General features: G+C 40.7%; 1 protein-coding gene across 3 annotated transcripts; it reads right to left on the bottom strand.

The window, feature by feature from the left end:
* Nucleotides 1-16,068: 16,068 nt before the first annotated feature.
* LOC148021013 (postsynaptic protein-like protein) lies at nucleotides 16,069-42,860 on the bottom strand. 3 transcript variants are annotated; one of them, XM_087699493.1, is made up of 5 exons: nucleotides 42,757-42,815; nucleotides 41,115-41,207; nucleotides 16,828-16,945; nucleotides 16,598-16,689; nucleotides 16,069-16,373 (listed from the first exon to the last, which is right to left on the bottom strand). In XM_087699493.1, exons 2-5 carry the CDS (start codon nucleotides 41,134-41,136, stop codon nucleotides 16,309-16,311), a joined length of 297 nt encoding a protein of 98 aa, XP_087555619.1. In that variant the 5' UTR covers nucleotides 41,137-41,207; nucleotides 42,757-42,815; the 3' UTR covers nucleotides 16,069-16,308. The 3 variants fall into 3 exon arrangements, with proteins under 3 accessions (XP_087555619.1, XP_087555621.1, XP_087555620.1); XM_087699495.1 differs by lacking the exon at nucleotides 41,115-41,207 and having other exon boundaries at nucleotides 42,757-42,860; XM_087699494.1 differs by lacking the exons at nucleotides 41,115-41,207; nucleotides 42,757-42,815 and adding an exon at nucleotides 17,111-17,147.
* Nucleotides 42,861-72,089: the final 29,229 nt, after the last annotated feature.

Raw genomic sequence — 72,089 nt, 5'->3', positions numbered from 1 at the left:
CAAAAGATGTCTCATATGCCTTCACGCGTACTCCTTCTCCACATGGACAACTTTGCTTCATCCACGAACTGTTATGAGAAACTAGCCCACGGTCTTCTAACTATGTAATATCTAAGTATGCATGAGCACTCGCATAATATTTGCACCGAAGTGTATCCACAGTTTGGGTCCTCAAGTGCAGGACAATACTCTAGGCTTACTTAGAGTTTGACATGTCTCCCAAACTAATCAAAATATGTCTTGTGCACGATGAGAAGCCTAGCACTACCCTTAGGGAGAGACCACATGAGAGGTTTTCAATTGCAGGTATTGAAGACTCCAACGAAGGTGTCGTTCGCTCTTTATCAACACTCAGCTCTGAATTCCTATCCTTATCACCCTATAAGCCTGCCAAGAATCAACATGTACAGAATCCCCAACAAAGCTACACTTGTGATGGCCATCAATGCAATCCCCAACACCGAACAGCCCTACCACCAACTCCAACAACCCTTCCACTAGCCACCTTGGCCACCAACAGGCCCCCAGGACCTTCTGCCACACCACCACCAACACGCCTCCACGGAAACCACAGGCATCCTTGTCACCCACGTCTTCGGTGCATGCTACAGCCTGCTACCTACAACGGTGAGTGCCATGGGACTGGCACTCGTCTAGGAGGGGGTAATGTTAACCCCAACACGAAGAAAGCAAAAGGAAGTGGAAAAGACGCAGGGCAAAGGCAGAAAAAAGGTAGCCCGACTGAAGAAAGAAAAGGAGAAAAGGCCGAAAGCGCAAGGGCAACCTTAAAAGTCCAAGGCAAAGGCAAAAGGGGAAAGGCGCATTTTAAAATAAAAAGGCGCACCCGAAAATCTTGTAAAAGAGCGCCGGGCTCTCACCCGTGCAATTTGTAAATGTAGACGGGCAGAGGACAGGAAGCTAGGAAGATAGAAGGACAATGGGAAAAAGGGCCTAGGCTATGGTCAGCCATGTAAAAAGGGAAAAAGGGGATGACCGCCCAAAAGGGATTTAGGGTTTTGTATATAAAGTTGAAAAGTGAATGAGAAGCTCATTCTTGTGTGTGGCCAAAAGTAGCTCTCCTCTTCTTCTTCTTCTTCTTCTTCTTATTCTTGCTTGCTTGAGCTTGTGCTTGAGAGAGGGAGTGTGAGAGTGTGAGGGAGCGAGTGTGTGAGGGTAAGGAACCGAGGAGGAGAAGCTCTCCATCTTCTTCTCTTCTCCTCTCTTCTCTTGTCTTACTCGCGGACATGGAGCTTGGAGCATGGAGCTTGAGGATGGAGCTTGCTTGAAGCTTGCACTTGGATCATGGAGCTACCGGAGTGCGTGGGAGAGAAGGTAACTCGAACGGCATGGAGGTAAGCTCACTACACCCATAAGGTATGCATTGCGCGTCGGCTATGTGAGAGGTAGCCATTAGTGCTCGGCTTGGAACGCTTGAAACAATAAGTGGTCCGTGGCTCTTGGCGGTTGAGTGAAAACTCCCATATACCCAGTCCAAATCACATGGCACCATAATTTCCATCCATTATCTAGAATAGGATCTTCCAATGCCACAGACATTGGGCTCACGACAGTCTTCAACTCCGTTTCGGACTAGCAAGGGGTATCCAGAGCTCCACCTGACCCCAAGTGGCCTAGGAGTGAAACACAATTTTTGTGGTTGGCCTTTTCACCACTTGATCTTTGGCCCGTGAGTCGAGCAATACCCTTTTTGGGTTTATCCGCAATGCGACCTTGGAGATGATCCACCCGTGCAAAATATCCTTTTCTTAATTAATCCAATTAGTAATCAAGCACAATCAGGGCAATTAGCCTAATATCATCTCTCAGAAAACATTCCTTTATTCCCATGGCAATTTGTCATCACAAATCCCTGCCATGCATTTACCATCAAACACATCCACTTGGAATAATCATCCAATCACATCCCAACAATCAGTTTAATGAAAAAGCAATTAGGACATTGTTTGATCAACCAACAAAAACAATGGTATTCTTTTCCAAACATTTCAAGAATAGTCGAGATAACATTCCCATCGCACATTTGCTCTCCCCCTTGAAGAGCAATTATACGCAAAATTTACTTAACACTCCCTTCCTTTGGCTAAGGCATATGTTAAGGTTTCAAACACTATACAAGACATAAGTTCTATGAGTCACTTACATTGATCGATAACCCAGTTTTCTTCCCAACAAGTACAAAATCATCGGCCTTTCCTTTGACTTAGGGTTTCCTAATTCCTTGAGCTCTTCATTTTTCCTAGAGTTGTTGTTTGCATCTAGCCCAACCCCGAATAGGATTGATAAACATAGTCGCTATCAAGCGGATCTCAAGGCATCTTAGTTTTAACCCTTATGGCCATTGTTTGTGTTAACTGCACACATCATCAAGATCCCAATGAACTAATAGATTTGTGATATTAGCGAGAGCTTGGGCAAAGATCTTAGAGATTTGAGATTGAATTTTCCCTAGGCTAGATTACTTATCATGCAATCTGTCAAGTGTGCAAGCTACAACATACTTTCAGTGCGGGAAAATACCTATCTATTATTTTCACTAAAAGGAGAGTTGACAATACCTTGGAATGCTATTATTGTTGAGATATCGAGCTCCACTTGTATCATCTTTGTCACAATTGTCAGATCGATGTTCTTGAACGATTGGCTTTGCTCGAAGTAATGCATCTTGCAATTCTGTTGGACGCATTACTTCAAGGCAATGGAATCAGAGGAGTATTCAAGCCATGGCAAAACTTGGATACTTGCTACAAAATATCCATAGGTGGCGCATATTTTAGTAGGGTTACAAATTTCGAGTACATAATAGGCTTCCAAGGTCAATTCTAGCTACTTGAGTTTGAAGAATTCATTATTCCTCAAAGTCTGGTAGGTTTGCAGAACATATCGTCTGCATACAGCATCTTTCAACTGAGCCCAAGTCACAACGGCTCCATAGACACCTCGGTCTTTGCACCACTGCTTCCACCATATCGGAGCCTAGTCAACTTGGCTATCATTGCTTGATTGGTAGAGGCAGTTCCCAAAGCAGAGAAATAATCATCCATCGACTCAATCCATATCTCCGCCTCTTCTACGACGTCTATCCCTTCTCCATCAAACTTGGGTGCCTTAATTTGCTTTAATTTCTTCTCTTGCATATCAGCATTCGTGTGTGCAAAAGGTGCGTGACAATCAAGCCATAGCACTTCTGTTATTCTCTTTAGGATATGTCTACAATCCATACATTAATCAATCACGCAACATCACGAGGTTTCGCTCTGATACAAGTTGTAATGTGTCCACCTCCTATCGACTGTCTTGGCATGTTTTAAGTGGTTCATCGAGAGACGAGTCTAAGCAATGCTGCCCGACACTCCCATGGAATGTCACGAGGTTTATCACCTAGGGTTTCTTGAGCCGTCCCCCCTCTCGCAATGGAGTGTTCACGGCCAAACCCACTAGAATCAACCTGAAACTTGGGTCCCTATTGGTCAAGGTCTAGCATCGGGTCCTCGACATCCTACTTTACACAAAGATGCCCAAGCCGAAGCAAAATCATGCCGCACTTGGTTCAGAGAGAATGGAAAATGAGAGAAATACACCCCTCATCCTCTCTACCCATAGGGCATAGTTCCATTCCATTCCTCTAAAATGGCATGAATGGGGGTTCTAACCTAACAATACCTAAAGGTCAAACGACAGTAAGGAAACCTTATGAGAAGCCTCTGAGTTCTCTGAGACCACCCTGGATCCGTTGGGGGTTCCGCCTGGCCGCTTCCCTTGGTAGCTTTAGTTTTCTAATTAGGTCCTATCACATTTATGTGTGACATTCAAAATCAGCTTCCTTAATTAGGACGTTTAGGGAAAGAGGTTCGTTTGCATAATTTACAACACTAACACAAAAACACAGCAAGCAGCCCTTTTGTCAAACATCTTCCTTATCTTATCTTCAAGTTAATCTTTGTCTCCTACCCATACAAGAGAAATTATATTTCCCTTCTTCCTTGTAGAAGTACCCGGTCCAAATCACATGGCACCATAATTTCCATCCATTATCTAGAATAGGATCCTCCAACACCACAGATGTTGGGCTCACAAAAATCTTCAACTCCATTCCGGTCTGGCAAGCGATATCTAGAGCTCCACCTAACCCCAAGCGGCCTAGGAGTGAAACACAATTCCCGTGGTTGGCCTTTTTACCACTCCACCTTCCGCTTGTGAATCAAGCAATGCCCTTTTCAAGTTAATCCACAATGCGACCTTGGAGATGATCCACCAACACAAAATATCCTTTCCTTAATTAATCCAATTAGGAATCAAGCACAATCAAGGCAATCATCCTAATATCATCTCTCAAAAAACGTTCCTTTATTCCCATGGAAATTTGTCATCATAGACCCATGTCATGCATTTACCATCAAACACAAGCACTTGGAATAATCATCCAATCACATCCCAACAATTAGTTTAATGCAAAAGCAATTAGGATGTTGTTTGATCAACCAACAAAAGCAATGGTATTCTTTTCCAAACATTGCAGGAATAGTCATGATAACGTTCCCATCGCACATTTTTTCTCCCCCTTGGGATCAAAGAGCAATTCTATGCAAAATTTACTTAACACTCCCTTCGGCTAAGACATGTGTTAAGGTTTCAAACACTCTACAAGACATAAATTCTATTAGTCACTTACTTTGATCGATAACCCAACCTTCTTCCCAACAAGTACAAAAGCATCGGTCTTTCCTTTGACTTAGGGTTTCCTAATTCCTCAAGTTCTTCATTTTTCCTGGAGTTGTTGTCTAGCCCAACCCCGAATAGGATTGATAAACATAGTGGCTATCGGGCGGATCTCAAGGCATCTTAGTTTTAATCCTTATGGTCATTGTTTTTGTTAATTATATACATCATCAAGATCCCAATGAACTAATAGATTTGTGATATTAGTGAGAGCTTGGGCAAAGATCTTAGAGATTCAAGATTGAAGTTCCCCTAGGCTAGATTACTTATCATGCAATCCGTCAAGCGTCCAAGCTACAACATACTTTCAGTGTGGGGAAATACTTATCTATTATTTTTATGAAAAGGAGAGTCGCCAATACCTTGGAATGTGATTATGCTATGTACAAATTTGTCGCATAGCATCTAGATGCAATTTACTTCTCTTGATATCTGTGCTTTTTGCAACTCTATCTTTTGAATGTACGAGATGAAACCTATCCCTTTCCATGACCTACTCTCATGTGGCATCTAACAAACCTCATGCGGGAATCAAAACAAGCATCTTATTAGTTTGGAAATTCATCACTTACGAACAGTATCGCAGTTGGATTGGCAATGATTGTTGAGATGACAAGCTCAACACATGTGGACATTGATGATGGACCGCCTGGTTAGATGGGTCCACACATCTACACTTAGCATGTCAGTGGTCATTATGACTCTCACATGGCCACTGACTCATTACTTATTATATTCAAGTTGTTACACCTATTTACAGCTTGCATAGTTATAGCGCCAGTCGACTAGTGTAGCCGGTTATGCATTGTTTGACTTAGTAGGCCACTTTCCTTTATGTTGTATCTTATCTATACTTTGTGTACATTGTAAAGTGTGTGGAAGAAGAAGAAATCAGCAAGAAAACGTTTTGGCCTCCATCTCTCTTCTTGTCTCTTGAGTGAGCTTCTCCTTGTGCACTTTGTGTGTGTTCGGCGCAGCATCTTGAGCAAGTCCCCCCACCATGCAATTCTTGACATGGTATCAGAGCCACACCACTGAGAGAGGCTAATTTCGAAGGCTGAAGTGAAGGAGAAGAAGCAAGGTTCGAGCAAGCAAGCCACGGGTAAGAAGCTCTCCCATCCTTCCACTCTTTCTCTTGGATAGTGCATGTGGAGGCACCGAAAGCAGGGCAGAGAAGAAATCTCAGATTGCAGTGAGATTTGGTGTGTACGAAGAGCGCTATGTATTTTGCAGATTGGCCCTTAAGGGCTTTCCCGCAAATATTTTGGGCATCTGAGGCCGTTTCAGGCCCCGTTTTAGAGCCGCAAGGTTGCGAACAATAGTTTCAGGGTACACTGTGACTTCGATTGTATTGACCGAAAGTGGGTGTGCAGGTTACAGATTTCAGATCTGTAAGTTCAAAGGTGTTTACCAGTAAGTAAACACAAGGTTTATCTGCAAACAGGTTGCAGATTGCATGTATTATTGAGCAAACAGTGAAAAAGGCTGTCTGGTGTATTGCTGTGCACTACAGGTCGAGGGTTGCAGAAGATTTGCTTGCTGTTGGTATTAATTTTGTGATAATGGCAGAGAACAATGGAAGCCCCATCATTGAGAAGCTCGACAAGAACAACTACCCTTCATGGAAGTTCCATGTCACGAACTTCCTTATTGGAAAAGGCCTCTACGAGTTTGTTTCAGGTGAAGAAAAGGAGTCGGAGGTGAGTGATCCTCCAACTGCAGAAGAGATAAAGGCGCGAAAGGAATGGAATGCAAAAGACAAGAAGGTCATGTATTGGTTGTCTGCAGTAATTGACAATAATATGCTGGGACACATTAGAAATGCAAAGAATTCATATGCAGCTTGGACCATACTTGAAAGTATGTTTTCTGTAAATACAAAGGCACGAAAGATTCAACTCAAGCAAGAGTTGAATACATTGAAGAAAGGGAAGATGTCTATCAATGAGTATGCACTGAAGGTAAGAAGCATTGCAGATGCCTTGGCAGCGATTGATGCAATGCTCGATGATGATGATTTGGTGTCGTCAACCTTGGGTGGACTTAACAATGAAAAGGCTTGGAAGTCTTTTGTAACTTCCGTATATGTTAGAAAGCCATTCCCAGATTTTGATGAGTTGGTCTCTCTTATGATCACTGAAGAGATCAACATGCAGAGTGAGACATCTGAAAGAAGTGGTGAGCAAGTCCAAGCTTTCTACTCCATTCAGGAAGGGGACGTGGCAGGTTCTCCTCAAGAGGTCGTGGTACAGGACGTGGTAGTGACAATCAGCAAAACAGATTGAATCAACAATTTAAAGATATGCAGGTTTCAGGAGGTCGTGGTAACTTTAGAGGTAGGGGGAGCTTTAGAGGAAGAGGTGGATGGCAGAACAGAGGTTCTAACAACTCTAGTATTGTGTGTCACTACTGTGGCAAAACAAGTCATATTGCAACCCAATGTTATGCTAAGAAAGATGATATTCGCAGTGGTAAGTTGCAGCAAGGAAACTATGCATCGTCTTCACAACAGAATGAAGACAAAAATGAATGTCTGTTTGTTATGCAGCATATGCTGAATGCTGTTACAGGAAAGGGAATACATGATGATGTCTGGTATGTTGATTCAAGTGCATCCAATCATATGATCAGCCATGTAGAATGGTTTGGAGAGATGCAAGATTTGCAAAATGCAGGTTATGTGCAGACGGGTGATGATTCATGCCACCCAATTTCACACATTGGAAAAGTTCCCTTGTCCTTGCATGATGGTAAGACAAAGAGTCTTTCAAATGTATTACATGTGCCATCTATTACAAAGAACTTGGTGTCAATCAGTCAAGTGGTAGAGCAAGGGCTGCAAGTCAAATTTAATGCAAAGGGCTGCTTTGTAGAAGACTTCATTAACAAGTGCAGGTTGGTTGCAAAGGGAAGTAGAGTTGGACGTATGTTTACTCTGGATGCTGGAATTCCTACTATGAATGCTGCTATGTATGCTAAGGGAAAAGGTGTTGTTGCAGATATTGAAATTTGGCACAAACGCATTGGACATGCAAATTTACAAAGGCTAAAATTAATGTAGTCCAAAGGGTTGGTTACAAGTTTGTCTACATTTAGAGTTGCAGAATTTCATAAGGTATGCGAAGCATGTCAGTTTGGTAAGCAAGCAAGACAACCCTTTTCACATGACAGAGATGTAAGCATAAATATCCTTGATGTTGTGCATACAGACATTTGGGGTCCTACACAAAATGTATCTCTTGGAGGCAGTTCATACTTTTTTCACATTCATTGATGATTGTTCTAGAAAGCTGTGGGTATATTTTATGAAGGAAAAGAGTGAAGTGTTTGAGCACTTTAGAACTTTCAAGGCTGCAGTTGAAAGAGAAACAGGCTTGAAAGTAAAGTGCTTGAGGTCAAATGGAGGAGGAGAGTACCTCTCGAATGAGTTCAGTAATTTTATGAGGTCTCATGGGATAAAGAGACAGTTCACATGCAGATATACCCCACAACAAAATGGGGTTGCAGAAAAGAAAAACAGGCATATTGCAAAAGTTGCACGCGCCTTTGGCTGAAAAGAATATGCCTAAGCATTTCTAGTCTGAGGTTGTTCATACTATTGTTTATATTATGAACAGAACTCCCATACCTGCAGTTCATGGTATGACCCCCGAAGAATGTTTTACAGGTAAGAAACCTGATGTCTCACATTTGAAAGTGTTTGGCTGTATTGCATATGATCATATGCCAGATGAGTTGCGGGAGAAACTGGATCCAAAGGCTGAAAAGTGTGTGTTTATTGGATACTCTTTAGAGCAGAAAGGGTATCAATGTTATAACCCTGTCACATGTAAGTTCAGAGTGAGCAGGGATGTCATCTTTGATGAAATGAGCAGTTGGTATGCATCTAGTGGTGATGCATTGGATTATGATCATGATCATGACACTCATGTGCAGGCTAAAAAGCAAGAATCACGGACTCTTAGTGGACCAGAGACATCATTTGGTAGTCCTTAGTCTGGGAGACTAAGGAGTACCTCTACATCTTCAAGTGCATCTAGTAGCACTACAGGTAAAGACAAAGGAAAGAATAAAGTGTCTAATGGCATTGATGCAGTTCTTGATGGAGACTCCAGTGGCTCAGAGAGCTTGGATGATGAGCTTGGCATTCCTTCAATGAGGACTTCAAGTGTGCAGAGAGCACGCGTTAATGCAAAGACTCCACTGAGTGATCCAGTGGTACACAGGTCTAGCAGGGTGAGATACCATGTTAAAAGATTTGGTTTTGAAGGTTATGCATCTCACCATTATGCTTATATGGTGAAACTAGTTGAGGATGTTGAGCCCACATGTTTTGAGGAGGCTGTTGGTCATGCTCATTGGGATGCAGCAATGGATGAGGAGATGGCTGCATTAGAGGCCAATAAGACTTGGGATCTAGTATCATTGCCGAAGGGCAAGAAAGCCATTGGATGTAAGTGGGTTTATAAGATTAAGCACAATGCAGATGGTTCTATTAGTAGGTACAAAGCTAGGCTGGTTGCAAAAGGCTATGCCCAGACATATAGCATAGATTATGATGAAACCTTCAGTCCAGTTGCTAGGATGGCAACTGTTAGATGTGTGATTGCTTTGGCAGCAGCCAAAGGTTGGAGATTGCAGCAAATGGATGTGAAGAATGCCTTCTTGCATGGTGATTTGCAGAAAGAAGTGTATATGGATCAGCCACCAGGTTATGAAGATTTAGGGCATCCCACGTAATTGTGTAGGTTGAAGAAGGCGCTCTATGGGCTCAAGTAACCACCTAGAGCATGGTCTGACAAGATCAGAGAGTATCTTGTCAATATTGGCTTTTATATTTCTGATGTTGATTACTCACTTTATGTGAGAAAGGGAGATGCAGGTTTGGTCATCATAGTCATCTATGTGGATGACTTGATTATTACAGGTGATAGTGATAGTGGGATTGCTGAAGTCAAGGATTTTTTGAAGAAGAAGTTTGAGATGAAGGATTTAGGTGAGCTAAGGTACTTCCTTGGCATTGAGGTGATCAGATGTGATGATGGTATATGGCTATCCCAAAGACAGTATGGCTTGGATATGTTGTCCAAGTATGGTATGACAGCATGCAAACTACTTTCAGTCCTGTTGGAGCAGAATGTAAAGTTGAGTGCTGGTGTTGGGGATGAGATAGAAGATCCTACTATGTTCAGGAGGATAGTGGGGAGTTTGATCTACATGACCATTACAAGGCCAGACTTGAGCTACGTTGTTGGTCTTGTGAGTCAGTTTATGCAAGTACCTAGAAAGCCACATTTGGATGCAGTCAGACGCATATTGAGATATGTGAAGTCCACATTACATTATGGACTTTTCTATGAGGCAGGTAGTACAGATGTACAGGTGTTTGGATACACAGATGCAAATTGGGTTGGTAGTATGTCTGATAGAAGATCTACCAGTGGATACATGTTCTCTCTTGGTAGTGCAGCAGTTGCTTGGAGTAGCAAAAAGCAATCTACAGTTGCTTTGTCGAGTACAGAGGCTGAGTGTAGAGGTGCTGCTGTTGCAGCATGTGAAGTAGTATGGCTACAGAAGTTAATGGCTGATTTGGATGTGGAGGTGAAAGGTCCAGTTGTCATTTATTGTGACAACATGAGCAGTATACAGTTGGCTAGGAACCCTGTGTTCCATGCCAGGACAAAACATATTGAGGTACACTACCACTTTGTGAGAGAGAAGGTACTAGCAGGTGAGATTGACTTGGTGTATGTCAGCACACAGGATCAGATAGATGACATCTTCACGAAGGCATTGGGTACAGAGAAGCTTCAAAAGTTTTGAAACTTACTTGGAGTTGCAGAGATGCAGTTGAGCTTGAGAGGGAGTGTTGAGATAACAAGCTCAACACATGTGGACATTGATTATGGACCGCCTGGTTAGATGGGTCCACACGTCTACACTTAGCACGTCAGTGGTCATTATGACTCTCACATAGCCACTGACTCATTACTTATTATATTCAGGTTGTTATACCTATTTACAACTGGCATAGTTATAGCGCCAGTCGACTAGTGTAGTCGATTATGCATTGTTTGACTTAGTAGGCCACTTTCCTTTATGTTGTATCTTATCTATACTTTGTGTACATTGTAAAGTGTGTGGAAGAATAAGAAGAAATCAGCAAGAAAACGTTTTGGCCTCCATCTCTCTTCTTGTCTCTTGAGTGAGCTTCTCCTTGTGCACTCTGTGTGTGTTCGGCGCAGCATCTTGAGCAAGTTCCCTCACCACGCGATTCTTGACAATGATGCCCTCGCTTGAGGCTTCGTTGCTCGTTGAAGGATGGCTATCTGCATGTGGCATTTTCCACTAGGGGGCCATTCTTGGTCTTCTCCTCTTTTAGACGTAACTTGCACGAGGTATGGGTTCGCGACAACAAGAAAGAACGTGTGTGGATACCCTCTAAGGAGGGGAAGAGAAGGAGAACCTTCTGGAGGGTTCTCTCTCTCTCTCTCTCTCTCTCTCTCTCTCTCTCTCTCTCTCTCTCTCTCTCTCTCTCTCTCTCTCTCTCTCTCTCTCTCTCTCTCTCTCTCTCTCTCTCTCTCTCTCTCAGCATGTCAAGCCCCTCAAGGCCTCCTACTGACATTGCGATTGGGGCGGGGGGGAAAAAGAGATCATGGGTTTAGGGTTTAGGGGAGTATTTGGCCACATGGCCTTGGCATCATCATCCTCATCTCCCACTTCTGCTCTTTCATCACCCACGTCACCTCTCCCCCTCATAGTCGTCATCACGTCATCCTCCACTTCCTCTTCTTTCCCCTCTGCCACGCGACGATAGGACGGAAAATATTTTAAAAATTTTATTTAGCTTTAAAGGGTGGAGGGGGGTTCCTATGCCCCGCAAGTAGGGAATATTTTACATTTTTGGAGTTTATTCAGCCATGATTCTCCACGTTATGAGCCCTAAAGTTTTGAGGACAAAACGTTTTGGGCAAGGATATTGAGTAATGAAGTAACTTTGGCCCTAAACCTTTTTGAAGCCTTTTGTAATTACTTAGAATTAGAAATCACTATAATATGAAAGAAGTTTGTATTCTACCTAAGTTTTAATAATCATTTGTAAATATCTTGTGGAGCTTTGAGGATGTGCTCCCACCTTTCATAGAGGTGTTTTTCCATGGCCACTATACATGAGGTGTGTTTCATGCAATCCATTTGTAAGTTTCTTCTTGTTCTTAGCTATGGCTTCCTTTTTTCTATGAGCAACATATTGAGAAATGGCTATGGTCTTTTGAATATTCTTGCATTTTCTTGGATTTAGCTATAAACTTCATTCATTTAGAAATCCTCCATGTGCTTTTTGTGACTAAGTGCAATTAGGGTGGTGCATGGGTGTGAAGGGATGAGGTATTCTAAGGGGTGGGATACTTGTGCATTAGTGTGTAGTGACCTAGTTGATGCATGTGTTATGTCACTATCTAGGGTTGCAGATGGAATACATAAGCAATCAAAATGGGGTTTCTGGATATAATGGATGTGCTCAATGAATGGTTTTGGGGAGTTAATTGCTAACTCATGAGTGTGGTTGTGTAGATATGTGGGTCCAATGAAGGTAGACTCCTAGCCTAGTGCAAGAGATGGTGACCTAATTGTCAATGCATAGGTTTGCAAGTGTGTCTAAGGTCACATGTGTGGCTAGGATGGATTTGTTAGCCTATGGTTGGATGCATGAAGCAAGAGCCTCACTCTTTAAGTCAATATTGTGTGTGAGAATATAGGATGAGGCCAAGTCCTAGGCCTCTGGTTGAAGTTCTTTGTGCACATGTGAGCTTCTAGTCCACTCTTGCAAAATGATCTCTCCCTATCCAAGAGGAGACTATGTCTTCCTTGCAAGAACTTGAAATATCAAGTTCACTAGTAGAAGGCTATGTTTCTACCCAAGCTTGTGGTTGGTCTTAAAGGGACCAATTTGGGAGAGTATTACTTTAGGTGCCTAAGAAGATGGGCAAGTGCTCCAATACTATATATACATGATCCATTTGAGAGAACATAGTATGTTCTTTTTTTTTGTCATACATACAAATAAGAAGATCTTGAGTGGAACAACAAAGTTCCATATTAAGGAACTTTATTTCGTGTGAGATAAAATGCCCAATATTATAGAATAAGAACAAGTTATCCTTGAGATCTAACTCAATGGGGGTGTTCTTATAGATAGAGAAAATGGATGATTAATTGTTGTTAAGAAGATAGAAGGATTTTGGGACATTGACCATTAAGAGATCATCATAATACCTAAAAGTGTGGGTAAATTATTTTAAAATATTATTTCTATTGGCGGAAGCTTGTTTGCAAAATATGAATTCCAAGTAGAAGACAAGGATTGCACCATAAGGGAGAGCATAAAAAGCCCATGAGGATGTCTAAACATTGTCTTTTTTTTAGGTGTCTAAACATTGTCTTTTTTTAGACCAACCAAGGAAAGTATTGTATTTTCAATAAGCCATGCATTGCAAGAAAGACATTCCTCAAGGGTTAAATTGATACCCTTATGTGTTTTTTTTGTTACATCCATCATGACTAGCTTACAAGCATCAAGAATCCTGGTGAGAATCTTGGTCTATTCAATATGGATGCAATGGGAAGCATTTATGAGCCAATGAAACTCATTCTTGCACGCCTTAAAGGTGCCCATTAGGAAAGGAAAGCCAGAAGGAATTAAAGGAAGTTATATGGAAAGGGCTTAAGAAAGATTGCCTTCATTTAGGGTTGTCTACTCAAAGTTAGCCCATTAAACCTATCTAAGGCAAAGGATATCAAAAGTTTCTTACAAAAAATTTGAGGGATTGTTGGGGGCTTTACCTATACCAACAATAAGAAAAGCCTACATCAATATAAAAAAGTTGTTTGGTGATGGAATAACAACATTGCATGCTTTTTATTGTAGAGCAATATTTAGTGTCCTTAAACTTCCAAATTTTGTAATAATAGAATGAGAATCCAATTTCAAGAGACCCAAGAATGAGACAATGCCTTGCATAAGGGATTCCTTCGTATCTTTCAAGTTTAACATTCCAAATGGAATATGATTCATACATTTACTAAGTAAGGTATGTAAATATACATCTTGTATAATATCCAAATTTGTGGTGCCCACATGTAGATAATCCTTGAAGTAAAAGTGATCATTCATTGCAATTACAAAAAGTATGATTGGTAGTAAAGGCATCATGGGGGCGACACAAAAAGGATTGTAGTGGAGGAAGGAATTTCCAAGCAAAAGCAACTTCCTCAAGTATATGTGAGGAAAGAAGAAAGTTTATTAGTTGGAAGAATTCCTAAAAGAAATACTTTGGAGGAACCCATTCAAGGACGACATTACAAAAAGTAATATGGATAATACTGCGATTGGGGTTTTTTTTTAAGTACCAAACCATGTTGAAGAGTAGAAATGTACACAATTTATTTAAACATCAACTTCTTAACAATGGAATTGCATTCCTCAATGCTAACACATTTCCTTTTCAAGCTAAGAGAGGTAGAGCAATTGTCGTTGGATCTTTGATAGGATAAGGAAAAGAATCTAGACCCAAAATTTTTAGGTCTGAAGTGACCTTATGGATGCATGCTACCTTTTGAGACATTTTGATGTGATCTTCGCAAATATGTATAGTTGGAGCAACTAATAGACTTAGGTGGATAAAAATAATGTTCAATAAGTTCAACTGACACCTTTACGAGAGCCCAAAAGATTAGTGTCATCCTTCAACATCATCAAATTCTTAGCAACCCATAAGAACCATTTCGCAATAAGAGAAAACCAAGGAAGCTTTTACAACCTCATGTCCCTCATTGGATATCCATTTAAAGAACAAAACCATTGATCCACAAAGAGTTTTTACAAGGAAGATGATATCAATATTATGCATAACATGCTAGAGGGCATGATCAAACCACAAGATGGTGTTGTTCTTATAATATGCACAATGCCTAGCCAAGTCACGATACTATTTTGAAAAACCTTAGGACAATTGGAAATGTCATCTATGAATTAGACAACCAAGTGATGATCCATAGGCTTTGTGGATTTAGTAGAAAGACAAACCCCAAAAGGAGGAAGAACAAGCACCCGCTTCGATGATACTCATAGTGATTGTTCCATTAAGTATAGTTATCTAAGTAAGAGAAGAAACCCAATCGTGTTAATCTTTTACTACATTACTATTTTCCTCATCAAGAAGAAACCACATTTTTATAGAAATTGAGGCTTTAAGTGCGAAAACATAATACCCATGCTTGATGGTGGCAAGTCTCCAAATAGATTTTCAGCAATGTAGGTGATATAAAGAAGTGCATAAGAGCCAAGCTCCTATTTCTTAACCCAAGTTGCATTTAGAACTTCAACACTATCTTTGGAGAAATCTCAAGGAACAATAGATTTACATTCCCCAAAAGTAATATCTAAAGATTTTTAGGTTTCAGATTCTCATCTTGAAAAGGAACATTTAGATGAAAGAAATTATTCATAACAATAGCTTTTGAATAATCCAATCATAATTTTAAGTTGCACTCATCTTCTTTGATGAGCAATTCTAGGTTATCAAACATCATTCCCAGCTTTGCAACACTGAGCTTAAGATCATAAGTTGGAGAAAAAAAAATTGAATTGAGGTTTTGATTAATGACTATGTCCAAGCTTACAAAAGCTCCATGAAGTTAAGAGCACTAATACAACAAAGAATGCCTTGTAGGAAGGTTGAAGGTGTAGGAAGAGGGTCCTTATAGCCAAGGGTCATAAGGTCCTAATGCCATGAAACAAACTATGAAACAAATCATGTGGAGATAAGCTTTAGTAAGATTGAAGGTGTAGGAAGAGAACCCTTATAGTCCTCAATGCCATGAAGCAGACTACAAAACAAATCGTGTGGAGATGAGCCCTAGTAAAAATGAACTGATAGAGAAGGCTGCATTTCGCACCCCTGCTCTCAGTGTGTGTTAGCAAGAGATAAGTAAGCAAGTAGCACTTGCTTCATGGAACGTTAAACAAATTTGAAACATAACAATAATCCATATCAATAAACAAAAGTATGCATGATACTTCTCAAGAGTTAAGTCACAATGCCAAAAAGGCAGTTTTACAACTAAGCACGAATCAACACAAGAAGCATCCAAGCACGATATAATACCAGCTTCAAAATTAACTGTATCAGACTAATTGAACCTCTCACAAAGGCTCCCTGTTTGAAGAAATTGGAACTCTTTTTATCCAACTCTTTTAAGACTCTAATGGATTACTCTTAAAACAGAGGAAGAGCATATCAGTCAATCTGCAGAATTGTAATTGCATTAATATACACAATGCTTAAGCATGCATGATATTAAAATATGATAATGTATGTTTCGTAACAATCCTTAGCCATAATTCATTGTCCCTTTTTTCCTAACAGACAGCAGACAAACTGTTAAACTCTAATGTCAAAATTTACAACAGCACATGTCTGTGCAAGTAAAATACATGAGTCTAAAGATACCAATTGGAGACCCTTCTTTGGAGATACAAGATTGCTGAATGCTGCACATAAAGTGCAGCCATTATACATTGCTCTGCTTATATACAGTAGTATCTAAGATCTGCTTGCCACACATAGCACATACGCCTGGAAAAATACAGCCATAGAGCTATGAATGAAAAAAGTAATGGTCGACCCAAAAAGCCCCATTGAGTGATTTAAAATACTAATAAATAACAACCAGTCCCCCACCCCAAAAAACATGCGCACACACAGGCATGCCTAATTTGCCTGTTATTAATGCATGCATCAAGAAAAAGAAATCATCTGAACCAAGTCCAAAATCAAATTACCAGCAGAGCACATGATACCTTTTTTGTATGCACAAGACTGGCAGTACTTTGCATCTTGATGTAATTGTTGTTTACAAATCACACATTTGGTAATGCCGTAGGGTGTCCACCTATATCAAAAAAAGCTTCAAAGTACAATTCAAACTTTATCGCATCTACACAATACAATGTACCTCTTAACAAACAGTTTAAAGGCTTATTAGACTCAGTATGTTCCTAGTATCACAGCACTAAATGAGCTTTCCAACCTGTTCTTTTTTGACAGCAACTTATTTTCATTGATCTTGCGGCCTCCACTCTCTGTGGTGTTGGAGGCACCCTCTTTCCACTTGTCTGGAACTATAACCTTTCCAAGCTTCTTTTGGCCTGTCAATTTTACAAACATAAGTGCTTGTCAGCACTTATACCGGATAGACTTTAAAAATTACACCTGAGGATTTCAGTAATTCCTTAAGTTTTCTACATATCCCCCGGAATGCTACACATACGATTGCAAAAAAGATTTCTACATTTACAACAAAACGCACATACCTGCACACCATTCAACAGCCATACATTATTAGAAAGAGATGAACAGCTTCCTGCCATCTGCATGGAACACCCAAGCCCCATAACACTCAAACACCAGCAGAGACTCACAAGTGGAACTGCTAAAATTAGTATATCTAGACGGACCCAACACAATTGACAGTTGACCAAGATCCTGATTGACCAGTGAATGGTCCAACTAGCAAATAGACTGGCATGCCACATGGAAAATCTGCCCTGATTTCAGAGTTCCCTGGTCCTGTAAACACACTGGTTGTCACACCTGATCTGCCTGCCAAAAACTCCATTCATCCACTAACTCCCGCTCCTCTTGGTTTGGAATGAGAAGAAAAAGTGAACCATAGTATGGATGTCACCAGCATGTGAATTTACTCAAATTTTCTCTCATTAAAGCTTTAACTCTGGTGCTCCAAAGTAACTCTAGACATGATGAACATTGCATTGGCAATGTAGGACAAGATCGACTGTAAGAGCATTTCTTTACAAGGTATCAGAGCTAGGTACTCTTTGAAGTAACCTAGGCCCATGATCGAAAAGCTCTTCTCAAAAGCAGGAACTACAGAAGGGAAGATGAATTCGAATACTTCTTCATTGGTTCAAACTCCCAAGCCAAACACATTGAGAAACAAGTGGGCCTCACAGCTTGCGCCGCAAGAATCCAACATGGCCAGAGAGAGATTAGACTACCATGGAGTCCACAGATCCTATGAGATCACATGAGCCGAGTACAACCTCATCCTCATGAATCAGGCTCAACAACAAAATTACAAATTGAAGGTAAATCAGGGTTTTCTCCTTTAGATTTGGTGCACCAATCTCTTGATCTTGCAGAAAGGACGGAAGCTCCGCTTAGGACTGGCTACCCTATGGTGGAAACTAGCACAAAGTATAAACCTATCATATATTCACCTCCTAGATCTACTCCATACCAGGTATGCAGCCATTTACTTCTCGATCTTTTGCAAATACTTCCTCCTTTGGGCAAGATTTGGGCGACTCTTATGATGAAAGAACTTTTCAAAGCAAATAGTGGTACATCACTCCTAAAGAAGATAGATATCTTTTCTTGAACACAAAACAAGGTAAGGAAATGAAAAGGTTATTGCCACAAGTTTTAAGTTTTCCTCCTTCTTTCTTTCCTTTAGTTTTTCTTTCTAAAAGGGTCAATTTGAAGTTGGTGAATCATCTCATTTTTCGTTTCAATTCCACCCATATAATGATCAAAAGGAATCTAATCACTTGGCATCCACAAATTCATTTCGAAACCCACTCTTCTTCCATTGCATCATTATTCACATTTCCTTTCATGCATCTCAGGTGTCTTCTCACACTACACCAAGGGATTCCTCACACTTATGCATAGCTTTCAGGATCTCTTCTTTTCATCAAATGGGTGGTGTAGATACACCTATGATCAAGGCTTGTCATCCCTTTCCCACGCTTTCAGAATTTTCTTAAGTTGGGAGATCCTCTCACCCACTCCTAAGTGTGGACCAACTAGTACTACAATTTGCCTCCATGGCATTACCTAGTGGACATACTGGTCACTTTGTTATGCTCCAACTGACATTTGGACAAAGTTATCATGTTTCAATGCCTTCTCCATTGGCACCTTATGGAAACACACGCGTTCCATGTCCACCTTCCTCAACACCATATGGACACTCGTGTTGAGTTAAAAATTCATTACAAACTGATTGGCTCTTTAAAACAGCCCCAAAACAGTAAAATACCAATAGTCTCATTACATGGGGAGCGGTTTATAGAATTTCTATGTCCCACATGCAAAACCCTGATAAATATACAAGCTGCCCACCATTCAGCCCCATCCTTGTGTGCGGGTTTCTCACTCCCACATGCAGATTTCAGCCATCAGTCACCTTCCCTTTGTTGTCCAACCCCTGCAAACTACAGCATCATCCTCTCCTACACCTGGTGTCTCCATCCCTGATGTTGCCTTGCTTCCTGGAGCCTCACAATGCTGTGTTTTCAGCTGCTAGCTGTCACCTGCAGTTTTTTTCAGAGTGCGCAATGGAAGAAGGAACGGGAATAAAAACACACACATACACACACACAGAGCAACTCTGCAAGAAAGGAAGAAAAGAAATTCGTACTAAACAAGGAAAGAACTGATCAGTCCCTGCACGCAGCCCACAACATCAGTGATGGCGTCAGATCAGGCTGATGATGACGGTAGCACTAAAGATGGAGGAGAGTGCTGAAGTCAAAGTGTGCACCTGCCAAGTGGAAGACAAAAGGATGCCAAGGACCAACCAATTGGGGGCTATATATAGCCCAAAACCCAAAAAAACTGGTCGACCTGCACCTGAGACCCCAATATATGGGCTGACCAGCATTTAATGCTGGTCTAACTCCATTAAATGTAGCCGCAAATGCTGACGTGGTAGAGAAAAATCCCAACAAGGATGGATAAAATCTGGCACATGCTAGCAAACTGGTAAATGTGAAAACTGCCCAAAAATTGCACACAAAAACCCAATAAGTAAAGAGAATGCACAAAAATGCATGTTCAAATAGAGCTGCCTACCCCGTCAAAACAAGTGATAAGACATGTTAGAGCTCCTAAAGTTCTCGTCTGACTCAAACTGAGGGCAAAAGATGACAAGGCATGACAATCATGACTGCTAACCGTTTCCTCATTATCAACACCCAAATCCGCTTGCATCTACAGCTCCAAAGTTGGTGATAGGCTGATCTTCACTTGGTGATTGTATCAGCCTGCATTTTTGCAGCAAGTGTGGCCGCCCACATCAACATCATCCACTTCCTTTGCTATCATCTGGGTCTCCTACTGCCTTGATGATCAATGTTTTGCAATTTCTCGCACTTGGACATCTCCAACTAGTGGTTATAGCACTCAAGATCCGTCTTCGATGGACGTCACACTCCAAAACTCTTCAGCTCTGCCCTTCAGCATTACGTACTCTCTTGCATTCATTTATCGCATTCATTCACTTCAAAGTCCTCCTTCTCTTTCTTTCTCTGTTCGACTTTGTTTCTATGTTTGAGGTTTGAGTTTTGAGTTTTGTGTTTAGCGTTTGAGTTTTACACATCACTGTATAAGTCTTTGTGTTTCAATCGTGGTCGTACTTTCTATGTTTCCTCAATGCAAACCCTAGCATATCTTCACATGGTAGCAAAGCCAGTGCTCTTGTAAATAGTATCCTGTGGATATTGTGGAGACTTGGTTTTGTGCGAGGTACATGAACAGCATGTAACTAATTCATAATATCTCAAACACCTTCTCAGAATCCCACGATGTAACTAATTCATAATGTCTCAGACACCTTGGGATCCCACAATGTCTTATCTCGCGTATCATGTATAGTCAAGTTTACACCCCTCTTACTAGCTTTGTTACTACATCCAAACCACTTGGTAAAGTAGGCCACCTCTCTAATCATGGAGGACATATGACATTTGGAACAACTAGCGGCCCATCTTCTTCATCTCAACCAAGCCTAGTGTCAGGTCTGTATAGCTCCTTTGAGCCTTACGAATCAAATCCCTCTCCGTTTTCTCCTTCTAGTGTGCAGGATCTAGATGATTTACAATATAAAAACTTCAATAGAGAGGACTCTTGAAGTAGGCATCCTTCATCAAGCATATCTATATCTTCTATTTCACTTGAGCATGTAAATCGATCTTCTCAAATCCCTCCCATCCCACCCTCTTCTAATCCACACCTTGATTTTCTCTCTTCTTCATTCCAAAACCTTGAATTGCACTCCACTTTCACATCCAGCACACTAGGAGTGTCAGAGTGCAGCGGTGCGGAAGCGTAGGACTGAGAGAGAGAGAACGCACAGAGAGAAGAGAGGGAAAGAGACAGTGGAAGATGAAGATCTTTTGTATTAAGTGTGCTGAATACAAAGATATGTAGATATATACACGGGCGCAGTGCGCTGGACTGCGTGTCTCCACCTCGACGATGCAACCTGCTGTTCACCTCGAAGTCCGCTGCAGTCTGCACTGTCTCCTGCCTGAAATCTGCGAACAGAGACGGAATCTGCGCGTGTCACCGGTCTCTAATCTGCGAGCAGAGAAGTGTATAAGACTGCTGGGAATGTCGGCTATTTATAGCCAGAACCAGCCAGGAAATAGGGCGCCAGAAATGCCCAGTCGGCTGCATTAAATGCAGCCAACTGCCTGCAGTGGGTCGGACTGCCATGTGGCAGTCCGACTGTGCAGTCCGACTGCACCAGGCTGTAATCTCCTGCCTGGCTGTGATCTCTAACACCCCCTCTCAGAGCCGGGGCAGGGCAGAAGCCTGAGGGATCTGGAATGTCTCCGAAGTAGAGCTTGGGGAAGGGCCTTCGTAAACAAATCCGCAAGATTGTACCCCGGTCTTGCAGTACTCCGCAGTGATGGTCTCATCCAGAAGCTTTTCTCAGATGAAGTGGTACTGGATCTCTATGTGCTTCGTCCGGGCATGAAAAACAGGGTTCCGGGCCAAGGCAATGCAACTCTCATTGTCACATTGTAGCAAAGTAGGACGAGTCTGGGGGCACCCAAGCTCCTCCAATAATCTCTGAAGCCACACAGCCTCACAGGTGGTGGAAGACGCGGCCCGATACTCCGCCTCAGTAGACGAAAGGACTACCATGGGCTGCTTCTTGCTACTCCATGAGATAACACTTGCACCCAAGGTAAAACAGTAACCTATAGTAGACCGCCTGTGGTCCACATCACCGGCCCAATCCGAGTCGCTCCAACCTGCAAGTACAAGATCTGAACCATCTGTCCCTGCGGGATAATGAATCCCTAAATCAGACGTCCCCCTCAAATACCGAAGTATCCTCTGAGCAACCTGCCAATGCACCGTCTTAGGTTCACTCATGAACCCTACCAAGAGCCCAACAGCAAAACATAGATCAACCCTCGTGTTGAGAAGCCAAATCAAGGACCCAATCAACTGACGATAGCGGAAAGCATCCGCCAAAGGAGAAGCTGAATGGAAAGTGGCCTTCCAGTTCGGATCCATAGGAGTAGAAAGGGCCCGACACTCCTCCATCTCAAAAGACACCAAGAGCTCCTGTACATATCTCTGTTGAGAGATAAAGATCCCCCTCTGAGACTGATAAATCTCATGGCCCAAAAAGAAATGGAGTAGACCCAAGTCCGTCATCTCAAACGTCCGATGTAAAGCTGACTTCGTCTCTTGGACCTGCTGTGCATCATCACCTGTGACAATCAAATCATCAACATATAAGACAAAAAGCACACAACCACCCTCGGAAGTATGAACATAAAGCTGCGGATCGGCCTTGGAACGCCGATATCCCAACTGAGATTGGAGGAACGAATCAATCTTCTCGTTCCATGCACGCGGAGCCTGCTTGAGGCCATACAAGGCCTTCTTTAACCTGTCGACTTTCCCATCTGAAGACCCAAAACCAGGAGGCTGCTCAACATAGATCTCCTCCTTTAAATCACCATTGAGGAAGGCCGACTTCACATCCAACTGGTAAACAGGCCATCTCCTATGGCCAGCCAAAGCAAAAACAGCTCTAATGGTCGCCATACGAGCTGTGGGGGCAAAAGTATCATGATAGTCAATCCCTGGGCGCTGTGCAAAACCTTTAGCAACAAGGCGAGCCTTGTGCTTATCCAAAGAACCGTCGCTAAGGTATTTGGTCTTGAAGACCCACTTGACACCAATCACCTTCTTATTCGGGGGGCGGGGCACGAGTGACCAAGTGCCATTCCTCTCAATAGCCTCCAACTCGGCTTCCATAGCTTTCTTCCATGGTGCGGACTGTAAAGCCTCCTTCACGGAGGTGGGCTCTCGATCCTGCATAACACGAGTCATCAAACAATAGTTAGAGCAAACAAGCTCCGTTGAATGTGCCTGGTGCCGCCGTGACCGCCGCGGACCATCCTGCGGTCCCCACTCCTCAGGAACCCCCTCGATCCCTGAATCACGGAGTGTGTCACGTGCCCAGCGAGGAGGAGGCCGAACCTCCCCTCGTCTCTCTCCATCAGCAGAGGACCCTGGAATATCCACCGGTGGTAACTCCTCTGAGGTGACCGGTGGTGCAATAGACTCTGTGTCAGAAACAGAATCATAATCAAAAGGCAAGGGCTCCAGTGGAACTGTAGAAGGAGCCCAACTCTCCCCTGGATCTCCAAGAACGGGATGCTCCTCACCCGTTGAGATAGCCGGAACCTCCACAAACCGCACATCGCGGCTAGTGTACACATCCCGCTTGACGGGATCATACAGACGGTAGCCTTGGGACTGGAAGCTGTAGCCAACAAATACCTGTCTTCGAGAAGCTGCTTCAAATTTATCACGATGAGTCTTGGGAACGTGAACATAGGCATCACACCCAAAGACCCGGAAGTAAGAAACATCTGGCTTCGTCCCAAAATAAGCCTCAAACGGGGTCATCCCTTCCACGGCCGAAGTAGGGGATCGATTAAGGATGTGGACTGCAGTAGCCACAGCCTCGGCCCACAGAACCTGAGGGGTCTGTCGGTGCTCCATCATGGTGCGCACCATCTCGATCACACTACGGTTCTTCCGTTCAAGTATGCCATTTTCTTGAGGAGTGTTGGTATTGGCAAACTCCTGGTGAATTCCTTTATCTGCACAAAACCGAGCAAACTCATTAGAAACAAATTCACCGCCCTTGTCGGATCGCAAGGTCTTCAACTTCCGGCCCAATCGGTTCTCCTCAAAGAGAAGCCAATCCTTGAAGTGTGAGAAAGCTTCTGACTTTAATGCCAAAAAATAGACCCATGTCATCCTATTGTAGTCATCCACGATCAGCATGAAGTACGAGCTCCCACGCAAGGACTCATTCCTCATAGGGCCACAGAGATCCGTAGATACAAGCTCCATCGGTGAAGTAGACCGCCGCGAAGCTGTGTGGGGAATGGCATCCCTATGCTGCTTTCCCCGAATACAGGAGACACATGGCTGCTGGCTCACCACTATATCCGGCAACCCTCGAACAAGCTGTCCACGTGACGCCCTCCGAAGATAATCATAGTTCAGGTGACCAAACCGAGCATGCCATAACTCTGATTGTGACTGAGAGGTAAGAAGAAGAGTAGAGAGGGCGGTGGAAGACTTCAGTTTATAAATGCCGTTCTCCTCATATCCGGATGAGAGAACCTTTCTCGATCCACGATCAAGGACTCGCACCGTAGTACTGTCAAACTCCACCAAAAGGCCAAGGGAGCAAATCTTATGAACTGAAAGGAGATGGTACCCTAAGCCTAGTACATGCAAAACCTCTGAGGTATGGGTATCACCTCGTCCATCGGGAATAAGCTGCATCTTACCCCGACCTGCAATAGATACTGAAGAGCTGTCTCCAATGAGAATCTGCCCACGCGAGGGTCGCAACTGGGCAACACCATCTGATGAAAGAGTCATGTGCCGTGAGGCACCACTATCAACGATCCACTCTTGAGCCTGGGGAGCCGTCATCGCAGCATCAGAAGCATTCGGTGAAGCATCCTCAATGACAGCTAGATGAAGAAATGCAGCTGATGAGGGTGCAGCCACCGCTCCAGAATCCTTGGTGTCCTTCTTGTTGGTGTCCTTATTGTCTTTGTCAGGGCAATCCTTCTTCCAATGGCCAGTCTTTCCACAAATATGACATGTGGATTCTTTGTCCTTGTCCTTCTTGGACTTGTTATCCCCTTCTTCTTCTTTTGGTCATTCCCCTTCTTCTAAGAGGCTTGACCTGTCAGTGCCTCCAACTTGGAAGCATTCTGTCCCTTTAACTATTCCTCTTGGTCCAAGACCATAGGAACCAACTCTTCCCACCGAAGAGTAGACTCTCGCCCCGAAGCAATAAGGTCAGAGTAAAATGTACCGAATCATGGCGGCAACTGGGACAAAAGTGTGATCGCCATGTCTTCGGAGGAAATCGGCTTCCCCGCATTCTGAACCTGCATCTGAAGCTACCTTAGCTTGTTAATATGCTCCCGCAGCGAAAAAGACTTGTTTACGAACAAGGTCCGCATCTGTACCTTCAAAGAAACCCGCTTCATAAGGGTCATCCGATTGTACATCTGATCAAGCTCCAGCCATATCTCCCGAGCCACCGTCAAGTGCTCGATGTGAGCGATCACGGCTGTAGAACATGATAGAAAGAGAAAGGAACGAATCCTGGCATTTAGTTTGTCCCAATGAGACTGAGCCTTGGCCAACTCCGCACGAGCATCGGAAGAGAGTTTGGACTCATCTCTTACCGAGGGCCGATCAATCTCCTCCTGTACCAACTCCGCCAAATCATAGGACTCAAGGATGGCCAACATCATGACGCGCCAAATGCGGTAGTTGTCGCCGTCGAGCTTCTGATCTACAGGAAGAGCCGGTAAGACAAGCACCTTCCGGTCCATAATCGACTGGAACTCCAAGTCAATCTTTGTAGACATCTTCACCTGTAATACCTTCACAAACGCAAAAGCAGCCCCCTCTGACTGGGAAAACTCAGCCTGCTAAGGCTCTTCCGCGTCCTGAACCTTCTTCACCCACCGGAGGCGATGAAAAAGCAAAACCTGCACTTATAGGCTGGAAACTCAAAACTTCCTCCGCGTCAAACAGTAGTAAACAGCAGCAAATCCACCACCTGGACTCCTTTCCTGCGCGCCCACACTCGTTTCAGCCTTGTTCCAAGGCACAGCCCTCCCGTCTGCCCTTAAACGCAAAAAACGCAAATTTGTCGCGATGGAAACTCCTCTTCAGGTTGATTCTGCGCTCAGTCAGCCCTCTAACACTGCTCTGATACCATGTCAGAGTGCAGCGGTGCGGAAGCGTAGGACTGAGAGAGAGAAAACGCAGAGAGAGAAGAGAGGGAAAGAGACAGTGGAAGATGAAGATCTTTTGTATAAAGTGTGCTGAATACAAAGATATGCAGATATATACACGGGCGCAGTGCGCTGGACTGCGTGTCTCCACCTCGACGATGCAACCTGCTGTTCACCTCGAAGTCCGCTACAGTCTACACTGTCTCCTGCCTGAAATCTGCAAACAGAGACGGAATCTGCACATGTCACCGGTCTGTAATCTGCAAGCAGAGAAGTGTATAAGACTGCTGGGAATGTCGGCTATTTATAGCCAGAACCAGCCAGGAAATAGGGCGCCAGAAATGCCCAGTCGGCTGCATTAAATGCAGCCAACTGCCTGCAGTGGGTCGGACTGCCACGTGGCAGTCCGACTGTGCAGTCCGACTGCATACAGTCTGACTGCACCAAGCTGTAATCTCCTGCCTGGCTGTGATCTCTAACAAGGAGTTGGATCCTTCATCTTCGCTCCTAGCACTTTCTCTTTCTCCACACCATATTCTACCTACCCTCACTTCACTACCTCTTCGCACCATGGTATCATTAGGGAAAATGCCACCCTTTAACACTGTGTCTTACCCACACCCACCAATGAGCACTTCTTTTTACCCTAGGACGGTTGTGATAGACATCGCTCTCCTTCATCACCCTTTTCCTCGTCACCAATACCCTAGAGTAATTGGGTTAGCTTGTTTGTTTTGTGATGTATTGGATCTAACCATCCCTTTTCATTCTCCCCGCAAGGCACAATTACTTGAAGGCCATGAACCACATCTATTCTCCACCAAAAAAAAAAAACAATGTGTTTCCATCCACCTTTGTAGGACTTAGTAGGTAGGCTGCTAAGCAACCAATGAGCATCCTTTGTCCGATACCCCAACCTCTCTCAAGTAATCACTTGGACTCCCTTGATAAGATAACCATCGCTTCTATAGTCTTGGTAGGCCATTGGGCAACCAATATGCCCCTTGACTAATGTCCTAGCTGCTTTGGGGTGGGACGCTTTGGGGTAAAACTGGGCTTTAACTTTTCTTTCAATCCCTTCTTGGTTCCAGTTTTGGGCTCAAGAGGGGGTATTGAGCTAAAAATTCACCACATACTAATTAGCTCTTTAAAACAACCTCAACACAATAAATTATCACTAGTTTCATTAAACACGGAGCAGTTTTAAATATTAGAATTTGCAAATTCCATAAACAATGCCCAATGTCTTAGTCGATTAGTTTGCAATGTGAACACAACTAAGTTAATAAGTTGTGTCATTACATTTAGAGTTAGTTATAGAGTCAGCTAACTTCAATTGAGTTAGGGGTTTGGTCTACCTTAGACCTAAGGTTGTACTTTCATTCTATTACTTTTTCAATTCAACAAGTACACTATTGTTTCAGCTCACACTATCTACTCTCACTCTCCCGTTTCTCTCTCCTCCATAGCTGATTTCGTTTCAACATTCGGTATCAAAGCCGTATGCGCATGGATTTTGTTCGGCCACCATCAGCTGGTGTCACTTCGCCTAAGGTCCTACAACCACCAACTCGCCTCTCATCCTATGGAAGAGGAGCAAATCTGCCATCCGTTTCAAAAATGCATGTCCTCATAACAATTGACACCTAGTCTAAGCTGACATAAGGGGAGACTTTGGCAGACTGGGCAAAGGCAAAAAATCCATGGTCCCATATATTCAAAGGCATTTTTTATAGGATAGCCTTGTATACTAGTGTGAGACATTGATAACAAGCATATAGACATGCTATGGTTCTTTTCTATTTTCCAGAGTTGATACGATCGACATTGACGTCGAGTTCTCTTTGAGGTATCTTTGTCACCAAAATAAGAAATTAACTTAAAAATTTATTTAAAATTCACAAAGACTTTTAGTTAAATGAACTTTAATTTTGGTACCCTTAGCTCTTAGCATGGTAACCATTGCATCAACAATGAAGAATTTGATCCTAGGGCATGCAGTGGACAAGTGTGTAGGCCATATGGCACATGGCTAAGGCTAAAGAAACAAAGTGCAACAGAAGACCTTCATTAAATTCAAAGTTTACACATTAATTCTAGAATTGAGTTACATTGAAAGTTTCACCCAATAAGCAACTCACTTAGGACACTTAAGTTATTAAGTAGACCCTAAGCTAAATTTTTACCAAGTGAGCAGCTCACTTATGATTAATGACTAAGTCATTAATTAGCCCTTAATTAAAAACGTGATATGATTAAGGACAACTGATTACTCATTTGAAAAGCTTATCTTGGCTATTTGGGGCTTCTTCCCTCTCGTTTGGAGCAACCCAAGTTTGAAGATGGCCACTATTCTCTTTCTTGCTACAAAAAATTATAGATTTCAATCATAGAATGAGCTTACAGCATTGATGGAGTGTAGATAGCAACCAATTTTTCTCCTCTTTGCATAGGGATTCTATTAGGCAACCTTTTAACTCTATATATAGCAATGTATGCTATTATTTTTTAGCTGAATGTTAAAAAAACAAGTTATTATTGTGAGAGTGCGCTGCAGAAGAAGGAATACGAACACGGAGGAAGAGAGAGAGAAAGCAGAAAATAAGGAAGAGAAATCTGCACTGACTGAAATGAATGTTGAATACAAACGGGAAAGCGGAAGGAGACTGATCAGTCCCTGCACGCAGCCCACAGCGTCAGTGAGGGCACCAGATCAGACCGATGATGATGGTAGCACCACCACGGGGGAGAAGGAGTGTCGGAATCTACAAGAAGACAAAGTGATCAAGTGGGGAGGGGGCTGCCTATAAATAGGCAAAAGGACAAACCCTAAAAATGCCCTAAAATGGGCGCCCCACATCAGTGACCAAAAAAGTGGCCGCGCAGCCAGTGGCTGCCCACTAAAAGAGGCCAAAAAGAAATACACATCCTAAGACAGCCAGTCGAGAGTGACTAGCCTCCCCCATCATAACACATGACAGATATGTCAGAGCTCCTAATGTCCTTGTTTGACTCAGACTGAGGCTCACAGGCAGGAGATGACAAGGCATGACAAACATGACTGCTAACACCCCCTCTCAGATCCTAGATGTGGCTGAAGGCTGAAAAAGAAATAGATCCTGGGATGGCAAGAGGAATACCAATGTCGATGAAGTCCATCGATGTAGACTGCCGCTGAAGGAGCTCCTTACGATCCTGGAAATCCCCCTCTAAAACACTAGGAGCCAGGGAATCCACAACCGCATCACCGAGATCGTCCCCCGCTAAAAGGGATGGGAGGTACGAGGGAACCACTGGAGGAGAAGGTGGGGGATGGGAAGGAACCTGTGGAATAGAAGGTGCACAAGCGGGAACGGGTGTAGCAATAGACTGCCGCGGAGAACCCTGCATCAAAGAAGGAGAATGAAGCCTGTAAAGCCCGCTCTCCTGCCAACCTGTAGATAAGACAGCTCCTATAAAAGAATCCTCAATAACAACGCCATGCTCGGTGAAGATCACTCATGTGCCAAGCCTCATAAGGCCATAAACTGAGAGGAGGGGAAGGCCCAAATCTGAAACATGTAGGGCCTGTGAAAAGGAGCTCGAAGGTCGGTCGGTAAACAAAGGCAATGTGCCAACACCGCTAATAGACACCGATAAAATGTCACCAATAGTGACTGAACCCTCTCATGGACGGAGATCCTGTAACAAATCACCTCGGGGAGTCATATGACTCGAAGCACCACTGTCCACGAACCAAGGCTGCACAGAAGACACTACAACCACGGAAGAAGGATCCTCCTCCAAAGCATGGATATAAAGGAACACTGACTCATGGGTAACAGTTGGTGTAGAGGTAGAAGAAGGCTCCGATGTAGATCCACCCTTCGCTCCCGGACGAAGATGAGGGTACTTCTTCCAGCATTTCTCCTCGGGATGTATCCCTTTCCCATAGTGTGGGCACTTCAGTCTCTCTGAATCTGAGTCAGAGCCTGAAGAACTGTCCTTCTTCTTAGCCTTTGACTTCTTCTTCTTCTGTCCTCCCGAACCTGCAACAAAGGCTCTAGTGGAGTCGGATCCACTATCACTGACCTCTCTGAGTCACTCGTCATGCTCTAAGATAAGCAGGGATAGCTCCTCCCATAGAAGCTGAGCACGGGTCCTCGAAGTAAGAAGGCTGGTGTAGAAGACATCAAACCGAGGCGATAGCAGCTGAGTCAAGAGAATCATAGCCATGTCTTCAGAAGATATCGTCCGACCAAGGGATACAAGCTCATCCCTCATATCCTGTAATCTATTGATGTGGTCCTTCATGGAAGGACTATCATCAATAGCGAGCATCCGCAACTTCTTTTCGAGAGATATCCAGTGGGCAAACGTCTTCAGTTGATAGAGAGACGCGAGCTTTCTCCACACGTCTGCTGCAGTCTTCAACCTGTGAACATGAACAAGGACAGAATCTTGCAAACTCAGAAAGAGGAAAGATCTGGCTCTAGAATTGAGCCGATCCCATAAGGCTGCACGATCCATAGATGTCCCATCTGCGGGATCCACCTTAGGCCGGGGAATAGGAACAGAAACAAGCTCCCAAAGATCGAAGGAGTCCAAGATACACTCCACCTTGCAGGACCATAGAGAAAAGTTGGAGCCATCCAACCGGTCCTCTTTGGGCAGCTGAGGAAGTACGGGTACCTGTATAGGGGGTACCAAAGGCTGCATCTTCGGCCCACTGGAAGGGGCTCGCCGAGATACTTGAATAGAAGGGGGACGGGAAAGAGGAATAGACTCCGGACGATGGTCCTCGTGATAGAAATCACGCCTCCGTTTAGATGAGTGTCGAGACAAAAGCTCGTCATCTGAATCATCAAAGCCCGTAAACTGATGAGGAGACATCTTCAATATCTGCAAACACCAAAACACAACCAAGGAAGGTTGCCGGTGCCGAAACACAAACACCAGAAGCTCCTGAGCTGGCCGCCTTGCACAGAACGCAAGGATGATGTCAAATGCAAGTGCTAACGATGCAATCACCACAAAAAAAACAACCTCCTGCCTCAAAATGCAAATAGAAATGAGGTCGCCAACTTGGAGGAGTGCCGCCAGAGGTTGAACGCAGCCACAGAAGCTGAAAACGCAGCTTGGTGGAGTGTCGCCCAGCTGGAGGAGGGCCGCCCAAGCTGAAAACGCAAGCAGGAAGAGGTTGTGATGACGTGGCAGCCACTGGAGAAGGCGCCAACAGCAAACGCAAAGATTTGGGACCTCCTGGAAGGGCTGCCTTGGATGTTGGGGATGACACCAACAGCAAACGCAAACATGTGACACCAAAACAGGCCGCCTTGATCAAGAAGTTGGTGCAGAAGGTGACGCCTCAGCTATTGGAGACGTCTTGACCAACAAACGCAAGGTTGTGGGTGTTCTCCCACGTAGATCTCAGCTCCGTGTACTCTCTTTCGGCTCTGATACCATGTGAGAGTGCGCTGCGGAAGAAGGAATACGAACACGGAGGGAGAGAGAGAGAGAGCAGAAAATAAGGAAGAGAAATCTGCACTGACTGAAATGAATGCTAAATACAAACGGGAAGGCGGAAGGAGATTGATCAGTCCTTGCACGCAACCCACAGCGTCAGTGAGAGCACCAGATCAGGCTGATGAATGATGGCAGCACCACCAGGGGGGAGGAGTGTCGGAATCTGTAAGAAGACAAAGTGATCAAGTGGGGAGGGGGCTGCCTATAAATAGGCAAAAGGATAAACCCTAAAAATGCCCTAAAATGGGCGCCCCATATCAGTGACCAAAAAAGTAGCCAAGCAGCCAGTGGCTGCCCACTAAAAGAGGCCAAAAAGAAATGCACATCCTAAGACAGCTAGTCGAGAGTGACTAGCCTCCCCCATCATAACACATGACACACATATCAGAGCTCCTAATGTCCTCATCTGACTCAAACTGAGTGACAGATGACTCTGAAGAAGACCATAAAAGCCAGAGAAAGCAGTAGGGATGAATGAGCACGAGTGATTCCTTTCACCTCCCAGCCTTGCCTAGTATATTGCTGGCCAGACCATCGTGATCCGATTGCCAGCCGTCAAACCTTGGTGAGTCCTACTATTCTTGGACTCTCTTTAGTTCTAGGCTCCCCTTAACCCCGTTCGGACGCCCAAGAGCCCGGATGGTCATCCTCGTGCGTGTTCCCCTTGATTTACCTTAATGTCACATTAAATGTCACTTTAATGTCACTTTAATGTCACATTCAATGTTTGTGACCTTAATGTCACATTAAATATCACTTTAATGTCACATTTCCTTCCCCTTAAGAATCGGTTTCGTCCTCGAAAACAATACTTGGAAGGTCTAACTGTAAATTGGGAAACCTTTTCTTTAAAGTGCTTACTCGCTCCCATGTTGAGCTTTCTTCTGAACAATCTTTCCACTTAACCAAACATTCTTGATAAATAGTATTCCTTGTTCGCCTATTACGAGCATTTAATATTCTTTCTGGTTCATGTGGATTAGATTGATCATTTAATAGCTCCTCAATGTCATCATTTAAGATTAGATTATCCAAATCACCCAGCTTCTTCCTTAATTTACTTACATGAAAAACTGGATGTATTTTACTACCAACAGGTTGTTGGAGCTTGTAAGCCAATTCTCCCACCTTTTTAAGTATTATGAAAGGACCACAATACCTTAGTGAAAGCTTTGGACATTGTCCCTTTTTCATAGTTTTAGTTTGTTCACGCACCTTAAGATAGACCAATTCTCCTTCTTCAAAGGAGATGTCTCTTCGGTGAGGATCTGCACATGCTCTAGCTCGATTTTGAGCCTTTTTAATATTTTCTTGAGCAAATTTTAACATACTATTCATATCCTCCAAAAAGTCTTTAGTTGCCTGAACCTTTTCCTGCATACTGCATAAGGAGCTCTGGGTTGAAACCCATACATTAACATAAATGGACTATATCCAGTGGAAGAGTGCTTGGTACTATTATATGCAAACTCTGCTATCGGTAAATACTCTTCCCAATTAGTTTGCCTTTTACTTACATATGCCCTAAGCATATCTTCAAGAATTTGGTTAACCCTTTTAGTTTGCCCATCTGTTTGCGGATGATCCGCCGTCTCATGCTAAGTTTAGTATCCAATTTCCTAAATACTGCACGCCAAAATTGGCTATCAAATTTTCTATCCCGATTAGAAACTATATTTGCCGGAAGGCCATACAATCGGTATATGTTCTCTACGAACAATCTAGCCAATTCTGGTGTTTTAACATCAGTTGAAGTTGGAATGAACCTAGCCATTTTGGTTAACCTATCCACAATCACCCACACAGAGTCGTATCCCCTCTGTGTTCTGGGTAAAGCAATAATAAAGTCCATGGAGATACTCTCCCATTTTCCCGAAGGAATCTCTAGTGGATGAAGTCCTCCCATTTTCAATCTTTCAGCTTTATTAACCTGGCATTTATTACATTTGACCACATAGTCAAGGACGTCCTTATTCATTCCAGGCCAATAGAACTACCTATTAATAAGACTATAAGTCTTATTAACTCCTGGATGTCCCGTGCTAGGGGTATCATGACACTCAAAGAGTATTTGGCGCCTTAATTCTGTATCTTTCGGGACACATACCCTACCCTTGTAGAGTAAATAACCATTATCAATGGTAAAATTCTTCCACTTGAATCCAATTTGAGCAACCCCTGATGCTCCATTTCCTTGTTGAATATCCTCAGACATACCTTCCTCAGTAGAAGCATTTTCATTTGGATCCCCATTTTTTATTGCTTCCCATATGTTGGAATATACCGAATCAATCTGGCATTTCCCTTTTAAAGATTCAAGCAAGTTGGAAGTGAATTGAGTAAAACTCAATTCATTAATGATGGGCATTCTGCTGAGTGCATCAGCTACTATATTATACTTTCCTTTTCTATATCTTATCATACATTATCATGTGTCCCCTTTCCTGTAACTGCATTCATCATATGCTGCATAACAAACAGACGCTCATTTTTGTCTTCATTCAGTCATGAAGATGATGCATAGTTTCCTTGCTGCAATTTACCACTACGAATATCATCCTTCTTTGCATAGCGATGGGTTGCAATATGGCCTATTTTGCCACAATAATGGCAAATAATAGCAAAATTTCCAGAACCTCCATTTTGCCATCCACCTCTTTCTCTAGAGCTCCCCTTGCCTCTAAAGTTTCCTCGGCCTCCTAAAACCTACATTTTACCAAATTGCTGATTGAACCTGTTTTGCTGGTTATCGCCAGCACGTCCCATACCCTGGCCTCTCGAAGAGGATCTACCATGTCCCCTTCCTAAACTTGAGTAAAATGCTTGAACCTGTCCACCATTTTTTTCAAATGAGTCACCCTACATATTGATCTCTTTGGTAATTATGAAAGAGAGAAAATCAAAAGTTTGGCACCGTACAGATAGTGCCTCCATTTCTTCATTGCATGTACTATTGTATACAGCTCCCTCTCATAAACAGAATAATTCTGTTTTGCACGATCTAATTTCTTGCTTTCAAAAGCAACTGGTCGACCTTCTTGTAATAAGACCGCGCCTATCACCTTATTACTGGCATCAGCTTCAACCACAAATGGTTTATTGGGATCCACTATTAATAATATTGGAGCTGTAGCAATAGCTACCTTAAGTTTTTGAAAACTTTCATTTTGGTCTGTTCCCCAATTAAAACTTTTTCCTTTCCCTTTAAGTTGGTCAGTCATTGGAACAGCTATTTTGGCATAATCTCGAATGAATCTACGATAAAATCCAGAAAAACCTAGGAAGATCTGCAACTCTTCCAGGTTCCTTGGAGATGGCCATTCAATAATTGCCCTTACTTTTTCTGGATCCATGTTGATTCCCTCTTTCGAGATAATATGCCCCAAATACTTGACCTCTTATGCAAAGAATTCACATTTAGTTTTCTTCACATAAAGGAAATGTGTTCTTAACAGTTGGAATACTAATCGTAAGTGTTCCAAATGTTTTTCTCTTGATTTACTAAAGATCAAGATATCATCCAAGAAGACTACTACAAAATGTCCTAGATAGGGCCATAAAACACTATTCATTAGCTTCATAAAGGTAGCTGGTGCATTAGTGAGGCCAAAAGGCATCACCAAAAAATCATAATGCCCGTATCTAGTATGAAATGCTGTCTTGGAAACATCTTATGCCTTAATTCTTACTTGATGATATCCTGATCTTAAATCTATCTTTGTGAAGAATTTTGCCCCTTGTAATTGATCAAAAAGATCTTCCATTCTGGGCATAGGAAATTTATTCTTCACCGTTATTTTATTAAGTGCTCTATAGTCAACACAAAGTCGCATAGAACCATCTTTTTTCTTTACCAATAAAATTGGTGAAGCCCAAGGTGAATTATTGGGTTGTATAAACCCTTTATCAAGGTAATCCTTAATTTGTCTTTCAACTTCTTGATGCTGTGTTTCACTTAACTTATACGGTGATTTAGAAATAGGGTGTGTATCCTTATTTGTGTCAATTGGGTGATCTATATCACCCCTATCTGGTGGAAGGCCACTTGGTAAATCAGAAGGAAACACATCTTTAAAATCATCTAACAAACTACTTAATTCATTATTAACATTCAACTCACAGACATAAGAAAATTGTTGCTTTATATTACAGAGAGTAAAAGTGTTTTGTATAGGAAGAGACCATAACATATATACCTCACAAACTTCCTTCTTTATCAGCTTCTGAACTTCAGTAGAACACAGTAAAGGATTATCAGATACTTCATGTTCACCTTGAATGACAAAAGTCTTACCATCCCTTTCCAATTCCAGTGTATTATGATGGTAACTACGTTTTAAGGATGGTTCCAATCCCCATAGCCACTCCCTCCCTAGAGCAATATCAGCTCTTTCCATGTTCATAATTTGGAAATCAAGCTTATCTTTATATCCTTGAATCTCAATTTCCAAATCGGATACCATTGTATCCCATATTTTATTGTCTTGGCCTTGCGTCATATGAACAACATATTGATGCCCACTCTTTTATTGGGGAAGTTTCAATTTTTTGACAAGTGCATAATTAATAAAATTATGTGTAGCAGAGTCATCAATCATGACTCTAACTCTCTTTCCAGCTATCAATCCATATACTCTAAGTAAATCATGTGGCCCAAAAGTAGGCTGCCACATAGAAGTTGACATACAACACTTGTGTTGTACATCCATGTGCAAGACCTCTAAAGATTTGTACTTTTCATGCCCCTTTAATTCTAAGGTCTACACTACATGGATTTGTTTTTCTTTTCCCTTGCCCTTGTCCTTATCCTTTCCTTTGTCTTCCCCCTTTTTCTTTTGAGGGCAATTCCAAGCAGCATGGTTAGGGGATAGGCAATTGAAACACAACTTTTCTTTTTTGGCCTTATCAAAGTCATCAGAACTTAACTTTGGCCTCACATATGGTTCCTTTTCAAAAGGTTATTTTTAACCCTTTAAAAATGGCATTTTCCTTTTAAATTTGCCCACAAATTTTAAGGTTTCCAATTCCTTAGACTTGGGCTCCGTATCAATGAGACTAGTGAGTGTACCTGGACGCATACTATCTTCATTGATTAATGCAAATTTAATTGCCTCTTCCAGCGTCTTAGGTGAACTCCTTTTTACTTCCTTTTTACAGGCTTTATCTAGTCCCCTAATGAATCCTCTTGCCTTTTGAAATTCATCTATTCCTTCCAATTTGAGGATTATCTCACGATATTCCTCCAAATATGTCAGTAGGGGTCTTCCCTTTTGTCTGACATAATCCCAATCTTCCCAATTTCTTTCCATTTCATTTTCAAGAAGGAATTCTTTCAAAAAGACAGATTCAAATTGAGCCCATGTTTCAGGTATTTTATTTGCCTCCTTTAAAGTTCGCCACCACTTATATGCTTTGGGTCCCAAAGTTAAACTAGCTTCCAGTGCTTGGAGATGTGGTGGGGTATTTTTAAGTTTATGTAAATCTTCCCATTTTTGGAGGAAATTAAAGATTGTATCTTTATTTCTATCTTTTTCCTCCCCGTGAAACTGAGAGGGTTTCATATCTTTTAAAACTGGATTATCCCTCAACTTATGGTGGGGTTCCTTAGGATCTCGCATAGTCACATCTAAATCTTTCGATGAAGATGGGACATCCGAGATTTCTATCTTATTTTTATCTCTTTCTAATAATAAAGTTAATTGAGATTTTATTTCAGTGAGTGTATGGGTTAAAAATTCCATTTGAACCCCCTGAGCCTGTACACGAGCCGTAAGATCATCAAATTGTTCTCGTGTAGCAAAAAATTCTTCCCACTATTCTTCTTGCATCTCTGGTTCATGGGGATCTACCATAGGGTAGTCCCCAGAACTAGAACCTTCCATTACTCTCTCTTTCCCTTTTTCTGCCATTAATACACTGGAATTGGAAAGCAAAGATAAGAAATCTGCATACAAAGTAAAATACTTCCCTGATTTTAATGGCAGGCAGCTGTTGCTGGTTTGTAAATAAACCCGAAGAGTAAGGAACAAATTTATCTTCCTAACAAAGTCGGTCACGCAAGAAATGGAGCTTCTTTGCAGAAACGACTAATATTCAGCCCCCTTCTAAATGATCACGCAGGCCATCAGTGCACCTTTCCTGAACTTGTTCTCTACTCAGCTGGGAGAATACCGGACAAATAAAGATGGTGTGCTATTGGCTGGTCACAAAGGGACCAGAAAACTAAAATCAGTTTCACGTAACTGAAGGGCCAGCCTACGGAAAGGGGAAAAAGGCGTGTGGTCCGTTGGTGCGTTTAAAGACAGGCGTGAGCCAGGATTCAGCGCGCGATCCAGCATACAACGTTCCATATCGAAAATAGCTCCCCCGCCATAAGATAAGTGACGAATTGCAGTTAATCGTCACGTCAAATTTAATATGACGTGTCACCAGGCGCCGGAAGCGAATAGCTTAACGTGACCCGTCGACTCAAACGAATAGCGGGACCCGTCGACTTTGCCTTCTCGTTGAAGAACTTCACAGATCCACAAGACTAGACCCGTCAGCTCTGATACCAATGACAGATGACTCTGAAGAAGACCATAAAAGCCAGAGAAAGCAGTAGGGATGAATGAGCACGAGTGATTCCTTTCACCTCCCAGCCTTGCCTAGTATATTGTTGGCCAGACCATCGTGATCCGATTGCCGACCGTCAAACCTTGGTGAGTCCTACTATTCTTGGACTCTCTTTAGTTCTAGGCTCCCCTTAACCCTGTTCGGGCGCCCAAGAGCCCGGACGGTCATCCTCGTGCGTGTTCCCCTTGATTTAGCTTAATGTCACATCAAATGTCACTTTAATGTCACATTCAATGTTTGTAACCTTAATGTCACATTAAATATCACTTTAATGTTACATTAATGTCACACTGAGGCTCACAAGCAAGAGATGACAAGGCATGACAAACATGACTGCTAACAATTATAGCACTATGGACTGAGATCTTTTCTTTTTCTTGAAAATCTCAAGCTTCATGCACTTTATGGGTAATTTTATCACAAAGAAAGTGACATTCTCACAATTTCATTACGAGAAATTTCCCTTGTTATGAGTGGAACTAGGTAGGACTACATGGGACTATGCAAGAGAGTTACCTCAGCAAATGCTCCATGAAATTGGATTCAAATGCTTGCTGTCATTTTTAGGGTTTGGAAGACTAAAGTGTTCATTCACGGTTTTGAACACTCTATAGTTGATTGGAGACCAGCAATGAAGATGTCGAGGACATTGTACACCCATGGATTAGTTATGTCACGAGAAATCCCTAAAATACAGCCATTTGTAACCAATTTCGAGCATATTTCAATAATCTAAAGAAATACTGAAGAGGGCAACAAGCTCTGGGACCAACAAGTGTAAGTGCATGATACAATAGCATCTAGCTCCACTTGTGTGTGGAGTCTCCTTGTTGAATTTACTGTTAAGTTGAATTAAGTGTTTCCTAAAATGTGGTTTACTGCCCTTTGGGCTTCCAAAGGTTGATTGGTCCACAACAACACCAACTTTCTAAAGGAGGTGAGCTTGTGGTCGTCTCGAGGAGCAAACAAATGCAGTTTGGTTTGCTGTAATTCAGTTACAGCAAGGTTTATACTCACTCAAAATAATATAGACCAAGGAGCAAACAATAAAAGATGTTACACAATAGTGATAGTAGGAGTGAGGAACGGGAATCGCCTCTTGAAAAGCACTCAACACATGGTTTTGAGTCTCTAAATGCTGAAAATGCTTTAGGACAACGAGGCTGACAAGGCAAAAAATGGTTTGCTAGTGTTAAGAAAGCTATTGAAAACAAGGCATCGTATAATGCAAACAAATGCTATGCTTGTGAACAACAGGGGCATATAGCACGTGGCAGAGAGGAGTTATCCAATTGTGTCCATATTGCAGCCTTCGAACCAACCATCTCCTAGCTGCTAGGATAACTCCCCGGATCATCTGAACCAATACTAGGATGAAGTGGCAAGCTAATGATAGTAAAAACACAAGTATGATGATGTGGCAAGCTGACGCTAGTAAAAACACAAGTATGATGATGTAGCAATCCGTACAACAGCCACAGATCACAAACACAGCAATTCAACAATTCGCCAATTGTAGATGATGTGGCTGATCAGCAAATGCAATAGAAATCCATGTAGACTGCACGATGGAGGCCGTAAACAAGCGCATGATGGATATAGACTGCAACAGGCAGCTTCAACTGAGATGTCCTCCGTGAACGGGGTAAGGGTAGTAAAGCTAGAGGGCCTGAAATCTGCAAAAACGAGATTGGGCTGAATGGAGGGCAGCCCACCTACTTATAAAAAGTTTTGGAACCTCCTACCACACACAGTTTTACAACACTCTTAAACGGCGCACCATTTTAGGGTTTTGATTAATTAAGCATTGTTGGGTATCTTTAACTAGCTAATTCAACATGTAATGCTTATGTTAGCTTAACACTCCGAGCAATAGGATATGGTAATGTTGAAGATGAGGACAACTGTCAAGGGAGCAAAACACAGTTCTCTGGTGCCGTCAAAGTCGAGGAAGAAGATCACTAGCTACGAACGAGAACTCCAGAGGGTGAAGAAGAATGACCTGCCAAATGAAGAAATCCAATCCTACATGGAGTAAGAACTGCAAAATGTAGCCTCTTGGGATAGAAGGTGCTTGCTCAAGCCAATGCCGATGCCAAGAAGAAATCTAGACACCAAAGTGCAGTCAAACAGCTATCGCCTGATGAGAATGGTCACTAAATGGAAAATGGGCCACAAACTGCCAAACGTAGCCAGATTATGTCGCCAAATGGAGATGGATGCCGAAACCATAAACCGTAGTGTCCTTCTCATGGGGTATGAACGGCAGTGGAAAGGATGGAAGAATATGAAAGAGAGCGACAGAATGTTGGAAGGAATGAACATGCTAGATAACAAATGGATGGAGTTAGTATCATATCTACAAGCGCAGACTATCTCGAGTGACGCACACGAAGTCTCTCAAGTTGTCCTAACTCTCTTAGGAGGCGCCCAAAAAGCCTTTTTGGGACTGTAAATGGAAACCGAAATAAGAATGGAGGGAAAAATGTACCGAATGACTTGGTTTCTCAACACTTCCTATCCTCCTTATGCTTCTTAACACCTCATGATTCATCTTCCTCATCTCCTAAGTATGCTTTTAGTGACAAGACTCCTTTTAACACGTCTAATTATACCACTTGGTCAAATCTGATAAGGCACGCTCTTGATTCATAGGACCTATGGGACCTTGTCCAAGGGTGGAGTCAATGCAAGGTTTTCTCCTCAAATTTCACTCACAACTACAGCACTTTGACTTAGCATCGAAGCAATGGGCACACCTGACTGACCACTAAGCAACTTGAGATAGGACCCGTCATATAAACCTCAACCATGAGCTTCAAAAATTCGAAATCAGAAGACTTGTTTGCTGAGTTATTCTGTCTATTGAGTTCTTCCATCAGCAAAGAACTCACCACATTAGAGTATAACAACTGAGCATTCAAATTACTCAAAGCTATCTTAAAAGTATCCCAACTTTCAAATAGAGTGCATAGCAAGAAGGTAGCTTTGAATTCTTTATCAATATGAAAATCCAAAGCAATCAACTAACTAAAAATTGAGTCAAACTCATTCAAATGTACAGACATGGCTGTACCTTCTTTCATGCGAAAGTCCATCAGTTTTCTCAACCAATAAACCTTGTTGGCTGCACTTTTCTAAGCATACAATTCTTCAAGCCTTTGCCACACTGCATATGTTGAATTCAAATTCTCAATGTTAAAGATCAAGTTATCTAACACTGAGATCTCAATGGTAGAGCAAGCAAGCTCATCCAAGTCATCCTACTCGTCTTATTCCATGTCTATTGATTTGATTCCCTTTGTTTTGATGGGCTTTAAATGTTTCTTCTACACCAAGACATTATAGCATTGTTTTTGCCAGATTGCAAAATTATGGGCATCCTCAAGCTTCTTAATGTGTAAAAGATTACTGTTGTCACTGTTTTCAGTCATAATTTGCAATCCCAAATTGACTAACCAATCACCAAAGGCAAGCCCAAATATGATACAAGTGACCACAGTGCACAAGAGTATCAATCAGCAATGAAAATCCCAAGATTGCAGAAATTTCAGATCTGCAAATGAATTTTCAAAATTTAAAAATGTTGTTTGCTGCACTCCTCAAGCAATTTCTGACACGATTAGAAACCAAGCTAACAGTTACATGTGAAATCCCCAAAATTCAATTAGCGCATTTCATGATGTTGGCTCAAGTTGGGCCTTATCAGACTATTGCAGCTGTTTGGCTAAGTGTGTCCATACAACATGGATACTTGAAGTGTTAGAGTTCACTAGCAGTTGATTCTTAGCAGCAATTACCCAGGTTGCAAAGTGAAGGAATAGTGCTGCCCCAAAAAACAGCCATTATAGGACAAACATCTCTCTCTCTCTCTCTCTCTCTCTCTCTCTCTCTCAAGTGGCTAACCTAGTAGTATGTCACTTGTTTTTATTAACCCACTAACCCTGGTTCAATTCTCCCTTTTTGTAACACCAATACTAAATGACTGTGCAGGATGTAGGAGTTGAACCAGAGACCTGGTCACCACCTTATTCAACTTAACCAACCGAGCTACACCTGTTTGCTCCCTCTCTCTCTCTCTCTCTCTCTCTCTCTCTCTCTCTCAACCACAACATAAGAGAATCCTGAAAAAAACTCACCAAAAGACTTTCCCTTAAATTGACATGAATGGACCTTTAAAAATGGGAAGTACAGACACGGAAAATTCAAGGCCAAAGGAAAGGTCGTCAAAGAGGAGATTGAAGCGAAGAGTGGATGGAGCAACAAGCCATCTTAACTGGGATCATTACCTGATCTCGATTCTGCGGGTTGCACATGCTCAAGAAAACGTTAGTAAGTGTGAAAGCAAGAGAGAGTTCTGTTATCACTCCTTTCGAATTGTTAAAGGCTTTAATTTCCGGTGCACGAAGGGTTCTGGCTTTAAGTTGGCATAGACTGTAACTATACGTGATTTTCACAGATTTGCCCATCAAAGATTACGACGGCAGGAATTCCGTTGTCACATATAATGCACTTCCCTAGCAAAACTTCACACAAAAGCCCAAATTTGAAGGGCTTAGGGTGTTCCTTTTACACCATTTTCCTTTTGCCCTGCCCTACGATCACAGGCTTGAAAGGTGAACCTTGACAAACGTGAAGGTACTGCCAGAGCCAGTCTCACCTCCCTCCGAAAACAGAACGAAATCGTACAGAGTGATGCAGAGAGACGAGAGACTCACATTTCTCGCATACCATTTCGCCTCGATGTTTGTCAGTTGTGTCTCGCGGGTATACTCTCGTTAATTGTTAGAGGCTCCTCACTTGTGTAAATTTTCATTTTCTATGTCACCCAAAGCTTTTCCGTGCTAGCTACCCAAGGCCCACTTAGGGTGGTTTCACACTCCATGGACAACAAAATTTTATATCCAAGGATGTTACTCAGTGCTCACAAAAAACCAAGGTTTGATGTGAAGTGAAATGCAAAAATTTCCCCCCAAAAAAAAATTAATTTAAAGGAGAAGATTTAAATCCTTGAATCTTTTAAAAAAATGTTAGTTATGTAAATGGCAAATGCATGTATTATAATTCAAAAATCCCTCCAAAATTTTGAGTTAGATGTTTTTGTATCTACTACCAAAATTGTTTTTCATGAACAGTGGTGTAGACCTAGCATGTCAAATGCTTGCGCTTCAAGAGAAGTCCCACAAATGAAAACTTTGACCAACATAACCTCAACGCTCAAACCCATAACAAAGTAGCATTTGCACAGGGCGAGATTTGAACAATGACCTCACACATGTTGGGAACTAGCTTTCCATTATGCCAATGCCCATTTGACATATGTATACTATCTTATAATTGACAAATCTCAAGATGTAAGCATGATCCTATGTGGCAATCATCATAAGCCGAACCCAATCCTCCCAAACCCTTACTTGCTTAAGATAGCAATACTCAAAAATATAGATTAAATTTATTTTATTTGATTGATTACCAATAAAAGAGACCCAAGAGTACTATTTGTGGGGGTGCTCTCTCTCTCTCTCTCTCTCTCTCTCTCTCTCTCTCTCTCTCTCTCTCTCTCTCTCTCTCTCTCTTCCCTTTTTTTCCCTTAAGATAGCACTAATTCTCCACACTCATTAGGGCACTTTTGAAGCTTGCTTGCCCACTCATATCAATCTCTGTGGTGTCAATCTCCACTCTTTGATTATTTCAATCATCCATGGCACAAGCCAACTCCTTGATTGGCATCACCAAATCAAAAGGCTTATTAACATTTATAAAACATATTAACAACACTCATGTATAGAATGAATTTGTAGTTGTTCCATATCATGATGTATCACTCCTAGTGTAAAATGTACTTATTTTACTACTTAAGAATGCCTAGTTGTGTGATTAGCTTGCTACAATAGTTGTGAAGGTTTATAGAATGAATTTGTTGTTGTTACATATCATGATATATAACTCCTAGTGTGAAAGAAGCTTATTTTACTACTTAAGAATGCCTAGTTGTGTGACTAGCTTGCCACAATAGTTGTGAAGTTTTGCATCTCTTAAGTCTCCCTTGTTATCAACCCTTCTTTATGCATATGAAATCCAAACCAAAAGTTGCCAAAACAAAAAGCCACAACCATTATGTATGTTTATGCATGTTTAACTTATGTACTAGCGTTCCGTGCGTGCAGAACATTAGGCCACTTCGCGGCCTCGAAGCGATGAGCGAAGTTGCAACTTCACTCAACAATCCATTTGTCATCTTTTTCTCTCCTCTTTTTCTTCTCTGATTCTAATTTTTTAATTCTCTCTCTCTCTCTCTCTCTCTCTCTCTCTCTCTCTTTCCTAAATTTCATTTTTTTCTTCTCTCCCTCTCTCTCTTTTAAATTTTATCTTTTTCTTCTCTCCCTCTCTCTTTTAAATTTAGTCTTCTCTCTCTCTCTCTCTCTCTCTCTCTCTCTCTCTCTCTCTCTCTCAAAAAATATTTAAATTTAAAAAAGACTTTTTTCTTTCTCTTTTTCCCCATCTCCCTTCCTCTTTTCCTCTTTCTTTTTCTTATTATTCTTCTCTCTCTTTCTTTCTCTCTCTCCCCCCTTCTCTCTTTTCTTTCTCTCTTCTCTTTTTTCCTTTTTCTCTCTTTAAATTTGTTTCTTTCCTCTCTCTTTTAAATTTGATCTTTTCTCTCTCTATAATTCTCTCTATGTGTTCAAATTCTCTCTCTTCTTATTTTCTCTCTCATTTTCTTCTCTCTATCTCTCTCCCCCCTTTTCTTCTCCCCTCTCTCTCCTCCCTTTTCCTTTTTTCTTTTCCTCTCTCTATCTTAAATTTTATATTTTCTCTCTTTATAATTATCTTTCTCTCTATTCCCCCTCCCTCTCCTCTTCTTTCTTTTTTGCTCTTCATGTGTGTGTGTGTGTGTGTGTATGTGTGTGTCTTTATTTTAATTAAAAATAAAGTTTAAATTAAAAAATTTAATCTGAGAGAGAGAGAGAGAACCTAGGCCCTACACATGAGAGAGAGGGGGGGAGGGGGAGGGGGAGGAATTCAATTAAAAAGGGGAGGGGGAAAAGAAAGAGAGAGATTATAAGTGAGAGAGAGGGGAGGGGGTTTTAATTTTAAAAAGGGAGCTGAGGAGGGAGGGGAGGCTTTAATGAAAAAAGGGAGGGGGAAGAGAAAATGAGAGATTACACGTGAGAAAGAGGGGAGGGGAGGGGGTTTTGATTGAAAAGGGAGGTTTGGAAAGGGGGTAGATTCGGGAAGCCCTCTGGAGATTCAGGGCTTTCCAAACTTATAGCAAAAATAATATAGTAGTAAATTATTTGGTAACATTTCTGACTATTTAATTAACATCTTAAGACATAACTAATATATTTGGCACTCTCCATGTGAACATTGTTACATTTACATGTCTTAACATTAATCTCTACTCTCAATGTAAACTTGTATACACCATAGGCCAATCTTCCATGCAATCTATCATGAGCTTCTCACTATACACAAATACAAACATCCACACCACTATTTGGTGCGCAGATCGAATGTTGTACGCTTGCGTAGTGAATGCCGAAAGGTCCCCAAGAACAATAGAACTCTACTTTTTGCACAAATTACAAGGTAAAAAGCATGAACGACATGAACAAGAGACCAATTGGGTGCAATCTCTCCCCATGCCTTGTGTGAACGCTCCACAAAGCATGTATTTTATGTATTATTCATCTTCAAGCTCAAATAATAGCCCAAATTACAAAATAGCAAGCTTTTAGCTTTTGAGTTTGCTTTAACACAAAATAGGAATAAAGCTAGTGGGCGATGCCCAAAGAGTCTGGTATGCCCAATACAATGTCCAAGTAGAAATAACATAATCGTGCGCCCATGCGCATACAAAATAATAATAAATATCCAACGCCTCAATAAATAGGCGCGACAAAATATAGGCGCCATGCCTAAGGTATGAGCCCATCAAAATATAAATGATAAATCGAATACTCACTATCCTCCAATACTTTCCTCCGCCACTGCTGCTATCTCTACACATCAACTGAAGCATTCACAATCGTTAGTAAAATAATACAATTAAATCGACAAAAGTAAATACCTAGCAGTCTTCAACTACATAAATAAATCAAATAGTTAGAAATAAATCCTAACCTTAATTTATTACGAGTGCGCACTCTAAACTCATAAACGTTTATTAATTTAATATGCATTTTGCGGAATCACCCGCTATGGAATCACAATGTACACACTAAATTAATGAAACGCCCGAAAAGGACAGGCGTCCCCATCAACTTCTCGCACAAAGAATCCACTTTGTGTATGAGCCCCGGTCATCAAAGTTTACGGAATCCACCGTAAAACTTCACGGAATCCACCGTGAAATATGCCTCTTGGCATCATACCCCCGGGGTGGGATAGCAATTGATCTCAATTGCTATTAGCTCAATGTGGAGCTAACAGAGTGGGAAAAGCATTTAAGTCTCTAGCATGCATCCATTGTGCTTCCTCTACAGGATGGTTCTTAAATTTAACTAGATATCTAGAATATCTTCGGCCAGTTCTAGTGGTCATAAAGTCAGTATCTATGACAGCTTCAGGTTCAAGTATTTCAGTCTCTTCCTCTAACAAAGGTGGGTTTTCATAAACAGGGTGTACAGGTAATTGGCCTTTAAAGGGTCTTAATAAACTAATATGAAATGTGTTGTGAATTTTCCAGTGAGGTGGTAATTTTAACTTGAATGCATTGTCATTAATTTTATGAATGATCCTAAATGGTCCATAGAATCTAGGAGCTAATTTGACAACTGGGTGTGTATCTACACTTTGTAATCTACGTTTTTCTATTCTCAACCAAACATAGTGATCAACTTTGAAATTCATTGCTTGTCTTTTCTTATTGGCTTGTTTGGTATATGATTGCTAGGCTTTGGCAATCATGTCTTTAACCTCATAAAAAATAGTATTATGCATACTAGCAATATCATCAGCACTCTGAATTCTATTTGACAAAGATGCTACAGGTGTAGACAATCTATAACCATAATCACTTCAAACGGTGCTTTCTTTGTAGATGTGTGTGGTGTATTGTTATATGCAAACTGTAATAAATGTAAATGTGTATCCTAGGTCTGTGGTTTAGAAATAGTATAAGCACGTAATAGATCTAGAATAGTGCTATTAGTGGCTTCTGTTTGTCCATTAGTTTCAAGATGAAATGTAGATGAGAAATCAATCTTTGTGCCTAGGTTAGCAAACAGAGTAATCCAAAAGTTGTTACAAAATCTAGAATCACGATCAGAAATAATAACTTTTGGTAATCCATGGTTAGTAAAAACAGTTTTCAAAAACAATTGTGCTGCCTGTGATGCTGTTAAAGTTTTCTTACATGGAATGAAATATGCTTGTTTACTAAACCTATCTACTACTGTCCAAATCATATCATGGTTAGATTTAGTATTAGGTAAACCAGTAATAAAATCCATAGAAATTTGTTCCCATGGTCTAGATGGAATAGACAAAGGCATAAGTAATCCATACTGTTTACCATGATGTCTCTTAACTCTTTGACAAATCAAACATTCAGAAACAAAGTTAGATACATCAGTGTCCATATGCGGCCAATAAAAATCTTCAGTTAATGTACGTAAAGTAGATATGATACCTCTATGACCTTGATATGGAGGACAATGAATCTCATTCAAAACAAAAGATCCGAATGGAACTGTAACACATAATCTCTTTTCATAAAACATAAATCCATCGTTATAAGATAATGAATCAATAGGAATCAAGTTATTTTGAACTAATTTATTCCAATCAGCATGAAAAGTAATATCCTGATGATAAATATCTTTCATAGCAATCAAAGAATCAAATGATATAACAGAAATATTATGAATGGCAGGTCTTCTACTTAATGCATCGGCCATTACATTTTCTTTACCGGGTTGATATTGAATGATAGGATGAAAACTCAAAATAAAGGATGCCCATTTGATATGTCGGTCAGATATTTAAGGTTGGCTAAGTAAATGTCTAATACTTTGCTGATCGGTCTTAATCATAAATTCTGAACCCATTAAGTAGTGTTTCCATTGTCTTAAGGCTTGTACAACAACTAATAATTCTTTGTCATATGTGGAATATTTCAGTTCTGAGGGTTTCAGCTTACAACTAGAATAGGCTATGGGATGATTGTCTTGCATAAGTACGGCTCTTATTCCTGATCCACTAGCATCAGTCTCACTACTAAAAAGAATGGTCTATTAAAATCAGGCAACTGTAAGACAGGGGCATGGGTTAATGTATGTTTCAATAAGTCAAAGGATTTCTGTTGATTTTCGGACCAATGATAGACAATACATTTTTTCAGAAGTTTAGTCAGTGGTAAAGCAAGTAATGAAAAATTACGTACAAACTTCCTATAGAAACTACCAAGACCAAGGAAAGATCGTAACTCATGCACATGTTTAGGTACATGCCAATTCAATATTGCATCTATTTTCTTAGGGTCAACTTTAATTCCATTAGATGATACAATATGACCTAAATACTCAATTTCTGTTTTAAAGAATTCACTCTTTTCAGGATTTGCATACAGTTGATTATCTTTTAGTGACTGGAAAACCAATGACAAATGCTCATAATGTTCTTTCTCATTTTGACTAAACACCAAAATATCATCAAAGAAGACAATTACACAATACTGATCTTTCAAAAATATACGGTTCATCATTCTACTAAATGTAGCAGGTGCATTAGTCAATCCAAATGGCATCACTAAAAATTCATAATGACCAAACTGTGTCCTAAATGCAGTCTTGAATATGTCAGACTTATCTAGTCTCACCTGATGATAACCAGATTTAAGGTCTATTTTACTAAATATAGTAGATCCTTGCAGTTTGTCCATGAGGTCATCGACTCTAGGAATTGGATACCTATTCTTTACTATGATCTTATTTAAAGCACGATAGTCAATGCATATACGATAGGTATTATTCTTTTTCTTGACTAACAGAACAGGTGCACCAAATGGAGAACTACTAGGTCTAATCAATCCTCTATTTAGTAATTCCTCAACTTGACTTTGGATTTCTTTTTGCTCTATCTGGTTATGCCTATATGGTGCTTTACAAGGTGGTTGTGTATCAGGAATCAAATCTATTTTATGGTCTTCTGGACGTGAAGGAGGTAAACCAGGTGGTAGATCTTCGGCAAAACAGTCTTTAAAATATGCAAGAAATACTTTATGCCTAGGATGCATATGATTTTCTTTTACTTGCAGTTCATTCACCCAAATGAGATAGGATTTACTACTTTTGCGTAATGCACGTTTAGCTTGAGTATGCGAAAGCAATGGAAAAGCATTAGATGCATGCATACCATACAATGTATTATGTTTTCCTTGAAATTTAATATTAATTGAATGTGTGGAATAATCTATATCTGGGTTATGCTAGTGTCGCCAAGGCATACCTAAAATAATGTCACTCGACTGTAATGGAACAACTAGAAAATTTCTTCTTTCAGTATATTGACCAATTTGAATTTCTAAGTCATGCACTTCCTGTGTACCATTATACCTAGTGCCTAAGAATGCTGCTTTGATGCGATAATGCGTAGGTACAGTCTGTAACTTCAATTCTTTTACTAGCTTTGCTAAAATAAAATCATGAGTACTACCATCATCATGCAAAATAATCTTTTCCTTTCCATGCACTAAACATTTCATAGTCAATAAAGAATGTGGAGTTGGCATATCTGGTAAAGTATTCGAAGTAGTAGTAGTGTCGTCCTCATCTTCCATGAAATCAAGCATATCTTCATGTTCATCATCTTCCATTGCTCCAAGGTAGTTAATATGGGTAGGTGGCTTCTTCGAATGGCAATTTGCTGCTAGATGTCTAGGCTGGTGGCATTTATAACATACTATAGGCTTGGCTTTGGTTACATTGTTTGCAATGGCAGGAAGTCTAGGTACATTAGGATTTGGCTGTGGAATAGGCTTAAGGTTTTGATTGACATTGGATGGTAAAGCAGGTGGTTTTGCCCAATTCTTACGGAAAGATGATGAAGTGAAACGACCTTGATTAAATCTTCTAAAATTTGAGTTGAATTGCTTAGATCCATAATTACCATTGGCTTGGAATTGCTGTGGACGTCTGTCTCTACCTCGCAGCTTGTCTTCAGTGTCGTGAGCTAGTGAAATTGTGTCTTCAAGAGTAGCAGGCTTGAACATGTTAACTTCAGCGTAGTAATGCCCAAGGAGTTCAGACATATACTTGCGCTTGTGTGTCGCTTCAGGTACGTCTTCAAGCATGCGTAAGTGGAGTAATGCATTCCAAAAACGCTATGTATACTGAGGAATAGGCTCACAATCCCGTTGCTGAAAAAGGTCCCATTGCTTTATAGCTTTCTCATGAAATTGTGGAGGAAGGGAATTCTGCATAAACTTCTTCTTGAAATTCTCCCAGGTAGCGAGACAATCTATACTCTTGCATACCACTGTCCACCATAGAGATGCTCTATCCACTAAATGATTAGTGACACACTTGATTTTATCTTTTTCTGCATAGGTTTCCTCATGAAAGTAGTCATCAAACTAACTAATGAATGCAAGAACAAATTTTCCCTCTCGAGTGCCATTGAAAGTACAGAATTTGAAATTTATTTTACTTATCTTTGATTCCTTGCGGATGGATTGAGCTTCGAGAGTCGCATCGATGGTACGTCGGATAAGACCTTCAGATTGAGGTTCCTCTTTGTCGGTAGTCGATCTTTGTAAATTTGCCAATTGAGCTTGTAATGCTTGCCTAGCTCGTCTTTCTTCATCCAACTGCATCATAATTAAGTCCAGCTTTTGCTCCATCGTAGATTCAGGTAGGTCGCCTTCAGCCATTAAATCATCCATATGTGGTTCCGTCATCCTGTAAAACTCAAAAGACCTCTCACTCTCAAAATCAAGTTAGCGGGATGAGCGTAGCTCAAGTTCGGGAATACAAGGCTTATATTTTTTTTTTGGGTGTGGCTTTCACAATCTTCGAAAAATCTATGTTTTATCCTTCTTCGTATGCTGAAAATGCTTCAGCAAACCTGCGTATGCGTAGAGTACCTTCCAATAAACAACTTTGCAGTTCGGAGTTTCTGCGCAGGAATAGCCCTTCTATGAGTTTTAAACAGAAGTCAGTTTTGACTCCATTTGACTTGTCTAACTTGCAGAGTACCAGACTAATGTGACTTGCAGAGTTTGTAGACTTGCAGAACTTGCTTGCTTTATGTAACTTGCAGAACTTCGACTTGATAGACTTGCAAAATTTGAACTTTGCAGACTTGCAGGATTTGAAAACTTTTGTGTGACCTGTAGCTTATGACTTAGCTTAGGTGATTAAGCTTAATTAAAGGGCAGCAAGTCATCATGAATTTGGTGGGGGGGGGGGGGGGCGTTTTTCTTCACGCGGCACAAATTTTGGAGGTCTTCTAACAGCTCGCGATGATGTTTTGAAGCTTTAAGCTTCTTAAGCTTTAATTTTTAAAGCTTTGAGATATGGAATTTATGACTTATCTCTCTGTTCTTGACGACTTGAAGAAGAAGAGATAGAAGTGGTCCTCCGCCTCTGCAGACCGGTCCTTCGCAGTCTGATGATGGAAACAGGGGTTCTTGATCACCAGAAATCTGCCTGTATCGACCGTTCGCGACGAGATTGACCGTAGAGCCCGATCGTTCCAGGAGCTCCGCCTTCGCACAAGATGGGTAGCGATTGGAAGCTCTTGATCTCAGCTTCGCTCTGATACCACTGGTGCGCAGATCGGATGCTGTACGCTTGCGTAGTGAATGCCGGAAGGTCCCCAAGAACAATAGAACTCTACTTTTTGCACAAATTACAAGGTAAAAAGCATGAACAACATGAACAAGAGACCAATTGGGTGTAATCTCCCCCCATGCCTTGTGTGAGCACTCCACAAAGCATGTATTTTATATATTATTCATCTTCAAGCTCAAATAATAGCCCAAATTACAAAATAGCAAGCTTTTAGCTTTTGAGTTTGCTTTAACACAAAATAGGAATAAAGCTAGTGGGCGGTGCCCAAAGAGTCTGGCATGCCCAATACAATGTCCAAGTAGAAATAACATAATCGTGCGCCCATGCGCATACAAAATAATAATAAATATCCAACGCCTCAATAAATAGGTGCGACAAAATATAGGCGCCATGCCTAAGGTATGCGCCCATCAAAATATAAATGATAAATCGAATACTCGCTATCCTCCAATACTTTCCTCCGCCACTACTACTATCTCTACACATCAACTGAAGCATTCACAATCGTTAGTAAAATAATACAATTAAACCGGCAAAAGTGAATACCTAGCAGTCTTCAGCTACATAAATAAATCAAATAGTTAGAAATAAATCCTAACCTTAATTTATTACGAGTGCGCACTCTAAACTCATAAACGTTTATTAATTTAATATACATTTTGCAGAATCACCCGCTATGGAATCACCCATGTACACACTAAATTAATGAAACGCCCGAAAAGGACAGGTGTCCCCATCAACTTCTCGCACAAAGAATCCACTTTGTGTATGAGCCCCGGTCATCAAAGTTTACGGAATCCACCGTAAAACCTTACGGAATCCACCGTGGTACGGAATCCACCGTGAAATATGCCTCCTGGCATCACTATTGCACTACGAGCTTAATCTCAAACAATAGGACAATAATGTATTGTATTGTCATGAATATTATCTTAAGCCAAAAGATGGTTCAGAATATGCATGCTTGGTCATATCAACTCATTATCGTACATGTTAATGCTAAAATCTATTTTATCTACCAATCAATGGTTCAAAATATGCATGCTTGGTCATATCAACTCATTATCATATAGAGACTGATGCTAAAATAGATTCTTGCCTACCGCCACACTATGAAAAGTCAAGCTAAAAATCAATTATAACCACACAAAGATAAAGCAAAAAGGCTCGAAGAAGTTGAACTATAAGCACATTGGCGTATGCCTTACCAAATAGCCTACCTATGCACACAAAGAACAATCACAAATGAAAGAGCGATGTAATAACATGACTCGCAAATGAGGCTCTTACTTCACTTACTTTATGCAATATCTTAGACTAAGGGATTTGCATATTCAATCCTATGGAGTTAATGTTTATATAATAAGAGGCTCCAAAGTAGCAAATTCTTAAAACTACCCCCCTTATTAAAGTGTGTGAAGATTCAAGAATGAGTGCATTTCTCCCATCATCCTATTATAAGGGCGACAAGAAGAGAAAAAAGAATAAGAACTTATTACTTTATTACAAATGGATGAAGTACAAATATATATTTCTTGATACAATTGGTAAGGCTCTTAGCTTCAATGGATGTCATTAATGAAACTCCTTTTACTTTGGCAAGTGCTTGGTGAAGATAGGAGACTGATTCCCATGTTCACTCACTACCATCATAGCCCTTCCAATGAACAAGGTATTCAAGTCTTCCTAGGTGAGAGATTTTGGAATCAAGAATAGTCTCAACTTTGTACTTTGGGCGACCTTCAATTTCAACATGTAGTGGTTGCAAGTTCCTCCCCCCATTGAGGATGCACGATAAGGCTCAAGATTGAGACATGGAATATAGGGTGAATTCTCATGGATTATGGTAACTAAAGATGATAAGTTACTAGATTCACTTGGTCAATAATGTTAAATGGCAAGAAGAACATAAGTCTTGCCGTAAAATCCAAGCTCGATATTCGATATTGTAAGTTGGATGTTGCATCCATTGTTGAACAAAATTGCATTTGACAAGCATTCAGCTAGATTCATAGTTGTTGGATTTAACCAAATTCGTAATTACTAGATTCTTTACTAGCCACTCATATAAATATCCATTTTAAGGTGTCTTCCATAGTTGATGAAGAATGGAGTTTTCCTAGTAGAGGTATGACTAGCATTATTATAGGCAAATTTAGGCAAGGGAAGTAATTCCACACAATTATATTGATTGTACATTGGAGATATTATTCCAAGGCTTGATTTACTCTCTTTGGTTATACATTACTTTGAGGGTGGTTGGCCAAATAGATGTTTTGGATACCTCAGAGCTTGAGGAGACTTCTCAAAAATAGTGATACAAGTAATGGTCCTCAATCTCAAACAATGTCACCTAGTAACACATGATAATCGTAAATATATTCAAGGAAAAGTTGGGTGATGCCTTCACTAATAACTATCTTGTGGGTGGGGATAAAGTGTTCGATCTTGCTAAATCTATCAATCACCACAAGAATTGAATCAAACGCATTGGAGGAAGGTAGATCGATGATGAAGTTCATTAACACAAATGACTAAGGGTGATTAGGAATAGGTAAGTAGTGAAGCAACCCATGAAGTTGATGGCAAGGGACTTTGACTCAGTTGCACGTGTCACATGTGGATACAATTTATTTGACTAATTTTCAATTTGATGCCACCAATAGTCTCAAGATATGAGCTCTATTGTTTTATTAACCCCAAAATGTCTTGCAGTTGGAAGATCATTTCTTATTTGAAGTATATGTAACTGAAGTGATTCGAGTGGTATATACAATAGCCCTTTGATCAATAGAGAAGTTTTTCCACTTCTTGGAAGCCTTCAATACTTGCATACTCTTCTTGAATTTCTTGCTTAATATTCTAGGCAAATTTATCCTTGGAAAGTTTGTTTTTTGACTTGGAGGGAGGTTAGATCTTTTGGAGTTTTTCTTGTTATTGTGCAAAGTTGAATTTGTATTGGTTTCGAGATAACAAAATCCTATTCATGAACTATATCTCCTTTTTTAGGTGTAAGATAGGAGCATTGAGACAATACATCTAGTTTCCCTAGTTGCCATGTTGATATGATATGACAAAATCAAATCTAGAAAGGAAGGTACTCCATCTTGCTTTTCATTGATTCAAGACCTCAGAACTCATGAAGTAATTTAGACTTTTATGATTTGATTTTGTGGGGTGCCCACTCTAGAGGACTTCTTGTTTCAAAATAGTCAACAATAGCCAAAAATATCTTATTATGAATTTCATAAACTATTTTAGCTATTAACAATTTTGTAGAATGAAAAGTGATTGATACAAGCCATTTTCATGTAGCTTATTAAGAACTAAACTCACGTGATACTTGTGCTCTTTTTTATTCTTGGAAAATATTAGAATGTAATCTAAATATATAACCACAATGTCATCTAAGTACTCACGAAAGATGTCATTCATTACATGTTGGAAGCCTATTGGAGCATATGGAAGCCTATTGGAGCATTTGGGAGACCATACGGCATGATAACATGCTCAAAGTGGCCAGACCTTGTGTGAAAAGGTATCTACCATTCATCAGATTCCCCTATTCTAATAAGATTATAAGGCCTTTGAAGATCAATCTTTGTGAATATCTTTACTCTTCCAAGTCGCTCCTCCCTCTATTACAACCCTAAGTCTATACAAAATGTATAATAGGTTTGCATTGCTATCATAGGTATTGTAGCAAATCTACACTACTACTTCAAGGAATAAGAGCATAGTCCAAAAATACTATCATAACACACAAGAAAGAGATTACACAACATTTATAACAATAGAAAATAGCATGAAGATAAAGAATACTCAAGAATAGAACACAAGAACATGGTGCAATCTATCATATTCTTGATTGCAGAATAGAACTCCTATCCTCATATAGTCATGGGTAGCAAAACAACAAAGAGAATAATTTCCCTTTTAGACCACGCCTACTATAACCACATAAACTACTTGTTCCATTACATTTTGGGCTCATTTACATATCGGACTTTATGAATCATAGAAGACCAAGGCTAATACTTACTACTAATAATCATATCCACATCTTAGGCTAACACTTGGCATAATTTGGTGGTTGGCTAGCCATATCCAAGACCTAAATCCTTTATCAATGTGAAATGCCTTATCCAAAAACTAGACAAATCTAGAGAGTAATTGTAATACCCCATATAAAGCATTCCACCTCAAGATGAGCCACAAAGAGAAATCATGAATAAAGTACCTCTAGGATGTTCATAACCGATTAACATGGTTTCATAAGCCACTCTAAAGATCATCACAAAACAAAAAGGTATAAGTACATCATGATAAGGGTAAAAGTTAAAAACAAAAAGACCCATTCATGAGCTAGAGTGATCATAAACTACATGAGAATCTAAAATGGATTGTGTTTGAGGTTGCTCCTCATGCTCTACCTCTATGGTAGTCCAAGACACCAAATGCATATCTTGTATTTTTTCTAGAGTCAACTCTCTAATTTTCATTTGTTGGTTAATATTAAGTAAAATGACATCAATGTCCATCTTTAAAGTATCCAAAGTCTACACTTCATCATTATGATCAACCACTTTTGCATGTTGCAAAAGTAGAAAGCACTGTATTCATATTAACATACTCTTTTTGCATATCATCCATTCTCTCCTTCAACTTATTCTTCTCCTCAATCAATGATTCCAAATTCTAAGCTACAAATCCCTATTAGATTAAACCATATGGATGGCCAATAACATGAGACATCCTACTAGCAATAGTCTACCACTAATCATACATGAATTTTCTCAATGTAGACTTCATGATAGTAATATTCTCCTACATAAAGATAGAACCATCCAAATCTATATCAATATCATGAAGCATTTGCTTTTCAACCTACAAAAGTGGTTAAAGTCTAGCATCTAGCATCAAGGAGAACTCTTTCCACTCTCAAACAGGCATTAGCTTGTGCAACCTACAAGAGTGGTTAAAGTCTAGCATCGAGGAGAACTCTTTCCACTCTCAAGAAGGCATTATCTTATGTAACCATTTGAATTTCATCCTAAAATTTCTCTTGTATGTTAGTTGTCCATTCCTTGAACAACCTAGAAGACACTTTGCATTGTTGTAACATAGAACCATATCCATAAGCATCAATCTCACTTGCATAAACTTCCTTCATTTTCTTCATGTCCAAAAGCAATGCATCATTCTTGTCATTCTCTCCATCCAATAGCTTGCTGCAATGTTTGCACTACATCAAGCTTAATTGCACTTATGATTTGCAAATCCATAAGGAATTCATGTATACCATTAGTCTAAGAACATGGCATATACAAACTAGATGGCATAATGGAAGAACTAGATGCCTTTTTGTTGGGGGTAAAGGCACCTCCACCTAGCTGCCTGTGTATTACTACACTGATAGTACCCGCCACTGCACACTGCAGGTGGCGAGCACCCGTCACAGTCACTTATTCTTTATTCTTTTAGTGATAGTTTGAATAAAGGAAGGCTCGACCACACATTGTGGTTGTTGGAGTTCCCGTTTGTGTGTCTCTCTCTTCTTGCTCTTGCTCTCCACCATAGCTCACTTCCAAGCAAGCTTCGATCCTTCTCACCTTTCAACTGGTATCAGAGCGAGGCTTCCCAACTTTCAAAGCTTGGTTCGCGGCATTCTTAGCTTCCATTCAAATACCTATAGCATTGGGTCTCCTTCCCGACAGTCATAGCTGACCTTCCCAAGCTCCCGTCACTCCCTGGCTTCCCGAGCACCTTCCCGGCCTATTGAGGCACCCTCAAGGCATTGCTACAGAGGTATTGAAGTCTTCTTTTAGTGTTTTTTTTAGTTCTCAGGTCGCAATCAAATAGGGCAGCCATAGCGCAAACCCTTGGAGCTTGGATCTTGCTCCCTCTTGCATTTGGGCACTTGAGGCTTGTTGTGGGCCACCCTGGGCACCCCCCGAAGCCTCCAACCACTACCATTGAGGCTACGTGGATGCACAGGAGCAGAAGAAGGGATCAAAAAATTTGCACCATTTTTTTGGCTATTCTGGACATCGCATTACAACAGCTCACCTACTCCTCATTGATGGCTATGCCATGCTTCTTCGGGCTTGGCAATGGTCTCTAACTTCGGTTGAAGCCTCCTTGATCATTGGCATTAGTTTTGGGTCTGATCTGTACATTCCTGGGACTATTTATAGCAGTCCCACAGTCATGTTATGCAGAAGTAACATAGGAGTCTAATGCTATGCTTGTAAGGGACGGTCAACTAATGCTTAATACCCCGATTGTCACAAAACTGCTTAAAGGCACGTGAGACGTACTCACCCCCATTATTAGTCCTTAAGCATTTTAGCCTATGCCTTGCCTAATTCTCTGCTATGAGAGCAAGCCAACATTGAAAGACGACCAAGTCATCAGACTTTTGCTTTATGGGATAAGCCCAAATCTTACATGAATAATCGTCAATAAATGTGAAAAAGTACTTCGCACCCCCTAATGATTAGCAGGGCATGGGTCCACATACATCTGAATGCACAAGAGCCAAGGCTCACCCATGTGTGGAATACCAGACTTTTTATGCAAATTCCTAGTCTACCTGCCACATAAATAGTGATCACATGACTCAAATGCGAGTAGTCAAAAGGCATAAGATACTGCAAAGCACTAAGCATTTTCATTTCCTTAGGGTAGAGAAGATTGCCAGAATTGGCACCTCTTGCAAGAACAAGCTTGCCACGAGTTATCTTCCATGCAAAATCACCAAAGCATATATGATAACATGCATAATCAAGCTATCCACCATGCATAAGGATTTTAGTCAGTGCAAGTACATGACGTACATTATGCAGAACAAAAGTGCTACTAGAGGAATATTGTAGAGTGATATCACAAATGCCAACAATAGCAAGGGATTGATCATCACCTAAGTGCATAGAACCAGAGACATTGCGATAGTTATGAAACCACTCATAATAGGGGGTCACATGAAAAGACATACTCGAATCCAAGAGCCAACATTGTGCATGCATAGATTGAGCCTTGGTCAATTGAGAGGCATCACATGATCATGCTGCTAATATGTAGTCACCATTGTACTCCTCAGGCTGCATGACATTTATCTCCTCAATCTTTACGCTGGACTTTGTAGGTATAATATTGTGATCATTGGATTTCTCCTGCTTTTTCTCTTTCTCTTTTTCTTTGCACTTGTCATTGTGCATCTTATGACACTACGGCCGTATATGTCCTGCTTTCCCACAATAATGGCATGTAAGATCAGACTTACGTCCACAGGACGACTTGCTACGTCCACGTGACTTAGATCGAGATTCTGAGAGTCCTTCCCATGATGATCATTATCTTTCTTGCCACTTCTACCACCTTTAGCAATATAAAGCATGTGAATTGCAGGAAGCATAATTGTTTTTCCTATGAATTTCTTCAGTCAAAAGAGCACTCTCTACATCTTTCAATTTCAACCCATCAAGTTTGTTGGTACAGATCGGATTGCGAAATATATCCCAAGACTTAGGTAAAAGTGCCAAGCAAAAACAAAGGATGCGGATTATCTTGAAACTCAATACCCAGCTAAATCAGACTCTTCATGATAGAATGAAACCGCCTAAAGTGAGTAGACAATGGGGTCCCCTCTTTCATGTGGAGATTCTTCAACTATTTAAGCCAATACATCTGCGAAGCATGGCTCTACTTTGCATAAAGTTCCTAAATCTTTTCCCATAGATTCCATGCACTCTAATCTTCAACTTCAAAAATATTATTGTGGACCTCTTCAGAGAGTGATAAAATGATAGTGGACTTACATAGTGCATCTAAATCAGCCCAGTCATCATCATCCATGTTCTCGAGTTTAACACCCTTGTTTCTTAGTGGCTTAATCTGAAATTTCTACACCAAAACTTGCCATATTTGAGACTTCTAGTAGCCATAGTTGGTGCCATCCAACTTGGCAATGTTAAACAAAGCCATATCTTTGAGATGAGCAGCCATAATGAGTCAAACAAAAGGCAGACTACGTAGAAAACATGTTGCTGTAATTAGTAGTAAACATGCCAAAACCAATGCCAAAACAAGCTAAAAATAAGAGAAACTGCTAAAATGGCCAATTTTCCGCCAAATAGTATCTAAAGCACATTAAAATGACATGATTAAGCTCAATAAATACATCACAGTCTGCATAAAACAGCTTGCTATAATAAATCACAACAGGGGGAAAATGAGAAAAAACAATGACCTAGTAGTGATCTAAAGTCATATACTCAAATATGACTGCTAGGTCAGATCCTGCATCAAGTAGGCATGTAACAAACACTGTAGCAGCCAAGAAACATGAGCCAAACACCTAAATGTGTCAAAGCAACCAATGTCAGTAGGAGGATACAACCCCTAGAATAAAGAATGCAGAGAGTAAGCAAAGCTAGGAGTATGCCTAGTTGACAAGACAACCTGACAAAGGTTAGTGTAGGCTCAAAGAGAAGATAGATCAAATTAACCCAAAAGTATCCAATGTAGACAAGTATCTATCAAGAGCATAGACATGTAAGAGATCCCAGTCTCATATAAACAAGAAGCTCAATTGCATAACCCACACGCTTTGCAATATCCAAAGATAGCATGAAGCTCCCACAGGCAAAAAGATTGATGTCAATCGAGCAACTAAGCTCAAAGATAGCATGTGAATACATAAGACATAATGTAACAGTCAATGTAGAATCTTTGACAACCCAAATTAGCATCCAAGAGCTCCAAAGTATGTAAATGAAAGCCCAATTGAAGCTCCAAGTAGCAATCAAACATAGACAATGTAAGGAGCATGCATTTCTGACATATGCTTCCAAGCATGTACCGAAGGGTCAAGCATAGACCATAGGCATAATGATTATCACAAAGCATGCCATTGTATACCAATTTCAATCAAATGCCAACCAAGATGGAGCTCGATCGAAGCTCAAAAGGCATTTCGGAGTAATATAAGACATGTGCCAACCTCTGTATACATCCATTGTCGGAGCGTCTAGGGTCGAAAGTCTACCACAAGGGTAAGAGACAATAGGGTAAAGGGAGATTTAGGGAGAGGAGTAGATGGAAGAGAAGGAGTTTAAAGAAATAGAAGATGTAGAAGAATACTCATAGAGGTGAAGCCTATCAATTTATTTCAACAACTTGAGAATATAATCTCTTGTAGACCAGAAACATACATAAAACCATAGCTTCCTCTCTGCTGCTCAGACCGCCAATTTGATGCTTCTATTGGCTCCGAAAGGGGGGTAAAATACCATGACATCTGGCCAAAATTCTAGCAAATCACTCCATCTCTCAATTTAGAGTGTTGTTCACAGCTTGAAAACTACGATCACGTGTCGGATGATTTTGCTAATCCTTCTTTTTACATAGAATCCTCCCAAAATGGTTGAAAGCTACTTGCTTTCTTTTACATGTCATCTTATTCTAGACCTTGTCTATAGTTTTTGGATTTTTACAAGAGATAATATCTAAAATATCAAAAATAGGCTAAACTTGTCCAAAAATCTAGTATTTTTGAATCATCCATACTATGAACACTGACATTAATGACTAATACGACATTTGCTCTCTAAATCAATAAGAAAGCTACACTCTAGAGTTTTTCACACTGTGACCGCGTAGCAGCATGACATCCACCCCCTTCTAACCTGCACATCCTCTAGCATGTGCCAAAGTCTTACGGATCTGCAATGTCAGAAGAAGTATCCTCTATCATGTCAATGTCTTCATCTTCTACATCTTCTTCTTCCATATTCTCATGTTCATGCTTAGTATCCAACTCCTTCAACTCATATGCTGAAGACTCCCTATGTTTAAAGAGCTTGATATGTTTTCCAGCAACCACTGGAATCCTTAGAGATGTCCCATCCATCTCATTTAATGCATAGGTAGCATTGTCAAAAACAAACCTTACCACATATGGACCAAACCATTGCTTTGCAATCTTCCGACTAGCACTATGCTGATTTTCCAAGTTGCTATCATAAACAAGTACCTAGTCCCCTTCTTGTATAGCTTGTGGGCGAAGTCCGTGTCACCTATCAAACCTCTTCTTGTTCTTGATCCTTGAAGTCTTCATCTTTTTCATGGCTATCTCAATGTCTTTAGGCATTTTGTCTAATTGTCTAATGCATATGACCAACAAATCTTCTCTATTTAAACCCTCTTCCCATGGTAGAACACTCCAAGTAGTAATAGTCTCCTCAATAGGCATGATTGGTTGTTGTCCATATATTAATTTAGTAGACATATACCCTGTAACTGCACTATGAGTGGTCCTATCAGTCCTCAAAGCAAAGGGTAACATTGTTTGCCACTCTTTCATCCTGCCCTTGCATGACTTTGCTAATGCCTTAATGATAAGTTGATGACCTCTTTTAGTTTTTCCATTTGCTTCAGGATTATAGACTGAAGTTAAAGCCAACTTGATACCCAATCATGAAAAGAAGTCACGAGCCTCATCCACATCCAATTCTCCTCTATCTGCAACCACTTTACTAACACAACCATACCTGTAAAAGACTTCTTCCAATAAGAACCTGCAAACTGCTTGAGTAGTCTTTGTACTAAGAGCTCGACCTTCCACTTGATTTGTCAAGTCTTCTAATGTAAGCACAAGATATCTCATATTCCATAAACCTGTAGGCATGGTAACCAAATTAGTTACCCATTTGTAATGCATAAACAATGGATAGGTTGGTTGCAAAATCCATCTCTATGCTTTACCATGCAATACATCTAACAAACATTGCATGATTCCACATAATGCTCCACATCTTTATACATGTTTTGCTACCAATACTTCTCATTGATCTCGGCAAATGTGCCCTAAACTTCTCTATTGTTGAGAAATAACAAATGATGTATGCTCCAGGAAGAGATGTCCTGAATCCCATATGCACATTGAGGATAGTGGAGAAGTTGGAATGCTATAAAGACATGTACTTGGTTCACTTTTAAATGTACTGCTATTGTCGTTTCAATCAAGTGTCAGTGTCATTGTCCTGACACACAAGAATGTGTTTATGAGTCCAACTCTCAATCTTGGAGCCTAATTCACTTGTGTGACAATTGGTCTTGTCTAGTCTATGTCTTCATGAGTTTGTACTTTGAGTTCCAACCTCCATAGATGCAGCCATGCTCTAGATCCGTGTTTTCTCACATGGTATCAGAGCACAACTGAGCATGGCTTAGCATGTTTTAGCTCATCTCTCTACCTCTACAGGTCTCCTCTCACTCCTCCCAGCTCAGTAGCTTAGCTTGAGTACATGAACTCCATTTCCTCACTTCTGTCCATCTTGACTAGTTGGTAGCCATTTGAGCTCCTAGATCTCATAATAGAGACCATATCTCCACAAAGTTTCTTCTAGACATATATTTCTACACTCCTTGCACTCCTTCTTGGAACCTTACATTGCAACATTGGTCTCTCCAGGCTCCAACATTGCGTCTGCATCAGCCCGCTTTCATATTGTGCCCTGCTAGTGGTCGTACCATCAGTTCTTTCCCTACGCGCTGCGGACAGTCCTGTGAGTATAGGGATTTTAAAGCTTACTCTATAGGGCACCTTCTCACCAAATATCTTGTGGAATGGCTGTGGCGTGACTGATTTATCAGGCGCCTGTGGAAACCCTAGTGCAAGACTCCATAGCCTTGAGCTTCAAGCTCATAAAAAACTTGAAATTCTCACTCCCGACAAGCTACTACCACTCTGATCTGAGTCTATACTTAGTTCCCAACAAACCATCACGTTAAATCAGTAAGCAAGAGGTAGATCAAGCATTGACATCCATCACTAAGCTCAAGAATTGTATCCATTGATACTCAAATAGTGTCATTTGACATTGATCTTCCTGTGTCTCTTGACACATTGACCTACAACTTTTTTCTGGTTGTTTGAAGCTGATAAGCATGACAGAGCTTGAGCAAATAGCAAAGCTTAACAGCAAGGGCTTTCATGCCTAGAAAGAGAAAACTATGTACCATCTCATGAGGAAAGACCTCTAGGATCTCTTTGAGGAAGATGATGCCTATGACAATGCTAAAGAGGAAGATGCTGCAGAAGACCAGCCTAAAACAAAGACATGGAAGAAGATGAACAACAAAGCTCTAGGTATTATTGCCTAGGGTCTATCAGACGATATATTACACCACATCTCTAGCATTAAGGATGCAAAGAAGGCATGGGAAGAACTTGACAAGATCTTTGGTACACAAGCAAAGAATTTGAAGGTAAAATTGCTTATGCACTTTGATAAGTTGGATGTAAAAGATAGTTCATCTATGACTATACACATCAATAAGTTCAAGAGCCTTAAAACTCAGCTAGCAACTCTTAAAAAGAACATTGATGAAGATGTGGCAATAGCAATGCTACTTGCTAGTGTTAATCATGAACCGTATGAGAACCTTGTTTCAACACTAAGTAATATTCCCAGTCTCTCACTCAAAGTCATTGAGTTGTAAGGAATTTTGTTCCCATTATGGATCTCTATGTTTCTCTTAGTGGATTTACTTTGTAAAAACCCTTGCCAAAGATGTAAAGTCTCAAGCTTTAACTTGACTAGGCTACCTACGAGCTAGTCTCCTGGTCCAGGTTATCTGTAGGGGGGGCAAAAGCCAACAAGTGTGCAGGGACTCATCATTTGAGGGGGGTGTTGAGAAATAACAAATGATGTATGCTCCAGGAAGAGATGTCCTGAATCCCATATGCACATTGAGGATAGTGGAGAAGCTAGAATGCTATAAAGACGTGTACTTGATTCACTTTTAAATGTAATGCTATTGTCCTTTCAATCAAGTGTCAGTGTCATTGTCCTTACACACAAGAATGTGTTTATGAGTCCAAGTTTCAACCTTGGAACCTAATTCACTTGTGTGACAATTAGTCTTGTCTAGTCTATGTCTTCATGAGTTTGTACTTTGAGTTTCAACCTCCATAACTGCAACCATGCTCTAGATCCATGTTTTCTCACATCTATGTCCAGCCCATAAGCTTTCATGAAACTCCTACAACACTTGTTATTGAGAAGCCCTATCTCCCAATACACATACTAGAGCTCTCCTCTTTTTCTTTGAATGCTTCCATACATATTTGTCTTTCAAGCTTTTCTTTTAATCCTTTTGAATTTAGCTTCAGACCACTCAGCCTTCTTTGTCATGAGGCTGAGATATTGGCCTATTTTCACCTAATCATCCTCATACAACTCTTCCAAACATTGTGTTCTCATTGAAGTATAACACTGATGATGCTTTCTCTCTACTGCCCATCTCTTCTCCATGGCTGTAAGTTCTTTTCTTATTGCTAAAATCCCTATTACAACAATTATACATGATGTAGTAACATCAGTTGCATACTCATTTCCTGCTATCATAAAGTATTTTTCAACACCTAACATATCGTCCTCTTCATCTTCCACCATCAGCTCCTCTTCATCTTCAAACCTTGCTCGTGAAAGCATGTCAGCCACACAAGGTTTTCTCTACCTGCAATATGCTGAAAATCATGGTTAAGTGACTTTATATATGCAATCCACCGTAACATGACAATATCGAGAGTTGAGCAATTTACTGTCATGTCCAATAGAGGTAGACAATCAGTCTCTACCACTATGTGAGCTCCCATAAAGTACTCCCTATCACACTTAAGGGCTGTCATTACAGCCCAAAGCTCTCTCTTGACTTGAGAATACTGTCGTTGCCGTTCATTGAGTACCTTTTCTCCAAATCGAATGGCATACCTATTCCCATCAGCATCATCTTGACCCATTGCCCAACCAATGCCAATTGGGCTGGGCTACCCATTCTCATAATTTGTTCTCTTTAGTGTTGGGGCTAAAATCAATAAGCTCTTTAACTTCTGAACCGACTTCGTATGCTGTTTACCCCACCACAACTTTTTCCCTCTTCTCAAAAACTAATATAAACTTTCAGCCACATGAGCAAAATGCGGAATCCATATAAAGTAAAAGACACATGCACCCAAAAATCTTCTCACCTTGGATACATTTAAACATGTCTTCCACATCCTACTTATGGCATCAATCTTTACTGGAGAGGGCTTTCTCCCATATGATCCACACATGTGTCCAACAACTAATACTTCCTCCACTTCAAAAACTGACTTTTCTCCTGACTGAGTCAAATGCAATTCTTCAAGACGGCTCAAAATCCTTTCACAATCAACAATATGATCAGTCACAAATGTTCTACATCCTTGCTCATTTAGCTCTTCATTCTTGTCATGGATATCACACCCTTTTATTGGCATATCATCAAGGAATATACTCCCTCAAAACTTTATGCATAACATTCATCACATGCGCTACTGAATTGGTTGCTCCCTACGGAAGTGTACACATCCTAACCAATCCAAGTGGTGTCTTCATGGTAGTGATATCCCTGCTTTCTAATGCAAGCTGGAACTGATCATATCCTGAATATAAATCTCCCATTGAGTAAATTGCCTTGCATGCAAATGCTTCTACAAATTCATCCACTATCGGGCCTAATCCAACATTCCTTATGGTGACCTTATTAATTGGTTGTAAATCCTGTATAAACCTCAAGAAACCATTCTTCTTTGAAACAGTAAACCACCGATTTGAATATGGAGCTGAAGAGGGCTCTAAAATCCACATCCTGATCTTCTTGTTCAAAAGCTTCAGTAGCTTAGGCAAATATGCCAGAGGTACTGGAATAGGCTTTAAATTCCATGGCACATGAGGTACTGTGTAAAGATCACCATAGGTGCAACTATGGTCGAATCAACACATCCAATTTCATATGGTTGAAACACAAAGGCTTTCCCATGCCTTACCAACAAGTGTAAGAAACAAGCTCTTTCTACAGGCAAAAGAAAGCTTGTATCACAAATTTTCAGCTCTATAAATTTATGTCCTACTCCATGTGGATCCTGCAAACTAGGCTATTGAGACACTTTTTTAGCCAACCCATCACTTTCACATGGTAAAGGCAAAACCATAGGATTAACCTTCTTTGCAATTGTTTTGAACTTTGTATCCACCCTTGCTTTAGCCTTGTTTTGCAGCCCATATTGTAGTCCATAACATTCATGCTCAACAAACTCTTGAATGACTTCACACATCTCTAAAGTGTCAACATAAATAACCTCTTTTTTAGCCTTCTTTTCAACATTAATTGCTTCAGAAAATTCAACCATTATATCAACATCAACCAGCCTTGAAAATAGCCTTGAAATACCTTCATTTGCAACCATCAAACCATATGTCACAAACACAGTTTTCCCCTTTCTTGGAGGCATAATCATCTTCCAAGAGGCATTGCCATAGCCTCCACTTACAGCAGTGTTGTCTAAAAACCCTTAAACTCTTTGGATTAGGTGGCATGGGATTCTCCCATAACCTATCTCGATTATTGTAGGGATGATTCACACATACAGTGAGAAATTGTATTGCCTTTGTATTGTCTTTACTCTGAACTCGAGCATATGAAGAACCATCATCCAAGGCTTTTGTTTCCAGCCTTGATTATGAAATATAGGGCTACCCCAAAATCATCGAATAACTACATGAATCCTGTACAATAAAATGATATGCATCCCTAGCATCTCCAATAGTCACAGGTACATTTGGACAAGCTGCATAAAGATCCCCTGATGAATTATTTGCTACCTGCATGCACCATCCCGGATCTACATCAATCAGCCAACCTCCATTCTCATATAAGTTGTGTGCCATAACATTGATTTCGGAACTATGATCCAAGAGTGCTATGTAAGGCGTCTCTCTTTCTCCCACTTTAACTATTGTCTTTGTTGTAGCACGAGTCCAATGCATTCGTGAATAATGACTGCTTGGAATAAAATGAGCATCTTATTTTTCATGTGCTTGTTGATGGACATCCCCATTATACATAGCCTTCTCTCTATGCTTATTGCTGCCCATAAGACCAATTTTAGCCACAAGCTTTCTGTCTACACTCCCATTTAACCCATTTTCAACATCAACCTGCTCCAAATCAGCATTACATACATCATCATATTCCCTTTGAAGTTGTTTCTCTATGTCTTTGTCAACCTACATCAATGCTTGCAAAACTTCACAATTAAGCTGTCTTTTTCGTTTTAGCATATCAATGATTGCATCATGAAATTCACTCTTCATGATTCCAAGAACTTCTCCAAGTGTGAATTCCACTCTACTATCAAGTATGTGATCTTCCAAGACCTTTTTAAGGTTTGTGGTAGTCTCAAGGTCCGATTGTAACCTATAACCGGCTTGCTTGCCCCTTTTCTTCTCCCGTTCTCCCTCGTATAGTGTGACTTGCATCAACTAATTCAGAATTTGTTGTTTTGCCATTTTCCATGCAATCTAATGCTTGTATCCAAATGCGAGATTTTGCTTCAGTCATGGCTCCTTTACAAGCTTCATCAGTCCTTTCAATTCTCAACCCATACGTGGCTACATCTATGGCAACAAATGCTATCCTTGCAACCATCTTTTCCAACCTCTTCTGTATGCCACCATTTCCAAAATTTAGCTTTATTGGAAAACCAATTTTTATTGCATGTATTCTTCCATCTTTCCAAAAGACTAACCTTTTTGCTTCCGCTTCACGGTAGGCTATACAGTCTCACTTTCCATGCTGTAAAGTGTCACACCAAATGCATCTCCTCTTGTATCCCTCTCTATATGGCCTTTGGGCTGTTGCCCGAGCCTTCTCTTCTACCTTAGAATCCAACTTTTTGACCTTTGCATAGATTTTGTCAAATTCAGCCTCAAATCATGCATACCTTTGATTAATTCATCCATAACATCACCTTTAAGAGCAGACCAATAGGTATAGCTGGTTGTTCCGCCATAGCTACAGGCGCCTTGGGTGCAATTTCAGCCCCCTTTTGAGCACTAGTAGGTGTGGTGCATATACCCCATCTTAATTTCATCCGCTCTCTCATTACCAACATATGCACTGCCTCAGTTACATTAGCCCAATCTAATTTCAGTCCCATTTTAGAAGATGCATCTTCTAAACGATCAGTCAGCTTCTCATGTAAGACATGATTTGCAACCTTTAGAAAACAAATCAATTTTTTGACTCTCCAATGATTGATGTTCATTGGTATCCAATTGCGCATACCGACTTTCAAATTCACGAAGCAAAGCTGTAGCAGCCAACTCTTTATTGGGCTTTTCAATCCAATCTATAAATGTCTTTTTAGTTACCAAACCTGCATCTTCCAAGAAAAACTCTTCTCTCAGAGCTTTCTTAAAAGCTGCCCAATCAACATCTCTTCTATGTAACTCATCAATCCGATTGTGCAATGCATACATGACCAAACGTGAGAAATACCGACTCCATGCATACTGCAGTACCCATGGAACAACATCTTTTCTTCATACAACCGGATGAAGGCCGAAACATTTTGACCCTTAAACTGCTTCAATCCTTGTCCCACTACCTGCAATGCATTCACAGCTAAGGAATCAATTCTTTATGCTTCCTGTCGAGGTTGCATCTACTGTTGTAACAACAATTACTACTGTTGTTGTTGTTGCAACAAAGCAATCATTTGTTGTAAAGCATCACCACCACTTGAACATGTAGAATCCCCCATCTTTACATAGCTACTGTTGCCGAATTTCATGTTAGGTTCACAATTGTTGGAGAGTTTGGGATCAAAAGTCTACCACAAGGGTAAGAGGCAGTAGGGTGAAGGGAGATCCAGGGAGAGGAGTAGACGGAAGAGAAGGGGTTTAGAAGATGTAGAAGAATACTCATAGAGGTGAAGCCTTTCAATTTATTTCTACATCTTGAGAAGATAGATATATTGTAGATTGAAACATGCATAAAACAATAACTTCCTCTCTACTATTCAGACCGTCAATCTTGTGTTTTCATTGGCTCTGAAAGGGGGATAAAAATGGTGTATTTACAAGTTTCTTTCACACCTTTTATACTTAGATCAATCTGACACTAAGTTTTTCTTCAAATATGCCCCTAAGTTTTTCTTCAAATATGCCCCTAATTTAGTTCTATAGATTGCTATGATACCACTTGTAATAAACGGGCCTCAAAGGAGAGAGAAGGCTCTAGAAGAGAGAGAGAAAAGAGGATGAATAAAGAATCACAAGGAGAGAGAAATACTAGAAATGGTGAAAGAAAGAGAGGAAAAAGAGAGAGAGATGGCTAGTATCCATGAAAGGACATGTGAGAGGCTTGAGATGGTGAAAGGATAAAGTTGTATTCTTCAAATGGTTTCTATACAAGTGTCCTTCACACCTTTTATACTTAGGTTAATGTGGCACTATGTATTTATTCAAATATGCCCCTAATTCAGCTCCTTACAACCCAAAATTGAGAAAGTTTTACCCTATGTGAGAATGTCCAAAGAAAGGTCAACTTTAAAGCTTATAGGTAAGATAGTTGAAACTAAAACCATAGCTTGTGCTATACAAGTTGAATAAACTAGCAGTCACTTCTATAATGCCCCTCTAACGAGTATCACAACACCACAAGAACCAATGGAAATGAAGCCCGATAACACCCACCAATTAATCTATCAAATGGCTATAAAGCTACTTGAGAAAATCAACATTCAAATTGTTGATTGTTTTTTCTAATTAGATACTATATTCAAAACACTTGCTTGAGCATATGAGTTGATAGCTCTGGACATCAACAATGACCAAATGGTTGAGCTTATCTCTTGTTAGAAGACTAGTTGGGAGGATAGTCAATATAACTTTTGCAAAAATGAAGCATAGCATGACCTATAAAATTTCATCAAACATATTGCCCCCTTTGTGGGGCTCTTGTTGTAAACTTCCAAAGTAAAATATAATATACATGGAGTGCAAACTTTGGCAAGAATGGCTGTGGTGCTTCAAAAGATCGAAGTCAAATTCTTAGTCTAGATACCCAAAGATCTAGGAGGTAGGTGGGGAGGAGTTAGAACTTTGAGTTTTTTTTACTATTCTCTAAGTTACCAAAGGGTATTTTGTATTACTATATGGAATGACTATATTATTCACCTAAAAAATAAAATCATCTTGAAGGATCCAAGCATTACAGTGGTGCACAATTGAGGGGGAGCAAACCTTGGAGCTCATAATATATATACACCAAGTCGGAACCTTCCATAAGTCGCCACTCAATGACATTGTTATACTCACTTCAAACCATCCCCTACCACTTACAAGCCCACCAACTCAATATGTACCTTCATTCGTGTTCCAAACTTCAAGAAGAGGGTAAGTAATTAAACAGAGGATGCACTTTGATAAAGGATGTACTCATCATGCATCCTCGTTAGATACATTTGTATGTAGCTTGGATGGTTGGATGGTTTACAATCAGCATTTGTATGGTTAGTATATTTCTTGCATGTGGCATCTCTATCCAATTGATTGAGTCAATCGTTTTAACCTTTTCCTGGAGACTCCTTGTTCCCATTCGTGGTGGGTTGGGATAAACCGTATATGCAAAAGAAGAGCTCTAAATGGACATTGGGTCTTCGTGAGTCATATGTTATGTGTTTATAAACAAACGTTGATAAAGTGATGCAGATTGAGCTGAGCATGAGGTCTCCCCGTTCGTTCTCGAATCGCTCACTTGACTACGTCGATAGATGACACAAAAATTATTGCCCATGGAGACTAATGAGTGGATGTTGTTGAGGGTACAGTGTAATGCAAATAATATGTTACTAAAGGACATTCACATATTTATCAAAACATGAGTTCACAACAATAAACTATTCAAGGTATCAATCCAATCCTTTTCAAATGAGCATAATAAGTAGCTAGGCACTCCACACCTGTATTATTTCAATGCCACACACACCAATATTAGTATGAGCTAAGGTAGTGTTCACACTAGTTTTAGTAATTGAGAGTGGGGTTAACAACAATTAGGGCACCTACTAGTTTTTGCCAAGTGGCTTGGACTCTTTTATGACCTACCAACACTTTAGTTGACACCCAACCGGCCTCTTCTAGCCTAGGTACAGAATATGTGTAATCGTATATATTCTATACACCCATGCCAAGAGGTCGACAATGGAGGGGCCAAGAGGTAGTGTTCATACTAGTTTTAGTAACTGAGAGTGGGGTTAACAACAATTAGGGCACCTACTAGTTTTTGCCAAGTGGCTTGGACTCTTTTATGACCTACCAACACTTTAGTTGACACCCAACCACCTCTTCTAGCCTAGGTACAGAATATGTGTAATC

This window comes from Lygodium microphyllum, chromosome 18, assembly GCF_053477565.2.
Source record: "Lygodium microphyllum isolate KBCC chromosome 18, Lygodium_microphyllum_v1.1.10, whole genome shotgun sequence".
NCBI classification, from domain to species: domain Eukaryota; kingdom Viridiplantae; phylum Streptophyta; class Polypodiopsida; order Schizaeales; family Lygodiaceae; genus Lygodium; species Lygodium microphyllum.
The sequence above is the reverse complement of the archived record's forward strand: the minus strand, read 5'-3'. Positions and strand labels throughout refer to the sequence as shown.

Excerpts from the sequence above, each read along its gene's own strand:
- LOC148021013 (XM_087699493.1), bottom strand. The coding sequence starts at position 41,136 with ATGGACTTTCGCATGAAAGAAG. Across the intron at positions 16,690-16,827 it reads TTGCTGTCAAAAAAGAACAG|GTGGACACCCTACGGCATTA; the intron begins GTTGGAAAGCTC and ends TTTTTGATATAG. Across the intron at positions 16,374-16,597 it reads GTCTTGTGCATACAAAAAAG|GCGTATGTGCTATGTGTGGC; the intron begins GTATCATGTGCT and ends GTATTTTTCCAG.